Raw genomic sequence first — 72,089 nt, 5'->3', positions numbered from 1 at the left:
AAGCTCAAAGACGACTACACTGGGAGGGTGTGATCACACGGCTTACACCCCTGTGGGACTCCAAAGCCCTGGGGAATCTACGTAACAGTAAGGGCTTTACCCAATGGGATAACATCGGGATCTTCACGGTGGGTGACATGTGGACAAGAGATGGGGTAATTCCGTTCGAGACCCTGAGAGAGCAGTATGAGCTGGGCGTTACTGAAACATACCGGTACATACAGGTGCGACACGCATTAATGGCTGCAATCTCACCGGGAACACAGGTCCCAGAATCAGCTCCTTTAGAAGACCGACTCCTTACAGATTACATGGAGGCTAGCGCCACCTCCCTCACGTACCGTAAGCTGGTAAACAACCTACCTGACCCATTACAGATACTGAGACACAAATGGGAGGGTGAGCTCGGGGAATTGGATGAGGCAAATTGGAATGCTGCACTGGCGTCACCTAGAGAAGCTGGAATCTCGGCGAGATTCCGACTAGTACAATTTAAAATACTGCACCGGGTATATTACACTCGCACCACCCTACATAAAATGCAGAGGGCAGATCACCCTTACTGTTTGAGAGGTTGCGGGGAAGAAGGCACACTGTTTCATACCCTCTGGTCCTGTCCCACCATGGTAGAGTACTGGCGGCGAGTGATGCGCACTGTCGCCCAAACCCTGCAGCTCCCCATTACCCCTGACCCTAGAATTTGTCTGCTGAATGTCTGGGGCCCGAACAACCTGACTCCACAGGGGCGACAATGGTTAATTATTGGAATGATGTTAGCGAAGCGGGACATAGCGCAGAAATGGGGGGCTCCGGAAGCATCGACCTTGGCGCAATGGTGCAGAAATATGGACCTGCTCATGGTGACGGAACGTGCGGTGTATCAACAAAGAGCCAACCCACGTAAATGGAACAAAATATGGTTGCCCTGGAACACATATAGGGGGGAAATTTGTGATCCGCTACCTGAGGAGGAAGCTGTAGATAGCTCAGATGAGGAGGATGAAGTAGAGTAGGTGGGGGAGGGGGGAGGGGGCTGCACAATCAGCAGAAGGGCCCTGCAATTTCAGTGCACACATGATGTGAACGGAACTTATACATCCTGTGAGGTACTAGGCCTTACTCGGTATGCTGCTACAATGGGATATAGTAATTCATGTTTTTAGTACTACTAAGTTACCAATCTATGACCCTAAAGTTGAATGTTATGTAATAAAAGAAATTGTTGCAATAATGGTCGGTTGTGGCTGAATGTTGACGCGACACCGACAATGATATCCTGCTACACATTACTTCATCTTGATGCAACAATAAAAAAAAATAAATAAAAAAAAAAAATAATGTTTGTTAATTTGAAATGTATTTTTATTTTACTTGCATTTAGTAATTATTGTATTAATACTATTTCATGTTAATAATATTACTTTTTATTAATTTAAATTGTTAGTGTTCGGTATTCGGGGTACTAATTAGGGGAGTGTTTTCATTTAAGTATGTTTAGTATTTCTTTTTATGTTTCTTTTTTATTTGTAATATAACATGTGTATATTTTAATGTAATTTTGTTTTATATTTAATGAATACATTAATTATTTTAAATGTGTCTTAAATACATTCTTTGCCTGTATTTGAATGTTTTATTTAAAACATTTAGGGGTGGGAATATCAAATCGGAAACTTTCAAAGTCCTACACCTTCCTTACTTTTGCATATGTTGGAATGGGAATAGAAAATCTGACCCTAAAAAAGTCCAACATTTCCCTACTGTTGCTACGATTGGAGTTGGAATCAAAGGCTAACACTTTTGTATTATTGCTTAGTTAAGTTTGTAAATATTTATTTTCAACTTCTAATTGTTTTAAATAGTTTTTTTATTCTTTAATTTAAATGATTTATATTTTTAATTTCATATGTGTTTATATTTTAATTTTTAAAATATAACCTGCTATATGTTTTTCTTGTATATATGTATATTCATATGTTTCTCTTTATTATGTTAATGTAATTTATGTTTATTAAATTTGTTTTAATTGTCTTAAAGTACTTTTTTTAAATTAATTTTATAATGATCTTTTTAAATATTATTTTTGTCTTGTGCAGTGAAAAACACTTAGGGCCCGATTACGATTGCGGTGAATCCGCATCCTCCGGGCCGGCGGAAGCCACCGCCGGCCCGGAGGATGCGGATTCACCGCTGCGTTCAGAGAAATGACCCCCTGCCGAATTAGGATGTCGGGGGGTCATCTGCGGACGGCAAGACCATCCGCCGCGAGACCGCGGCGGAAAAGCTCTAATATGGTGGCGGTGTCTATCAGACACCGCCACCATATTAGGATTTGCATTTTGATGAATTTGCATTTTGATTTCGTGGCAATGCCGCCACGAAAAGCCATACGGTCTTTTCTTTGGGGGCCCGTTGCGGGCCCCCAGGGTGAAGGGGGGGTGGGGGTGCACATGGGCATTTGTATGCACGAAGCGGCAGGCACCGCGCGGTGCCTGCCGCTTTGTGTATGCAAATGCACTGCTTGCATTTTTAACATTGCGGCGGGTGCTGCTTCAAGCAGCACCCGCCGCAATGTTAAACATACAGGATGTGACCGCCGCTGCCCCTGCTGGCGGTCCCTCCACCTCTGGGGTGGCGGACGGACGCCGTTCCATCCGCCATCCTAATGGGGCCCTTACTGTGGGAAAGTGATGGGCAGACTCAACTAGTAAACTAGCCACACGTTAGTGCTAACACCCACACAGTGCCTGCTCAATATAATCCATACTGCTCCAAAATGGGAAATGAGGAGCAGGTTTATAAATCTAGGATTGATAATGGAAAGGCGCAGGATGTCCACATGATGGCTATGCCGGCAGAGTTTGACAGTAACAGAATGGGAGAGGGAGCTTGTTGAATGGGCCATGACAGAGGAAATCTGCAGGCCAACGAAACACGCCCCAAAAGTGTTAGAGCATTTGAGTCAATGGGCAGAAATGTTGGATGGGATAATGGGCTCGCAAGAGAATGGTCCTTCCTTTCAGTAGTCTTGGTTTCCAAATGCATGCTTTAGAAACGTGTGGGGTAGATAGAACTGTAAACCCTTACGTAGAAGAATGTAGAGTGAATATTAAAACAAGCAAAGTACTGGAAGTGGATGGAAGGTGAAAGGGCCCCGAAGTGGTTGAGGAGTCAGACCTTAATGTTCGTTGTGTATAATTCATGAATGAAAAGTGAAATCAAAATTTTTTGAAACATTTTTTTAATTATAATAATATTTTAAACTTTACTTTCTAAATTATATATCAAATATAATGCTATTTATAGTAAATGTTATGTACTTACCTGTATTTTGACGATATTCTGATGCACAAATTTTTGTTCTTGATGTTTTTGTAGTTTACAAACAATTTATGTAAGCTCAAAATGTGGGTACCCGAGATTTGTTTCATTATATTGTGTGTCTCGCAATATTATTGTTCTATTGTATTATGCCACAAAACCGCGAGGATGAATCCTTGTGGGCCTCTTTGGAGTTGCACATTTATGTGGAAAAGCCTTGATGCTCAGAGCCCAAACGTTTTGAGCTACTCTAAGGTATTTGACTGGCGGTTGGCTATGGATGCAGATGTCATTTGAAGCAAAGACCAAGACTTTTTACCTGCTGGTCATGACAAAGTCTGAGGTAAACACGTGACAAAAGGAGGATCCACAGGGATTCTACACATGCCCTATTTGTTGTAGTTGGGGCTGGGCAAGGAGACCCCGTTGGCAACTGTTAGAACAGCGCTGGGTAACCAGCATTGGATGCAGGATAGGTTTATATATATCAGTGCACTCCTGGCTAGCAGAGGTCATTGAAGTAGTTGGAGAACAAAAATTCTAAATTCCAAATACTCACTTGGGACGCATTCAGCAAATCTATGGCACGGAATGAAGGCAAACTGTCCCTAAAAATTAGAGCGCAGTGAGGAGACCTGAAACAAAAATGTGTTATCAAGAGTTAATGTTTTTTTAATTATTATAAGTTGTATACATTTGAACGGGCAATTTGGCCAGTTATGGTCTGCCAAGGAGGACAACTTGGCAACAAGACACACTTTCACCCGAAGTGCTAGATACTTTGAAGCCTTGTGGGTGAGGTAGACTTAGGTGTCCATTTCTCTAGCTGAGAAGTATTTGGTTTCTTTTCCAACCACAAGGCTGTAGCAGAGGATCATGGGATATGACTTTGCCCCCAGCTTGGTACAGTCAATTATAAATAGGTTTGTTTTGGAAGCAATGGATATTGATGTCTGTGCCTTAATTCACCACTAACCCCTAAACATTTCGGGGCAAATTTATGTTAACTGGCGCATCCCCAGGGATGCGCCAGTTAATGTGCGCCACAGTGCGTCACAGCTCCGCCACCCATGGTGCGCCGCATTTATAATGCGGCGCACCATGGGGCAAAAACGGCACAGATGCGTGACGCATCTGTGCCGTAAAGGTGGCGCATTGCTGGAGTTGCGTCGCAAGCGCGACGCAGCTCCAGCAAGCCTCGGGGGTGCCCCATCTTAACAGTGCTGCGTCAAGACCTACGCCTGCTTCAAGCAGGCGCAGGCTTGTGACGCAGCATTGGCCTGAAAGTGACTGAGTGAAATCTTATAGATTTCACTCAGCCACTTTTGCGAGGCGCACCTGCCCCGGAACGCCCACCCTGCGCCGGAACGCCCACAAGCGGCGCAGGGCTTTACAACGTGACGCATCTGCCTAGATGCGTCACGTTGTAAATCGTTCGTAGGGATGCGCCACGTTTACGCCGCCTTGCGTGACGCAACAGCGGCGTAAACGTGGCGCAAGTGTCTCATAAATCTGCCCCAGTGAACTTTTTTCACTTATAAGAGCAAACAATTTAGTTTTATTGTTCAGTAAATATTTTAATACATAAAGAAGGTGCGCATCAGAACCTTCTGTTTTATAGAACCGAGACAAAAATAGCACAAGTGCCATTGTGTAAATGACACAAACAACTGAATGGCTATGAGAAAAACAGGCGTGTAGCCACGTTCGTTAATTCAATTTTAAATCATTAGACCAGCTCGCCACCTCCCTGAGCCAGCACCCTCCTGCCAGCTCAGCGAACCCCAGCCAGGCTGCCGACAACCTCACGAAGTGGATCAGCATCTGCGCGGACGAGCTCGCCCCGCTAAAGACCCCGCCCAGCAGACCCGGCAGCAAGAAAGCCCCGTGGTTCACCGACGAACTCAAGAGCTCAAAGAAGAACTGCCGAGCCCTCGAGAAAGTCTGGAGAAGGGAACCTACACCGGACAACAGGACCACCTTCAAGCTGGCCACCCGTAAGCACCACCAGCTGATCCGCGCCGCCAAGAAAACTGCATTCAAGGACCGACTGGACAACAACGCACACAACTGCAAGGAACTCTTCAACATCGTGTCGAAAGAACGACATCACCCCATCGCAAGACCTCTGCAACTCCCTCGCTTCATACTTCCACAACAAGATCGCGGACATACACAACAGCTTCAGCAACCAACCAATGCACACCAGGACCGAACAACCACCCCCCACCGCCACCCTCCACGCCTGGACCCCGATCAACACCGAAGACACCATCCAAACGATGAACTCCATCCACTCCGGATCACCGACCGACCCCTGCCCTCACTACGTCTTCAACAAGGCCGACGCTGTCATCGCACCCCACCTGCGAGACATCATCAACACATCCTTCGACACCGCCACCTTCCCTGAGAGCTGGAAGCACGCCGAACTCAGCGCTCTACTCAAGAAACCCACAGCGGACCCCACCGAACTCAAGAATTACCGCCCCATCTCGCTCCTCCCGTTTCCAGCCAAAGTCATCGAGAAGACCGTCAACAAGCAGATGGCCGCCTTCCTCGAGACGAATGGATCCCTCGACCCCTCACAGTCCGGCTTCCGAGCCAATCACAGCACCGAGACCGCCCTCATCGCCGCCACCGATGACATCCGAGCCCTGATGGACAACGGAGAAACAGCGGCCCTCATCCTCCTAGACCTCTCCGCGGCATTCGACACTGTCTGCCACCGCACCCTAGTACAGCGCCTCAGCAACATCGGAATCCAGGACAAGGCGCTGGAATGGATCATCTCCTTCCTCGACGGAAGAACACAGAGAGTCCGCCTCCCACCGTACAAGTCAGAGGCATCCGAAGTCATCTGCGGCGTCCCTCAAGGATCCTCGCTGAGCCCCACCCTCTTCAACGTCTACATGAGCCCCCTCGCGGCCATCGCACGCCAACACAACCTGAACATCATCTCCTACGCCGATGACACCCAGCTGATCCTCTCACTGACCAACGACCCCGCCGCTTCCAGAGCCAACCTTCACGAAGGGATGAAAGATGTAGCCGAATGGATGTCGACCAGCCGCCTGAAACTGAACTCAGACAAGACGGAAGTCCTCATCCTGGGCTCCTCGCCCTCCGCCTGGGACGACTCCTGGTGGCCCCCCGCCCTGGGCACCGCACCCAAACCGACGGGCCACGCACGCAACCTGGGCTTCATCCTGGACTCCTCCCTCTCCATGACCAGGCAAGTCAACAACGTCTCCTCGGCGTGCTTCAACATCCTACGCATGCTACGGAAGATCTTCTGGTGGATCCCCACCAAGACCAGGATGACCGTCACCCAGGCCCTCGTCACTAGCCGACTGGACTACGGCAACGCCCTCTACGCCGGTACCACCGCCAAGCTCCAGAAGAGACTCCAGCGGATCCAGAACGCCTCTGCCAGACTCATCCTCGACATCCCAAGAACCAGCCACATCTCCGGACACCTGAGAGACCTTCACTGGCTCCCCGTCAACAAAAGAATCACCTTCCGCCTCCTCACCCACGCACACAAAGCCCTACACGACCAAGGCCCGAGCTACCTCAACAGCCGAATCAACTTCTACGCTCCCAAACGCCACCTCCGATCAGCCAACCACGCCCTCGCCGCCGTCCCCCGCATCCGAAGAGCGACTACAGGAGGAAGGTCCTTCTCCTACCTGGCCGCCAAAACCTGGAACTCCCTCCCGACCGACCTGCGCCTGACCCAAGACCACCTCTCCTTCAGGAAGAAGCTGAAGACCTGGCTGTTCGAGCAGTAGCGGCACCCCCCCTCCCCCAGCGCCTTGAGACCCTACGGGTATGTAGTGCGCTCTATAAATGCCATTGATTGATTGATTGAGACCGGATTCCGAGTTGGTGGGGGTTTTCCAACTCCTGTCCGAATTCTAAACTGGGTGGTATCTAACCCACCCGGTGAATACCGTCTGAATAAAAATGGCTCACCAGTCATTATCATTTTGGCAGGTCAAACCTAGGGTAAAACTGGACGGACGGTGTTTACTGTACCATGCTGATTTTGGTGCATTATTCATTAAAAAGTACAAGCCCAGAACTCACAATAGGCGCTATTTATCACAGGCAATCATTAATGTATTCAACAGTCATTATTGAAAGTCATTATTTATCATGCGCAGTTAATAGAATCTATTCTTCCGACCAACTGGAATCAGGGCCTTGGAGACTGAGTCCTGGTCAGGAGAGATGACCTGGATACGTGCTGGTCAGCGCCGCCTACCTCACCTAGCTGTAAAATGTGTCATTTCTTGCATTTACAAAATGCAAGCAGCTGTGTATTCGACATGATTTCCTTTAGCCATGCAGAGAACGTTGGTTCCAACTGTGCATCTTTTTAACGTTTACGGAAATAATTATTAAATATTACAACTCACTCGTGCTATACTATTTGGCTATAGGCATGCTATTCAATATATATAATCCCTGCTATTCTAATTATTGGATTGCTCCCAGGCATGCCTCCTGTGGTGCCATTTGCAAGGAAAGCTCAGCTCAGTCCCAGGCCTTGCGAAGCTCACACACTGCTCTTTTTCACTAATAGGAAAACATATCAGTAGCGGATTAGGCTTTGAAGGGGTGCAAGTCACCCAAGAACCTATTATGTTCATGGCCACCAAGCATGGGGAGCTAAAAGAAGAGATGAAATGTCGGCCTGTTTTCCACTTAGACGTCGATTAGTGTGGAGAATACTAAGTGAGAGAGAGAGCTTGAAGCACGTCATTCTGTTTCATGTTGACTAGAGTTGAGACAGCTGGCTCACACAGCTGTGGATATTTCAGGATGGCAGGCCACACAGCAAATATATTTTAATTATTTGGGCATGCTTGCTTCAAATGTTATTGATTTTTATTTAAAGAACGTGGTTCTTAAAGCACTACTTCCGAGCACACTGATCTGCTTAAATTTTGACTACGAATGTATTCCGTAAACAGGTTAATTTTTCTGTCTGGTTAATGAAACAGAATTTCATTTTGGCAATTTGTGAAAGATAATAGCCTTCGTGTGCTACTTGGGTGCCCGATAGTTTCCTGGCTTTTTCTTAACAGCAGTTAGCACCTCATTCAGACAGAAGCCACGCCTCGCATTTCTACCCGTTGCAGAGAGTTCCTAAAGTTAGCACGACAAAACTCCCAGGTGTACATGTACGTTCTGTACTTGCTTCATAACACAAATATCTAAAAGTATCATAATACTTTCCTACCGTTCTCTTAACCCAACGTGCACAAAGTTGCCCCATTGCTTATATATATCCAATCTGGAAATATAAGGTTAGGAAATTGGAGTAATCTAAGAAAAACAAAAGAATCTACCTTTTTTCATTTTTCTGGACATCTATTTTCGCTGAAAAGTCGCTCAGCCCACACTTGGTACACCGAGATGAGAGTGGTTTGGGAAGCAGGCGGCCCTTCCATATTGTGGCATATCTACGAGTGACCTCGCCACCAAAGTCTTTAAGGTAGAGGGTTTTTGTGACGAATTTATCTTTTGTATGGTGTCCCTCCAAAATGTTTGTTTTTTATTTTTTCTTTCAATGTGAACATCTCACACTTGACCTCTGGAGAAGCAGATGGACGCTGACCAATTCACAACTACTTGTTCTGTACCCTGAAAAAATAAGAGGTAATGCTCTGTAACTAAATGAATACTCTCATTGCCCATACATTTTTTATCCATGTTTGACAACATCTTAAACTGAATAATAATGCCTTATGCATGTTGCTTAGCTAAAGGCTCAAAAGAAAAAGGACGGTGCACCAGGATGAAGTCAAGAGATTCCTTGTATGCTCCAAAATAGACTTTATTAGATTTTCAATTAAAAACATGGACATCAGCCAACGCGTTTCGTTCCAGATGGAACATCGTCAGGGCAAATTTGTCTTTGTATCAGTCCGCCAATCAAATAGTTTTACGTTTGGAATATATCCTGTAAAAGCCCGGGTATTAAACAAGGGTTATAAGCACTTCCAGCAAATACCAGTTTTCCAAATTGATAGGTTTGTTTGGACAGGACCCAAAGTTGTGCTTTGAAATAACTTTGACTTTGTATTTCAAATAATATTTATAAACAGAATCCAAGGGCCAAAATCACAGCCAATGTTCCTTATCCGTTTCGAAATATGCGGTCTCGGTCCCTCGTTCGGGCTCCCAACCCTATCTGGAAATATAAGGTTAGGAAATTGGAGTAATTTAAGAAATACTATTGAGGCTGTTGCAATTTGCGACCCCATTGGGAATGGCTAGCACTCCCAGGGATGATGGCCTGCTGGGGTCCCATGTCTGAGACTGCATTTAAATAAAGCAGTTTTTAGGTTTCGCCCTGGGCGTTGCAACTGCGTAGCAGTTGCTCCGCCCATGGCGAAATCTCATGATCCTACATATGGGCTTTGGTTCGGCCTCTGTCTCCCATTGGCTAGCTCCATAAATGGAGGCGAGCCATTGGGAGACAGAGGCTGTCAATCACGCTTTCTCGTGAAAACGCGATTCGGAGGGTTTCTCAGGCTTTTTTTAAGTCCCGCCCCTTTGTCCTGGGCCGCGCTGTCATTGGCTGCCGGCCCGGGACACCCCCGTGACGTCATTCCCCGGGCCGCGCTGTGATTGGCTGGCCGGCTCGGGACCTGACTTCTTTTGTTGTGGCGCTTGTTTTCATTTGGCCACGCCATATATTCAGTATACGGCATTCTTGCTCTGTATCTCTGTCCTTTTCTGTACATGGCTAGCATCAATGGATCCTGCTTCTGGGAAATATTGTTCTTGTTTTTGAAAAGGCCAAAAGCATCCGAATCTCTACTTCGTGTTTCTACTTTGAATAACTCCGATTTTGACCCCAATTGCTGCAATGTTGTTAGCCGGAAAAATACACAATCAACAAGCTATCTCATCTTTTTTTTTTGCAAGGGCTTTGAAATTCCGTTACGAGGGAGCAAGGGTTTAATTTCAAGAGAAATGACTCGAACTTGTATTCGTCATAACAGCTGACGGCCATTCAAGCCGTGTTTGTGAAAATACAATGCGATACCCTGAGCTCACGTTCTTAAGCCCAATAAAGACGTCTTTCAACGCTCGCTGAATTACCATGCTGCGCACGGCTTTAAACCGTGGCGACTTCAGACTTATCGGATCTCCGGCGCCCTCTGCAGAGAATGCCTGCCATTTTATGCGCAGTTGGGGGTTCTTCTGCGCACTTAATATAAGCGTGTCTTTAGCAGCAATGGAGTTATTTTATCTTTAAAAATAGAACGTTTTCGAACAATCTTAGATATGCTGCCCTCTATGATGGCTTAGGTCCTAAAGATAAATAAACACTTTATTCTCTCCATGGATATTAACTTTTTTTCTGTTGAAGGGTATCACAAGCCCTATTCGCTAGCTAAAAGGAATAACTTTGAAAGCATTACTTTCACATTACATACACCATCCTGTGCAAATAGGTGTTGTGCTTTCAGGGATGAATGAAGGTTGGTTCTAAAGTTCTCCCTCTCTTGACCTCCTAATAGTTGCACCTTCCTTCTGTACAAAGGCGAAACCGTTGCATTGTAAATGCTTGTTTTTAAATGCGGCCCGTTTTCCTTTAAGGAAAACGGGCCGCATTTAAAAAAGAAAATTGATACTTTTCAGTTTCATTATTTGAAAAATATTTACCCACCCATTTCCCAAGAGGTAGGTGGTAAACTACGAGTGTTTTGTGGCCACAAATTCGGTCGCAAAACAACAGTACATGACATGAGATGGTGGCTCGCTATTAGGAAGGGGCGCCTCTTCCTAATAGTGGGAGTCGCAAATGCTATTTTGCAAGTCATGATTTTGTACGTGCCTGGAACCCTTTTTGCTATCGCAAACGGGCCTATCTCCTATTTGCGGCCGCAAAAAAGAGTTGTACATCTGGCCCTATATCTTTTCACACCTAAAGTTCCCTGACTGAGGAGGATAACCCCCTGGCTTCAAAGGCACAGCCACACAAAGGTTCTGGAAAGGAGTGAAACTTGCTCCAAAATACATTGGCTTCCTGTGCCTGAGAAGAAAATACACAGCAAGTTTTTCTTTTAGAAAGGGAGTCCTTCCTCAAAAGAGTGGAGCAGTGGAATCTGAAGAATTATTTTTTTGAGGTGGACACACAAGAGTTCTCAGATATAAACTGGTGGGGCCACATACAGTGGGTAATCTCAAAGATCATGCGCACATGCGAGGAATTTGGCTTGAACTCCTAAGATCACAATTGTGATCCTTTATAAACAAACACTCACACCTTGAACTCATGGAGACACCTAGAGGTGGGACTTTTCACATTATACTCTACACTATTCATGAGTAATATGTGCTATAAAAAAAACTACAGAAACACAGCATCCTCAAATAAATCAATTACTCTTAGGGAATGCAAGAGTAAATAAAATGTGAAATGTAAGCAGGACCAGCATTGCAGTTTCCACTTTGTAAGGGCAGTGTCTCTTTTTTCCAACTACAGCTGTTGCCAAGTGTTTGGGTATAAAGGGGGGGCAGGACAGTAGCAGATGGGACACAAGCCTCAACTGGCTTTCAGTCCCAGCTATGCCACTAGAGCAGTGCCACACACAGCAGCTTGGGATAGTGACGAAGAGATAGGACGTGGGGAGTGATTTGTTTAGATCCTTAGTGGGAATGACTGGGCTAGCCTTGGGAGTAGTTTACCGGAACAGAGATTAGGAGAAGGGAGTCAGGCAGTTGCCATTATTTCTCTAGCAAAAGGGGTGCTTGGACAACCTTTGGTAGAACACTAATGAACTGGGTCATTTTTCCTAAAACGTTTTGGCTGAGCAAGTGCAGGAATTTTAGTACAATTCGCCCAAGGCTATTTGAAAAACACAGTCTGGTTTTACCCTTTAACTCGCCTTATTGACCAACTCTCAGGGCTGAGTCCGTCCTTAGATGAAAAGAAGACTATTCTGCTTAGTTAATTAGCACCTCTGAATAGCACAAGCCCAAAAGCAAAGGTTGTTTCATGCACTGAAAGAATTCCTGTCTTCCTAACAGTGTACTGCAGAAAGATAGGCTCCTGTTCTGGCTTGGTTGTCTGGGTCTGGTAAAAGCTTCAGCGATAGAAAAGCAATCCTCCAGCTTTCATTTTGGAACCTTTTTCCCCGAAGATGGAGAGTCCAATGTCTTGGAGATGAAAAGAGGCAATATCACCTGGAAGAAAATGATTGGTGAGCCTCTTGTAACCGCGTTTGTGACCTGCCTGTGAAAGTGAAACATCGCCCCTTAATTTGGGTAGGGCGAGAAGAGGTAGGCACTGTATTCAAAGTGAGTTTGTGCAGCTGTAGAAGAATCCCAGAAACTATGTATGTAAATTAAAATTTTGCTGTGGACCGTAACTTGATTTGTAAGGAGCCCTCCTGTGAATTCAAGACATGGACTGGTATCTGAGAAAGCAATCATGAAATGAGGCCATTTTCTCACAGTGCATGTTTTAAAAAGACCATTGGTGTCTGCTAGTCAATAGAACATTTACTTTTTAAAATAATATTTTCTAAGCATATTATTGTCTCTAATGTGTATGCTTTGTGGCATTGTTTTCTTTCAGTGCTAAAACGTATGCACTGGTATTCATTAAGGCCGGTTTGCGAGACAATCTCATTAAATTTAACCCAGGAGGGCGTGGCTGATGGAGCACAAGATGGCCACGTTCTTGATGTGCTCCACCTGAAACACCCATTTCTCTCCCATTTGTATGACCCTGGGCGGCCGAAGACCCCGACTGAGTGTGTTCCCGCTGATGGACTGCGTCTGGCAGCATACAGACACAGTGGTGTATTGGAGCCGTGCCCTTCCCTCACTCTGACCTCCGGGATCTTTAGCAAGCTAGTAAGGTGTGGCCAGTGACCAGCTCAGTGACTCCCCCGCATGAGATAGATTGGTTTATCCCATGTGGTGCTGGACATTTGATGCAGCAAGGATGTTTGTGGCAGGACACTGCTGATGCCTGGCGTCAATATACACTGAAGATTACAGTTGTGTAAAGCACAATCAGAGTTTGGAACATGTCTAGGGTTAGTGGTGAAGTAAGGTACAGAGATCACCCAGCTGACTCAAACCAGTGCATAGTTGGTTGTAACAAGTATAATTCAAATTCATATATTATGATCCTCTGCTGCAGCCATGGGTTTGGATAAGAAAGAAAATGCATTTTTCAGGCGAAGGAATTGTTGAAGCCTTTTTCATCAGTGGAAGAAAGAATACACTCCAAGATGAAACGAAGGGCTGGCAGGCTTCTTCCCGCACCTGTGCCTCATCCAGAGGAGGTTTCCTCACCAGATGGAAAGCTAGGATTCTTACATGCAGTTAAATCACCTCATATAACAGCAGCATGGCGGAGAACCCCGCAGTTGATCCGTCTCTGGAGGATGACGCTATGGCAATTAGTGAAATGCGGATGGCCAGGGCATTGTGCCAGAGAAATTGGAGATTCCATACTTGATTATTGCCATTAAGTCATCAGGGCCTGGACCATGTCTGAGGTCCAGGCCCGACACCCACCTCTATGGTGGACCCGGGAGGTAAGTAATTAATGAAGAAATAGCTGAAGGACCCTTTCACCTGTGCTTAAGTGAGATTTATTGTGATCTTGGTTGTAATTGCACAAGTGATAGTCTACTGCACACAAAGGTGGACTGGAAGAAGCACAACAAAGAGGAATTTTTCAAGCCCAAGCATCGGCCTCAAAGAAGAGACAAAGAGTTGCTTGAGGAATCTACAAGAATTCTGAATTCGCAAAAGGGGAGCGAATGTTAATGTGTTCTATCTCTCTTATGCATACAGATGTGAACAGGAGTAGTATTAGACTGCTGTGAAAGCAACTGATGAAACAATGGAGAGTTTGGCTCCTGAGTGGCCTGTGTGGAGAAAGCTGTTGTGGCAGTGAACAATAAGATGCAATAACTGTAAAGCCTTTGAGAAAACTGGGGAGGTGTATGTAGAGGAGTAGGTGGGAGGACGACAGGAAACTAAAGAGATGAGGGCAGTAGAGATGCATGTGAGGGTGAAACTAAGAGCTACAGAGTTATACAGTCATACAAATTTATAAAGATAAGAGATTAGACGTAGAGATGTAGGTGCAAAGGAGGTAGGAATGGAGAGAGCTGAGAATGTGAGATTTGGAGAACTGGATGAGATAGAAAACTGTAAAAATATGTAGGAGAAAGTTAGAGGGAGTAGTAGTAGGAACCTTGTTAAATGGATGAGAAGTGAGATTGAACAGAAATAACCATTGGGAAAGATGTAATTGAGAGATAATGAGTGAGAGAATGAGACAGGCAATTATTTAGGTGAGAGGCATTCTTGGAAAGATAAGGGTGACAGGATCATCAACACATTGTTGGAATGTCTTTTAGCTATGATGTTTAGTCGCACATCTGCTGTTCAGCATGGCTGAAGTAACAAGAAAAAGTGGCTACATAAGTGTCTGTGGCCCTTTCTGTAATACCAAAGTGCCTTGGAGGCATACAAAGCGGGGACACATGCCTGTTACCACCCCCCAACCCCGGGGCACTTTCTATAATACTGCCCCAGGTGGGATTTTGTATAAGCTAAAATGCAGGGTGTGTATATGGTATGATCTTCTTTCTCTTACCAAACATATGTAGTTCTCGGATTGTGCATCAGTGATAGCAACCTCGCATTGTTCTATTGCTCTCGCGCTACAATTTTCCAATGGAATTGGTGTCATGATGTAGGCATAATGGTGCTATTTCAGGAATTTCCTGCAAGAAGCACAACAGGAACTACCCAAAATTGTGTGAGATTACACCAGCGTAACGGAAATTTCGCCTAGACCTAGTCCCAAGCTTGCTTGTCTCCATCAGGAATCCTCAGGTTTCTTCGGTGCATTTCCTGACTCCCAGGAATATTGCCGCTCAATGGAAACTAAATAATATTTGCTTAATATCTACTTTTTGCTATGGTCCAATTGGTGCTCCGTGAACTTTTCGTTATTGTTTAAATTCTGCCGTGCAATTATTGTGCTTCCATATAGTTTTTTAATCCATGCTCATATGTAACACTGATGCAGTCTTCCAATCCTCTGTTAGAAATGGGCTAATTATTTTCCCCCTGCAACTGTATTTTGATAGGCTAGTTCCCAGTTCCGATTATTATATAAAACAATTCACTTTGGAATGGTGTAGGCTTAACCTAGTTATGTCTTGAGAATTTATTGAGAAGTCCCTATTCTCTAAAGTAATTCCCAATTAGTAGTAATTCTTTGTGTGCGGAGGTGTCCGCCACTGTGGAAGAGATCTCCACAGAGAAAATATAGGGAAGGCGGAGGTCTCCAGACTTAAAATTGTGAACTTTAATTTGTAAAAAAAAATGTGTTAGATGGTTTGTTTTATCTATTGATTGTTCACTACAGGCAAGGTGGTATGGGGTTCATCTTTAAAAGGCTACTCATTACATCTGTGGTTAGTAAAAGGGTATAGCACAAGTTATGAGTTAGGCAGAACTCCACCCAGATTCCCAGTGGCTGGAATTGTTCCTGGATAGTACTCTGCGTGGGTCCTTTTGATAGGGGAATAACTGTATAGACACCCTACTACAGTATGAAATCCCACAAGGTTTTCCCTACTCCTGCGGTTTTAATGCTCCTGTTCACCACCTGCTCTGTGCAGATGGTAAATAAGGGCAGTAGCTTTCCTGCTGAGCTGGGATAGAGATAGATGGTGTGAGGTAGTGGGGAAGGAAAAGGGAAGAATAGTTTTGGTAGGAGGAGAACACTGAATACTCCACCCTTGCCAAAGAAAAAGCTTGGTAGAGACTGGGGGATACTGCTGTGCCTGAATTGTCATCAGGCATATGGTGATTGATAAGTAGTTGAATGCGATACCAAACAGGCAGGGGGATTTAAGCGTTTTGTAACTCTTTATATTAATATAGATTCAATCTGTAGTGGAGTGGGAAAAATCGCCTTTTCTATATTGGCACTCCTCTTTTTGTACCCTGCTTTTCGTTGGTATGAAGATTCAGTCTACTGTGATAATGCTATTCAAGTGCCACTTTGTGTGTCCTCTGGCCCTAAAATGGTACTGGTGAAAAAGGTTTCAATCAAGTGGTCTATTTAACCTTCCCATAGGTGGCATAACATATTCCCATTCTAAACTAGGAGGTAAACTTGGGAAGCTGTTCCAAAATAACCTCCTAACATAGAATGGGAACATCTCACCCAGTGCTTAATTTGTAAAAAATTAAGTTCAGGTGCTCAAATATTTTTTAGGATGCCACACCCACTTCTCTGGTTCCATCCACTTCTTTTTTGTGCTCCACCCACTTCCTTTATAGGCTCCACTCACATACACAAGTCTAACACATCAGAGACACCACCTCACTTCTTGAGTTCCACAAGAAGCTAAAGACCTGGCTCTTCACATAAGCACCTCAGGGACTTAGTGAAGAAACACAAAGGAAGACAGAAAGGTCAGATCAGGATAGGGTGCAACAAGTAACAGTACTGAGATATGCAAGTATGTACTTTTGTGGATAAACAGGATATCCTTGCTCTCAATGCAGCCCCTTAGAGCAATAATTTTCCTTCAACTACATCTCGTTAGTAGTGACATGGAGCATAGCCATCTACTACCAGTTTTATTAAAACACGAAGTGAGGGGGAGGAGCCTGACTCGCGACCGAGATGGCCGCGTTTTAGCTCGGCTCCGTTCAACCACCTGTTTTCTTCGATTATCCTGTATTTCTCCTGCCCCGGGAAGCCCTCCTTGCGGTGTTTCGGTACTGCGGGCACTTTGCGGACACTTACCCGTTGCTCCGGTGATCCTGGGTGCTGTCGATCCTGTGCGGTGATCCCGCTCGGAGCCTTCGGGGCGGACTGGCCTGGACCTCCTGGCAGCGACGGGACGTGACGGAGAGAGATGGTCGGCCCTTGCTGGCGCTGTGGATCTGGTTGCGGAGGCTGATGTGCGAATAGGCCGGCTGTGCCCGTTGGCGGACCCGACTGGCCTGGGCCTCGGGGTGCGGACGCTGCCTCCTGCGGGAGAGCCACCTAATTTATCCGGCTTGGTCCCCCCCTTTGTTCCCCGGCCCGGCCATTTTGGATTTTCCGCCCGGGCTCGGAGACCGGGGCCGGCGGCACGAGGGGGCCGCCGAACATCCTTCTTCTGGTGGGTCTCCTTCCTGCCTTGGGGCGCCCCGCCGCAGTTCGGCTGACCTCCTTTTGCTTTGGTGTTGCTCCGGCCGGGGCCCCCGACGACCGAGGGCTTGCTGAGCTCCTAAGATGGCGGCCGACCCTGGGAGTCTCTGCCGGGCCTGGGCGAGCACTGGGGGCCCGCCATACGGCCCGGTTGTCGGATCTTGTGAAGGGTTTCCTGCACTTCGAGTTGTCCTGGATGCACTATACTCCTGGCGGACTTCCGTGGCTGCGCCTGTTTCCCCTGTGGAGGCTGACCCACTTTTCGATTTATGCGGGCCCCCATCGTTGGATTTTGCTTCCTTGTTGCAGGGTACGGCGGATGTGCTCCTGGTCTCTGTGCCTCTGGCGGAGACCGCATCCTTGGATTGGAGACTCTCCGACGCCCTTCGTCGTCCTGCTTTGTTGCCTCGGCCGCTGGTCTGCGGCCCGTTTGCATCCTGTCCAGGCCTCGATGATCCTTTCTGTTTCTCATCGCGTCGGCTCCCCGGCCGGGGCGCCTGTACCGACCCAGCTGGGCTTGCCTCGTTGGACTTGTCCATGGAACTGTGCCTGCGGTGCGAAGGTTGTACCGTGACTTTTTTGTATCCTCCGTATTTTCTTTCACGTTTCTCCTCAGGACTGCCGCTGGATTTCCTCCTGAACCCTGTGTCCCTCGTCGTTTGGACTTTGTTTGTTTGGATGATTACAACCTTGGACAAAAGCGGACAGGGCTGAAATGACTTATTATATGCGGTAGTCTTGTTTTTGATTTATGACCGACATGTGCTGTTGTGATGTTGCGTAACTTCGTGGGACTCCTGAAACTTATCCTGATATCGTTTTAACTTCCCGTGGGCTCTGCCTCTCCCCTTTTCACAGGTGGTGGGATGGTTGCAGATAAATACTGTTTTTTGCCCTCTCCCGTGTGTGATGTTCCTTCCTTTCCCTGGCCCTTCTTTTTTGCCTTTGTTTCTACCTTGTTTCTTTCTCCTATATTTCGGGTTCTATTTAGGGCGACAGGCACGCTGCTGGGGGGTTGGCCGTAGCCTTCTGCAGGGGTGTAGGGTGGGCTTGTGGGGTGGGTGGGGGGGTCTGTTGCTGTTTTTGGGGGATCTTTTTCCTCCTTTCTTCTCCCTTTTTGGTTCTATGGCCCTTGTGTATCCCTTCTTTCGGGGCTCTGTCTCGTCGTCTGTCCCCCTGGTGTCTTTCTGGGGTATTTTTCCGGTATCACGATGATTCTGATTTGCTGGGTGTGTTTTCTATATTTTTAATGTCTATTTTGTACCGGGTTACTGTTTTCCTGTTTCGTCGCCCGGGGGCGGGTGTTTGGATGAGAGTCCCTTCCTTTCTTTCTTCCCCCTTCCTTTCCCCCCCCCCCTTATGCGGGGTTCTTTTCCTTTATTGGGGATCCGTTTCCTATTGTTCTTGTATTTGGGTCCTTTTCTGTGCTGTTCGGTGGGACAGGTGGTAGCTGCGGTGGGCGGGCATTGGACGATGTGTGCGGTGGCCTTTCCTCATGTCTGTTGTTTTGACCGGTGCTTATTGGTATGCCTGTTTCGTATTTGTTTCTCCTGTGTTTTTTACGATCATTGTATTGCTGCCCGCCGCGGCCCCACCCCGTTGGTTTGTCTCTCGGCCCGCCATACTCCTGTACTCCCTAACCCGTCCTTTAAAAAATAAGAAAACTACCTTTCTAATTCTTATCTCCTGTGATTGCTCTAAGATGCTTGTTATTTCTCCTGTTTCTTTGCCTTTGTATACTGTGATACTCTGTGCATTGCTCCTGACGTTCGGCTCTGTGGTGGCCAGCCCGGTGGGTTGTAGGCCCGTATTTGTGAGCTCTTTCTGTACAATAAAGGTTTTCAAAAAAAAAAAAAAAAAAACACGAAGTGAAGCGATCCTCTAATCCAGTAGTTCTTAACCTGTAATTCAGGGACCACTGAGGGTCCAGAAAGCAAATGTTAGGGGGTCCACAACTGCTAAGAAAAAACAATATTAATATTTAGAGATGAGTAAAGAGAACATAAATAAAGAACCAAATGATGTAAAATGTATATTCTTAAAATGTTCTGTAAATGTGAAGGAATTTGAAATCTGAGTGTAAAATATAAATTGGTATCCTCATATTCATTAATGGGAGCAGTCTGTACAAGTACATCAAACAGTATATAATATGGATGAAGGGTGGCTTCAGTTGAATTTAGAAATTTCCAAAATTCACATTAAAATTGTATTTATACATTTGTTTGTGAATTAAACAAAATATGTAATTGTGTACTTGTTTGATGGATGCATTTGTCTGTTTTGAGTATTGTTTTGCGGTGCATCACCAAAATTGCTTACGACGGGTGCCTGATTCCAATCATGATTCAGTGGCAGTCCCCAAACCCTGATTTAGTGGGAGTTTACAGAAGTCAACAGGTTAAGAACCACTTCTATAGTTTCTGATCAACAAACAAGCAAATTGAGAGGGTGAGAGAATCAGGGACAAGTCCTTCCAGTTCATTTAATTCTGTACCCATAACGAAAACTGTACTCTTTCTTCTATTTTAGTTTCTTTTAGTACAGGTACCTTAGCTGCTTTCTTCCCAACCATAAGATAGCACACTTGAGCAATTGGTTCAGATTGGCTAAATTACACAATGGGAGACAACGAACCATAGGAGCTCCAATCTCATTCATTTCCATTACATTCAGTGTTGTTTGTTTTTACTCTAAAACTTAACAAGTTTAAAAACTTGGCTTGAACATTAGACCTCACACAGTTGCAACAGGTGAATGCATCACAGTGACCTTAGTTGAGGCAGTTGTAAGCAATTGCTTGGTTTAACTCATAGGCCCCTGGTGTATCCAAAATACATTTCTTTAAACTGAAAAAAGGTGATTAAGGGCCTGTCATAAGTAATATTTCCCAATTCAGAAATTGTATTAAACATCCATTACATACCCATTTACCCTCTGTTTACAGCAGTTTGCATTCTCAATTACATTTAGATCATTTGATTTCAAGAGAAATGTTAAATTACTTCTTACCAACTCATTTAAAGACTAAGGGCTTGTTTAGAGCTTGTCGAATGTCTGCCTGGTCTACGGAGGCAGGTCCTTAGTTTCATTGGAGCATGTCCACCCACCATGTTTATAGATTTCTCTGACAGGCAGTAAGGGATCTCTGTGAAGCTATCATTGTGGTGACATTGCAGAAAGCACTAGTGCTTTACCTAGCAGACCCCATGCTGAATGCAGCAGCTCAAAGTTTTGAATTTCAAAAACATACTGCAAAAGGTCAAGTTAGTTACTGAAAAACTATTCAGTTTGCTGAGCATTTGCATTTTGCTCGCTGACTGATAGAGCACATTGAAACAAATTACACTGAGATGGGTCAGTGACCCTTATTGTATGCGGCGTGCAGTGCAAGTGGGGCCTCTAGAATTCTGCGTTTCTGCAGCTGTAGTAGTTTCCACATAATTATGACTTTACTGCATCTGTCAGATGATCCACCATCTACTACATCATCTACATATCAACAAAAATGTGTTTCTAACTTTGACAACTCAAGTGTTACTTAAACAAAAAAAATCAAACATTAAGCCAAATAGTGCCAGACCCTCAAACCATTTACAAATGTGAACTGGTCAACCTTACAGTTTCCAACTGTTATCCAGGTATTAAACTGGTACTAATAGGAACAGAATCCTTTTCTGAAACAATATTTATGTGCTAAACTGTGAAAATAGCAAAGTAATAGGACTGCAGAATGTGCCTTTTTTGCTCTTTATTACTGCATAATTTAGCCAGCTCTGCCCATAATTTGGGGCTACATTGTTCCATCATTCCAGTAGCCCCGAGTTATGCCTCAGCAATCAACGGTGCTAGATCATGCGCATGAGCGAAACAGTTTTATTACATCTTCCTGATATGTCTGGCGCATCACGCAAATATATGAAAATGAAACCTTTTTAACCTTCCTCTTCACTGGAATAAGAATCTTTTGAAGATCAATGTGATAATGTAGTAGTCAGTAAACGCCTCCTTGAACAATTTTGATATTAAACTAACTGGTTTGTTGTAATTTTATAACTAGAATTGTTCGAGGCTCTATGTGCACTGCACAGTTAAATACAATGTCCGTTGGTTCAATTGAATTTTTTCTGGTTTAGCGTGCAAGCAAGGCGGTACCTCCTGCCAAGGTGCCCTTTGTGAACATAAAGTTGTGCCTTCCTCAGAAGAGGAAAGGCATCCCTTGTGGCACTGCTGTATAATCCTACTGGGGTTTGCCCAGTGTTCCTCACAACATTCACTTACAAGTTTAGAAGTTCATATTCGTAGTTTATTTCAAATCATTATCATTTTCCTTCAGTTAAAGCATTCTGTGGTACATATCAATTACATTTGGTCAATGCATTTCGGTCGTTAAGACCTTCATCCAGGACCCAGTAAGCTGAAAACAAGGCATGACAAATTTTGTGTCAATACATAACGTAAATGAAATATCTAATGCAAACAAGCATCACTTTCAATGTTAATGCGGCAACTAAACAAAAATATACATGCTCAAAACGATTAAAACGATTTCTACCCCCTCGGATAAACACAACATATTAAGTGCCAAAATACATTAGAAACGCCGATCTGGCTGCGCATTCATCGTTGTCCTCGTATCATGCATTTCAAGCCACACTATCACTGATCAAGAAAGCAAAGAGACGCAAAGAAACTTCCCTCAATGTTAAACACACGCTTAGGCGTGAAAGTGTTTAAAGCTCCACTTTCTGTTGTTAAATGCCCAGTTACTCACTTTGTACTTGTTACTCGTGTCTTCCTCAGACTGCTCACTCTCCTGCCATAGGTAATATCGGCATAAGCGCGAAGGCTGTCCTCTTACTTCTTATTTAACATACTTCTTAATGAGCGTTTATGCGTCCTCCGTTCTCATTGGTTGTGCTCCCGATCACGTGGTCGGGTCCACAGCCAATGGGTGCGGCCGAATCCTCGCCATTGCTATGTGTTCGTGTTATTGGCAATACAAATAAAAAAAGTGTAAAGGCTGACTTTTTTTTTAAAAAAATGTGTGAAAGCGATGAAAAAACATATAAGACTTCACAAAGCAGTACCCATGTTGTTGAATATGTAACATACGATACAGTGTGGATTAAAAAGACATACAAAAAATAACATTCAAAAGAAATGTAAATAAGCAGTGACCCTGCTTTTTCTTTATGTGAGAAATTATAGATGACTCATGCATCCCACCCTGCAGGGAATGCAAAAATGCGTATATCCGTGTTATTGCTCCCAATTCACAAATAACAAGTGAATTCCACACGATCATTCAGTCCAAAAGGCTTATGTGAATTTAACAGGTACATCCAGCTGTTCTCGCGTTGCAGAAGAAATCTATTGTTATTAGATTTCTTCTGCAACGCGAGAACAGCTGGATGTACCTGTTAAATTCACATAAGCCTTTTGGACTGAATGATCGTGTGGAATTCACATGTTATTTGTGAATTGGGAGCAATAACACGGATATACGCATTTTTGCATTCCCTGCAGGGTGGGATGCATGAGTCATCTATAATTTCTCACATGAAGAAAAAGCGGGGTCACTGCTTATTTACATTTCTTTTGAATGTTATTTTTTGTATGTCTTTTTAATCCACACTGTATCGTATGTTACATATTCAACAACATGGGTACTGCTTTGTGAAGTCTTATATGTTTTTTCATCGCTTTCACACATTTTTTTTAAAAAAAAGTCAGCCTTTACACTTTTTTTATTTGTATTGCCAATAACACGAACACATAGCAATGGCGAGGATTCGGCCGCACCCATTGGCTGTGGACCCGACCACGTGATCGGGAGCACAACCAGTGAGAACGGAGGACGCATAAACGCTCATTAAGAAGTATGTTAAATAAGTAGTAAGAGGACAGCCTTCGCGCTTATGCCGATATTACCTATGGCAGGAGAGTGAGCAGTCTGAGGAAGACACGAGTAACAAGTACAAAGTGAGTAACTGGGCATTTAACAACAGAAAGTGGAGCTTTAAACACTTTCACGCCTAAGCGTGTGTTTAACATTGAGGGAAGTTTCTTTGCGTCTCTTTGCTTTCTTGATCAGTGATAGTGTGGCTTGAAATGCATGATACGAGGACAACGATGAATGCGCAGCCAGATCGGCGTTTCTAATGTATTTTGGCACTTAATATGTTGTGTTTATCCGAGGGGGTAGAAATCGTTTTAATCGTTTTGAGCATGTATATTTTTGTTTAGTTGCCGCATTAACATTGAAAGTGATGCTTGTTTGCATTAGATATTTCATTTACGTTATGTATTGACACAAAACCTTGTCATGCCTTGTTTTCAGCTTACTGGGTCCTGGATGAAGGTCTTAACGACCGAAATGCATTGACCAAATGTAATTGATATGTACCACAGAATGCTTTAACTGAAGGAAAATGATAATGATTTGAAATAAACTACGAATATGAACTTCTAAACTTGTAAGTGAATGTTGTGAGGAACACTGGGCAAACCCCAGTAGGATTATACAGCAGTGCCACAAGGGATGCCTTTCCTCTTCTGAGGAAGGCACAACTTTATGTTGTTGTAATTTTATGTCATAACCCTACACTAAGTGACTATAGAATATTGTTAATGTGAAGAAGTTTGGTTTTTAGACCAGAGAAAAACAACACGCCTAAGCCTGCCTTTGGTCTGCAGAGATTTGTGCCAACAAGAAATACTTTGTTTTAGTTAAGTGCATATGGCACCAGCCTGCCCTTTGAATAGTTCAATGTGTTTTGCTTTTGCTCCACTCCCAACACAAAATAAATAACTCTTAGCACCCCATGTCACCCCTGTCCAATGCTCTCAAAATCAGTGTATAAACTCGCAGGCTGCACAAACGTCTAGGAATGTTTTGGAAACATTTTCAGTAAAAGCGACCTGACTGCTTTCTAGTTTTCAAGAAAGGTTACAAACTACTGGCATGAGAGGCTTTATAAATAACTACTGTACAAGAAGCAAAAGTGCTACAAATAATCTGATCTACGGTAACTATAAAATGACATATACAAGGGCTTACTGGCCTATTTAAATACAGCATGCAGTGCCCTTTTAATTATGCTCACACTTTGATGCTCACCAACCTGAAAAAGGACACTTCTTCCACTGAATAGCACGTAGTGCTTGGATCGCTCGTGAAGAAAAAAACAAGGCTACAGGCCAGTGTTTGCAGTGATATTCACCGAATGATGAATAGCGTCTCCCGTCCCGAGCCCACCACTTCCGCTTCAAGGTCAAAGTGGCTCCTTTGTGCATGTACGTGTGCCTCATGATAGGTCAGAAGGACGGGACGTCCAAATTTAAATATTTTACGGACAAAGCCAGTCGGCAATGAACTCAAGCAGGCATGGATTTCATTTACCGCGTCTTTACCGTGTCATTTACCAGCTCTTCACTGGGGAGACTTAGTGAGTCGATATTGCGTGTAGACTCGGCCCTAGGAAATAAGTGCTGGTGCTAAGCACAGGAAAGAACCGGCACAAATTAAGCACTCGGTGTTTGACACCAAACACGACATGTTTCCTTGCATTCATTACAGAGTTAGCATTTACTGCGAGGTTATAATGCACTTAAGAGTATATGGTCTGGCTGTATCACAGAACAACCCCGGGAATAGATTCCGAAGGCTGCAGAGGGGCCCTGCTCATGCATGGGCACCCTCACACACAAAACCCAGCACCCTGTCTTCAGGATTGATAAGGCTGCCATAGGGGTGACTGATAGGTTTATATGTGTAGTGATATAAGGTAGATATAGTGAACCTATATCCAAGTAAGGGGTGCATACACCACCTTACACAGGCTACTGTAGCAGACCTGTTGTGTCATTTTGGAAGGCTGCCCAGGGGTGGCATAATACATGCTTCAGCCCCTGGTAGGCCTCTGGGGTACCTATGCCCTTAGTACCTAGTGTACCATATACTAGGGACTCATAAGGGTACCCTAATAACCAAACTGGAGTGTAGCTAAAGTACATGGAATCCTTTTAGAGAGGAAGCAGCTAGGCTGGGGTCCTGGATAGCAGGGCCCCAGCCAGACTGAAGTCGAAAAACAATGAAACATCAGCAAAAAGTGGGGGTAACTATAAGAAGCAGATCCTACTCCCTTACACAGCGGGCCTCATCTTGCTTGACCTCTCTCTTGTAAAAACCTGTGGCGGGTCGGGGACAATCGGTATTTGCCCGGCGGTATTGCCTCTGTGACCCTCTAGTTATTTAATCAAATGAAGAGGCAGGCGCTGGAGACTGGAAAGCAGGAAACAAGGTTTTTTATTCTCTCCGGAGGAGAACACAACGAAACGGACAGAAGGTATCGTTCTGAGGTGCTCTAACTGCATCCCTGAGGCCTGGCCTCTTATACACAAGTTTATGACTTTATTGTACATTACACATTCATGTTAAAGCTTTGATGTATGAAAAAGACATTCCCGGAAATCCCCTTTGGGCCCGTTCCCACACACATTTACAGTTGAAGTCCCCACCCTAGTTACAACAGGTGATGAGTATCACGCAGCTGGATATTCCGCCGATTCACGGAATGTAGGGGGTTCGATCGGATCTCATGGAGTGGGGGCTTTGATCAACCCGGGGATCCTTTGATGGGGGAAGCTTTCTATTGTACGGGGAGGGGCAAGGGATGGTATCGGCAGAGCTGGGTGTCGGCCTGGGAACGGGGAAGACAAAACGGGCACACGGGGAAAAAGGGGTTTGCATCTAAGGGCCGGAGATCATGAAAGGGAGGCAGGGTGGTGTCGCGCTGGGAACAGGATGAGGGCCTGGGGCGGAGCAGCGCCGAAGAGGGGTTTATGACTCAAGGCAGGTGCAAGCAGGGGGTGGTCAGCGTGCAGGCTTAGTGAAGGCGAAGGGCTATGTCAGGGGCCAGCAGCATGCAAAAGGGTTCGCTCTGGTCGGGGCATCTTAAAAAAATGGCGGGCGCGCACGACAAAAGTGTGGCATCAGGGGAAGAGGCAAGATGGCGCAGATAATGTTCACCAAAACGTACTAATTTTCAACAGTCCTCCCTTTAACATATTCAAGACATCTTGTTGGTTCATTTTCTACTCGGTTCTATTGTGGTGGGCATGAGAAAGGAAACGGTAGGAACCCTAGAGGAAAAGAGTTGTAAACAATACATTTTAACATTTCTAGTTTTTAGGAGGTGGGCCTATTTGATAAACTTTGATCAATTTGTTTAGCAGGAAAGTCATAGGAATGTAATACAAAAACGATTCTGTAGCGAAAGCAGCAAGCATATTTCATACTGGCAGGTTATTACATATATATCAGGTTCGGATTGGAGCATGATCAATACAATGGCGGCTGGGAGAGAAATGAGGTCTAGCAGAAACGGCGATTGGGGATGTCAAATGTTCGAAGTTTAACGAGTTCTCATCATTCTTTGTTGCCTTTCGTTGGCGCTGTTGAGCACCGGCGGTGGAGCTACGAGTCCAGCTCGGTTCTAAGTTCTGCGTTGCAGGGCACGACCCTTTCCTCGCGTTCCTGGTCGGAAAGGTCCCTTTCGCCCTGTGTCCTTTGAGGTGATTGTCAGAAAGTTCAGATGGAAGAAGAGCGTTCAAAACAGTCCATAGGGTAGGTCAGAGGAAAAGGGGGATGGAGCAAGGCCAAATTAGGAACAAACTAGGGGAACGAGAGACTTCCAATAGGCGAGCGTGTGACCGAATTCAGAGAGCGGGGACTTGTCGACAGACACTGGACATTGAGCAGGGGCATCAGGTCGACCCTTTCTTCTCATGTTGTCGAAAACAGTGTCTCGTCCTGCAGCTCTTTTCTGTCGTGGTCTCGCCTTGGCTAATGTCGCAGGTGTTCCTTAGTCTGCAGTCAGGCCTCGTGCTCCCACATCCGGTCCTTCTCTCCTCCAACAGCAGTACCCTTAAACAAGTTTGAAAAGACAGTCTTTAGAGAATTTGCAGATGAAGATAATCAAAAAAGTCTATTTCTCTCCCAGCTCCAGGCAAAGAATGAAAAATGCCCGTTATTTAGTGTTCACAACTGGCATATGAATGACCGGTGACGGGCCTGTTGGATTTACTATGACTTTCCTTTAAAATTATTTATCATAGTCACGACAGTTCATCTGATGGTGACCCACCTTCGTGAGACGTTAACATGGTACTACACAGGTATTTTGCTGAGAGACGAACATGGCTAAACATTTCCTTTCTATCGATGCATCCTGCCTTTTAACTACTACGGGGTTCATTTCGATGATTTCTTTACCTAGGACTAGTCTGTTAACCTTGTAAAACATCACTCTGGATCCTACGTAACCTTTTACAGCCCGATTACTTAATTAGGAAGGACAGGGGTTTTATGGGGAACAACCAGGGACATAGGAAACTTGTGGTAAGGGCATAAATCGACCCATCTCTCACAACCGGAAATGAGGGGTAGTTTCATAATTCCAGGTTTTGGGCGGCTGATACAGGGGAGGTAACAGGGGTGATCATTTTTCTGGTTTGGGTATTGCGACAATTCGGGGAGGGGAGGGTCGCGTATTCTGAGGTCCTTGTTTTATACCATAGGAGCCGTCGACATGTAGTTCCCTTATTTCGGGCCAGATTAGGGAACCTCTGTCGTCTTACCTGTCCTTTCCCTTACGGCCCAACCTCGGTTCATTGACTTCTAGCGGAAAAGGAGAGGTAATGACGCGGTCTCAGGGTGATTGTATTAAAGACAAGTTTTTGTGCAAATACTGACGGTATTTGAAGCCAATTAGGTGGTGTGCTAGGGGTGGCAGTCTGCCAATTTCGGGGCTAATCACTCGGAAGAGTGGGAGTAAAAAAATAGAGGGAGAGAGAGAGAGAGAGAGAGAGAGAGAGAGAGAGAGAGAGAGAGAGCGTAACGGCAGGCTAAATAGTACACGTGCAACAGAGAGGGTGGCAGTGTATTCAAGAAAGGCTATTTAGTGCATTACGCAGTAAAGGGCATTCACGGGTCTGCGTTAGGATCTTGTAATCATGCAGTTTGAGCATTAGACAGGGTAGAGGGGACGTGCTTTGAGAAAAAGGAAAGAAGAAAGGAGGTACCATGTTGTCGCACTTCTCGCATTCTCGGTCCTTCGACCAGTTGGGTCGACGCCTCAGTCACACACACACATTCCCTCATAGTTTCGCATCATACGTGACATGGGTTCATTCGTCCAGTCTGGTTTAAGGGTGATCACTTTTTATCAGATTGTGCTAATTTTTCGGGTTTGTTCGATACGTGAGTAGTTTGCAGGCGTGCTTAGACACCACCTCGCGGCGCTAGTCCGCTTCGTGTATTAGACATGGCAATGCTTCGGATCTTCGCCACACCTCGGCTGTAATTTCTGATGTAACCTGCAGAGGGAGGAAAAAAGGGGGTGGGGGAGACAGCGTTCGCGCACATTCAAATACATGGATTCATAAGTCCTTTACTTACCTCTTACTCGTCTTTCCTCCTCGGGGCAGGGTCCCCGGGGACGTGGTTTCTGGAGTCGAGGGGGGGTAGTGTGTCCATATAGGTCGTGTGCGGGGAAACGTAAAAAGGAAATTAGAGGTGCCTAGTGCGAGGTATCTAGTCAAAGGATGTATCTCACTATCGGGATCCTCAAACCTCTTTCAACGCTGTGGCGTTCTAAGGTTCTTCGGTCCTTGGGGTCAGCTCCGTTCCCTGGTACTTTGGAACGTTGTACTTTATAACATTTACATTATTTCATTTCACCCTCCCTTTACATTCCTTCATTTACACCGTTCGTTTTACCCATCCTTGGAAGTCAAGGTCTTCCTCTACGCGAGAGTTCATGAGTCAGTCGCGTACTTTGAAGGCGGAGTGTCGTGTTGTCGATCCGATCCGTCCTCCAGGGCTGGGCAACCATCTTCTTTTAACCTTAAAGAGAGAGCAGAGTAGGGTGCACAGAAAAGAACTTTCCCACCGATCCCACATTTTTAAAATAAAGCATGCAATACCCGTTCATAGTTTCAAAAACTTTATTTTGCAAAATCATTTCAGCATTTGGATTATGAGGGTGCGGTCGTATTTGGCCGGTCGTGGCAATGGCTAAAGTGCGTACAGTGGGGGGTGTCGTTTGCGGCAATAAAAACATCGGAAAGTTTGACTCATTCATTTGTAAGAAACTAAAACGTCTATTAATTGGCTGGGGGTTCGGGGGCATTTATTTTCATAATTTAGAAGCATAATCGTAATGGTTGTAATCAGATTTCCTATATGCATACCGTACGTGTACGTCGTAAATGAGGTTTACATCAGTTATAAAAAAATATAATACATTTGTACATTTGTAATCAACATTTGTAACGGGGATCCTTTCATACTGTTCGTCGAGTGAGTTCTCCTTGTCTTTTCTAGCCAAGTGTACAAAGGATCATATAAAATCTCAGAACATCAAGTTTATATTAGTGCGAAGGAACACCACGAGGTGTTCGTAAGTTCCGATTGATACCAGCGCCATTTTGGGCGGGGCCGGCTCAGTCCGGAAGCAGCATCAGGGGGAAATGTTTCCCATTACTGGCAGTTTGGACCAGAGTCCTTTTCGGCAGTTCTAGAATTCATGCTAACAGAAGGAGTGGCAATGTCATGTTTGTTTCGTTGGCGATCAAGGCAGCCGTCCCTTACCGGAAGCCTGCAAAGGCCGAAGGTTCCGCCGGGGACCTTTGTAGGATCTTCAAGGCTGTGGAGATGCTGTCGGAGATGGGGGCTCGTGCTCCAGGGGGCAAATGTTCGAGTTATGTTGCTGGTCAAAGTTACTCTAGTGGCCGGGGCCCGCCTTCCAGCGGATCCAGACGCCATTTTGAGGCCCTACAGGGGCCACTCTCGTCGAGTTTGCAAGAGTGGGAGAGATCCTTCGGAGTGAAAGGAAGAGGTCTCTGTTTTGTGAGAGCGGGACGTTCGGCTGGGGTGCAGCTGTGATGCCCCCACCTGGGGGGCGAGGGAGACTGGTTCGCATCGTCTCCTTCTCCCGGTGCACTCCAGGCCGCTCCTTTTCATCGCCCCGCATGAAGGTTTCTCCACATCCGGTGTTCCCCAAGACCTGTGCTCGGTGCTGTGGGAGTATGGCCACCATTGCACGTTCGGTGCTGCGCAAGTACTGGGGTGCCACCATGGTGTGTTCGGTGCTGTGGAAGTATTGGCACCATCGCCTGACTGGGGGTGTTCGGCGTCGGGCCGGGGGCTGGGAAACCTCCTATCGGTGGAGGTGGGAGAGGCTCGTCCGCGTCGCCTCTCCCTCCCAGCCCAACTTGGACAAATTGTTGTGGAGGTACGTGCAGGACATCCCGCCGTCCAGAGCTGCTGCGGCTGTTACGGAAGAGAAAAGGAAAAAAAGGGTGCCTCGTTCTCCTCTGGACATGTGGCGGGACTACTTAAGTCTATCCAGGCCCGTTGCGGCTGGCTGAAGAGACATGTGGCGGGACTACCTACAACTGCCCGGGCCGCTGGCTCCTGCCTCTCCTCCGGCTCCCCCATACGTTAAGATTTCCTGACCAAGAGTTGGCGGTCGGGCCCGCCTTATATGGGTTGCCGTTGGTTGGGCGTAGCCGTAACCCTGCCCTACTTTGGAAGGTTCCAGTATGGGGGGGGGGCGAATGTTCTGTTTGACTTTCATTTTCTACAGTTTACCGTTATTATTCCTTGTTTGTTGTGTTAAATTAAAAGTTCAAGTTCATTAATGGTCTACGGATTTTGTTTTACCATTTCTTTCTTTTCAGGTTGCTTTTATGCTAAGTTTCTGCTAACAGAGGTTGAGTAACACGGAAACACGTGTAGAGGGATGACGCAGATTCGTACATTACATACACACAAACTCAGACGGGGGGACAGTACAAATACGACATACAAAGACCCAAGACGAATATAAAACAGTTATTGGTCATAATTATCTCTTTCCGTCTGTGAATTTGAAACGAGGCTGGGTTCCCGTCTTGACGTTGCCCGACCTAGGAGAATTTGAGCATGCCGCTGAAATTGTCCTGGCGAAATCTGTGCCATCGGGCATAATCAAACGTGGTGGTTCTGTCTGGTCTGTCTATGTAAGTCGGGTTCTTCTTTGTCTCGCGCTTTTTCTTGTACTGCCGGTCTGTCGTTCCTGTCGGCCCTTTGCCTTTACTCACGCTCAGTAGAGTCGGGCATTGGGCTTTCCAGTGTCCGACATACCTACAAAAAGCGCATTGGTTTTGCCCTAAGTCTGGTCGTCTTTTGCATAGTGTCGGGGGATAAGTTGTGGGTAGCGGTGTCCTGGGGTTGTCCTGTCGGTATATTTCCCTACTTGGTTTGTCCTCGTCTTTTCTCTGTCGTTGCATAGCCTCTCTGCGCCACATACCGAGACTGTCGAGCATAATTGGCGTTGTCTTATTATTTCGAAGGGCTATTTCTAACGTTTCTATTTTATCAAGGTCAAAGGATCCTGTCAGTGGCCACTGTTTGTCTTGACTATCTTCGGTATACCTGTGCCACAATTTATTATAGGCTATGGTGACTAATCCATAGTTTATGGACATGTCCTTATTAGGGGTGCCTTCTAGTGGAGCTATATGGTCCACCTCTAATACACGGTCCGGGCTAAACAGGCTATTCATCAGTGGGGAGAAGACAGACATGACGGCTCGTAACGAGGGACTAAAAAGTCAGCACTGCCTATCTTATCACTAGGTGCAAAGACCGGACAGAATATTTCTATTCTACGTTGTTTGCAGGCAGTGAATACCTCATGGATCAAAATAACAAAAGACCAATAAATAACAATGGGGAGAATGAGTAGGTCCGCAAAGATCTGCGTTACCTACCCTTTTCACTATCTGCAAAAAGGGTGGTCTCTTCCCTGTTTGCAGACAGGGAATCTCCAGGAAACAATAGTTTGCGAACAACAGTTCAGTTTCAAGTGATTATTGAGTGGGGGAGAAAAAATAAGCACGGCTGTTGCCCTACCTATCCTCCACTGCTTGCAAAGAGAGAGCCCGTTGTTTCTCCGTTTGTAGACAGTGAATCTCCAAATAAATAAAGAGAGCAATACTAGTATTTTTGAACAATCAAACAAACAAGCAATTATTTCGCAACTTGTCGTGGTTACACGACCTTACCCGGACCATATGGACAGTTTCCTGTCTTCCGAATCCAGCGCCCGATCGTCCTCTTTTTCTCGTATTTCTCACGGCACTCCTGATGGTCCCCAGTCAGGACCGTAGATCACTCGAGAGAGGTCTGTTCGGAACTAGTGAAGTTCGGATGATCGGCTGCCAGACGAGGGTCTATTGGGCAAGAGCTCTCCCGATCGTTGCAGTCGTTCACTCTGTCGTCGGGACCTCTCCCACTGGATCCACGAGTCGCTGATGGGCCCCACGCTTGGGACGCCAATTGTAAAAACCTGTGGCGGGTCGGGGACAATCGGTATTTGCCCGGCGGTATTGCCTCTGTGACCCTCTAGTTATTTAATCAAATGAAGAGGCAGGCGCTGGAGACTGGAAAGCAGGAAACAAGGTTTTTTATTCTCTCCGGAGGAGAACACAACGAAACGGACAGAAGGTATCGTTCTGAGGTGCTCTAACTGCATCCCTGAGGCCTGGCCTCTTATACACAAGTTTATGACTTTATTGTACATTACACATTCATGTTAAAGCTTTGATGTATGAAAAAGACATTCCCGGAAATCCCCTTTGGGCCCGTTCCCACACACATTTACAGTTGAAGTCCCCACCCTAGTTACAACAGGTGATGAGTATCACGCAGCTGGATATTCCGCCGATTCACGGAATGTAGGGGGTTCGATCGGATCTCATGGAGTGGGGGCTTTGATCAACCCGGGGATCCTTTGATGGGGGAAGCTTTCTATTGTACGGGGAGGGGCAAGGGATGGTATCGGCAGAGCTGGGTGTCGGCCTGGGAACGGGGAAGACAAAACGGGCACACGGGGAAAAAGGGGTTTGCATCTAAGGGCCGGAGATCATGAAAGGGAGGCAGGGTGGTGTCGCGCTGGGAACAGGATGAGGGCCTGGGGCGGAGCAGCGCCGAAGAGGGGTTTATGACTCAAGGCAGGTGCAAGCAGGGGGTGGTCAGCGTGCAGGCTTAGTGAAGGCGAAGGGCTATGTCAGGGGCCAGCAGCATGCAAAAGGGTTCGCTCTGGTCGGGGCATCTTAAAAAAATGGCGGGCGCGCACGACAAAAGTGTGGCATCAGGGGAAGAGGCAAGATGGCGCAGATAATGTTCACCAAAACGTACTAATTTTCAACAGTCTGGCCTTAAACACTGTCTCCCACAACACCCTCATCAGAAGACTCCACAAGATTGGCATACAAGGATGCACTCTTAAATAGATCTGTTCTTTCCTCACTGGGAGAACCCAAAAGGTCAGGCAGCCACCCTTCTCATCAGAGACCAAGAAACTGGTATGCAGAGTCCCACCAGAATCATCCCACAGCCTCACCCTTTTCAAAATATACATGACATCGCTCGCCATCATCATCCAATCACAAGACATCACTATCTTCTCCTAAACCGATGACACCCAACTCATCCTCTCCCTGATGGACAAGACAACCAACCCCAGAACCAACTTCACCAACTGCATGACCATGGTAGCAAACTGGATGCGAACCAATTCCGACAAGATCGAACAACTGGTCTTTGTCAATTAGACTTCCCCATGGGATTCCACCTGGTGGCTGTCGTAGCTAGGATTAACATCCACAGGCCATGCAAGAAATCTAGGAATCATACTAGATGACAAACTCAACATGACAGCTCAAGTCAACGCAGTGTGCAACTCCTGCTTCCACATCCTACACATGCTGCAAAAGCTCTTCAAATGGTTGCATCAGAACACTAGAAGGAGCATCATGCAAGCACTCATCACCAGTAGGCTAGACTACGGCAACATACTCTGTGCCAGAATCTCCAAACCACTCCTAAACAGACTCCTAACCATCCCGAACACTGCCGCTAGACTCATACTTGATCTCTCATTCGCACCCACCTCACACCGCATCTCAGGAAGCTTCACTGACTCGCCATTCACAAGCACAGCCAATTCAAACTTCTCACGTCCACATACAAAGCCTTCCACATCACAGGACCAAAATACCTGAACAGCTGCAAACACTTTCACCAACCTACTAGACACCTATGCTTTGCCTCACTCTCACACACTCCCCACATCCACCAAAGTAAAACTGAAGGTTGCCGATTGTCCTACATTGCACCCACGACATCAAACAACCTCCCTCAACACATCAGGGACTTTGCATCTCTTCTTGAGTTCTGCAAGAAGCTGAAGACATGGCTCTTCACATAAGCATCTTGGGGACCAAACACATACACACCTGCCCAAGCGCAACGATACCTTCTTGGGCGATTATTGCGCCATACAAAACAACATAACAGAAGGGGAGAAATTTGTGATGTCATGGGGAAAAAGGTCGCTATTTCACCCCTTACTACCACCCTGCCTCCAAAATTTTGATAATTGGAACCCATGAAAACACTTTCAGCAAATACTGGGAAAAAATCAAACCGTTTATGCTTCCTGTAATATATGATGTTGATCTGTTACAGTGGTATGCAGTTCCTGGAATTCATTCAGATCGAAGCGGGTTGTGGAACAGTTTCTACTCTGCCCGCGGTAAGAATAGAAACGGAAATACACATAAATACGTATTGTACCATACATTGGAGCCTTTTGGCCTAAACCGCTATGCTAGAAGTGTGCAATTATTATAATTATCTTTAATGCATCGCATCCAGCCAGAAAAAAGAGGGGAAATTATAGTACTGCACTTTAGGGAAAGAAAGAAAATGCAGCCTACGTCTATTTTCAGAGGCCAATATAAAAGAGTGGAAGGTTGAGATGTATAAATCTCTTTTCAATTAGAAAGGTGCAAAGGGGGTGCAGCACAGCTGTACAGGAGGGGATGGGCAGCGGTAAGCCATTTGTGCTTACGTGACAAGTGTACCTTCATTATTCCCTCCTAATTCATTTTCATGCAGCGTGACCCCCAAAAATCATTAGAAATGCTGTCATTTAATGAACTGTTCGGGAAGGATGCACGAATGCTATGTCAGTGAAGATGATGGAAAACAATAATTGATAGCACTGATTTATTTTCCCTCTCAATTTCCTGTGCGTTGAATCACCTGAACAATCTTTACAAAAGAGGGAGAACTAATAACTCCAGCCCGTGCGCCTCGGCTCGATGTGATGCCTGCGCTAGTCACGTCACGTGTACGTTTGTAAAGATAAACGTGGTCCTGCCATCGCCAGGTTTGCGAGGCTAACAACCCATCCAGGTGCAGACTGTGCTAATGTAGTGCAACCAGGGAGGTGCAAATGCCAGCCTTTTTACAGACATCGGGAGCCTGCTAACAGGCGTCCTTACCACACCGTTTTCTGTCGTGTTTAGGCTGTGGGCTTCCCTTCCCATACAAGTGTGTGCGCTGACGAAGCTGAACCACTGTGTGGGCGCAGGGTATCCCTAAAATCTTACACCCCATAAAACACCTCAAAAGAACACCCAAGGATGGGTGACTTAGAGACGAGGCAAACCTCAATTTCATGGGGCAATGCGTGCAAACTGAATATCAAAAATATAGTCAAATAAGATATGACAGGCTTAATAAGTGACTTTCAGGGTGGAATATGTAATTTAGAAGGATTTATTATTTTTAAAAAAAATCAAAGCATACATACAGGATAATCAAACAAATGAAGCAGCAAAATCAGTAAGAAATCAAAAAGCATCCGTAGTAGCATTGGCAGATCAACAAAGTTCTGAATCACCTCACAAATGAGGGCTTAAATAGGAAATCGTCTAAAAGACTAACACTGAAAGTGCAGATTCATCATGTCACGGACAAAAGAGTTAGAATTCCAGCAAATCACAGCAGTGAAATAAAGTGTGCCAAACAGCCTAACCACCGTCCCACTACACGAATATAGATTCAGTCCCCTCTATGCTAATGTTACCCGGATGTATCAGGAAAAACTAGTTACAAACCAACAGTGAACTACTTTGAATGAATGCAATACTGGGGGCAGGCAGAAGAACCTTGAGAAAGTAACATTACTGAGCCCATGCTGGAAAGTCTTTTTCGAGAACAAAGTAATTTGGAAACAAAACAAACATGACTTGCTTGAAAATGTGCAGCAGAAATAATAAACAGTAAATGTGACACGATGAGATATCCATTTTGAAAAAGATGGCATTGAGGCCTAGCTCAGGCCTAGTTAGCATAAGCCAAGAAAATGCACTTTAACAGGTCACATCAAAATCATTTCAAAAGCAATAACACATTTTAAGCGCAAACATGTAAATCCAAATGTAGGCCACTCTTCTGTACATTGTTAATAATGCAAAAATATGTTAAACACACAAAAACTCCCATAAATTCATCAGGTGCACTGTTGAACAGAGCACACAGCAAGATATATGTTTGATGGCGTATCGCCTCCAGGAAGGAGATATGATGCAGGAAGTGGTAGTGTAGCAGATGTGGGATGAGCGTTATGAGCTGCTGCTGTCTGACAGGCTGTTGTGTGCACTGAAATGAGTGTGTGGAACTTTTTAGTAGTTATGGGACTTGAGAGCTGACATACAAAGAGAGATGACCTTGTTCATTGGTGCTGCCCACAGGACAACCATGCGGATCTACTGCCCTGCCAATCCCAACATGGATGGCATGCTCCTTTCACCATCCTTGTGGAAGGCATCCTTTTAGGTCATTGCTTCACTTGAGAGGAAGCAGTGAAACATAGGAGAGCCAAGAGGGAGTGGATCAGGCAATAGACCTCAAATAGCCACCAGTGGGTAGATTTCCAGTTCCCATTATGTTATTCAGACTACCCTTATTGAAAACAGATACAGGTGTATATTAGAGTTTCAAAACTGCAAAAATGGGGATTAACTTACAGGGGGTCCCTTTTAAGGACTGTTTCTCTCACCCACTAATGGTGGCATGCTTCATCATTGGGGATCCTCGTCGCACTTTAAAGCTTAGTCATGGTGCGGACTACAACCCCCCTTGCTGCGAGGGAGGAGCTCAAGGATGTTTTAATGGAAGGGTTATTACTAAAACCCAACGTGAGCTAACAAGGTGTCGTGAGGGGTGCAGTGCAAGTGAGAAGCTGCGTTAAAACTAATTACAAGGTTCACTCTCTAACCTTTATTCTGGCTACCTTGTGCTAGGACTAAAAACAAAGAGGTACACATGAAATCATTAGATTCAGTCGTACTGGAAAGTGATAAACATGTTTCAATCAATAACCTGGCTAGTTTCGTGGCTTTCTTCAGGATCTCTAATTAGCTACTGACGTGAAAAGTGTAGTAAAACAAGAGAAACAAAATAATGCATCTGTTGTATTTGATTTAAATACAAAACCAGTGATCCTGGGAATTCAAGAAGGCGGATTCACTGGTAAGACCTGCAATAGTCAGGCAACGTGACCCATCTGTCCTTTTCAATTTGCCTAAGGTGCAAATGCAGCTCCAACCTCTCTTGTGCGTGGAACTTCTGGCGCGTAAGCCCTGGGGCGGGGAAGTCAGCTGACTTCCCCGTCCCAGGGCTTACGCGCCAGAAGTTCCACGCACAAAAGCGGTTGAAGCAGCGTTCCTGAGCATCCCTGAGCTTCTCCCTCGCAGCGAGGGGGTTGTAGCCACAGCATGACTAGGCTTCATGGTGTGAGGAGGATTCCCAATGATGAAGCATGCCACCGTGAGGGAAACCGTCCTTAAAAGGGACACCCCCTGTAAGTTATCCCCCATTTTTGCAGTATCACACGTCACTATGCCCAAGGGTCCTGTGTGTATTGAGTTACTTGATCTGGGGAGTTTGCCCTCAATTGTCTTCTAAATCGCCTCAGGTCCCTTCTGTGTATATATAATGTGTATTAGAGTTGAACACAGTGTTTAATGGGTGCTGATGTTGACCACCAGCAGTTATTTTGCAGGACCTAACTTCACACCAGTGGTGCTAAATAGGTAACATATTAGTACCTTGACATGTAACATACTGAGAGACATGAGGCACCACACTTATTGGCCTGCCCATACTCAGGAGCTGCCACTTCACCTTAGCTGGTGTATTTGGCTAAGTGGACTAGGCTCATAGATGCAATGTGATAACACCTACCGACACATGTCTACTCACTTGTGCCCATGTTTTCTTTTTTGCCCATCTCTCCCTTCTACCCCTAATGCCTGTTTATTATTAAGTTGCATGCTGGTCCATCCGTGCCACTTCCAAGTTGCAAAGGGTGCCATGGTGTACAGAATGCACATCAGATGGTGCTGCTCTTGTTGCTGCAGAGCAAATGCATCATAAGAAGTATCAGCACTGACACAAACTCAACACTACAAACACTTCTACACTCTTAGGCCCACAGAAAAAATGTGCTATCTTGCATGCTAAGTGTATGACAACCACAAATCTTCATCTTATCCAGGAGAAAAGATATAGGATAGAGTCCCTCTATGTGGTCTGATGGTTGGTGGCCTTGTTCCAGTCACAGATATCTCAGCTTCTTTCCTCATGCTTCTTTTGCTTTTATGCAAGGACATCTTAAAGATTTGGGGGGGCATGGGGTAAACGTATTTTGGTGGCCCCTGTTCGGATTAGGTTTGACTTTATGATCCAGTCTTAGCTCTTTCATGCCCTCTTTGGCCATATCACTGACAGTGCACAGGCACACTGGTCCAAATTCTAAATGTGTATATATCTAATATTCAGGGATAGTGATGTATGTTTTTAATATTGTAACACAACAGTAGTTCACTAACATTAATGCAAATATTCACTGTGACATCCCCCCTTCCTCATTTGTGAAATCCTGTTTAGATCTAAAAGAAACTTTTTTTTATGGGATGTTGCATGAAACATAAACACCACACTTGTCTGCAAAATGTCTGTAATAGACTCACTCTCACACATCACCTACATTAAAAATAAATGAAAGGAAAACGCTATTTCCAACAATCTGTTTAAGAATTATTCAAGGTCAATCGGGCAACACTCTCTGCAGAACATAGCTGGCTCCATCATCACCCCGAAAGGCTGGGGCCCTGCGCAAGAGCCCACTTTGCCCATGCCTTAAACATTTCTGCTTTTGTGCTCTGGAAAAGATCATCCTCCTTCTCCTACACATTGCTAGGTAATCTATTAACCAAGCCATAAGCTATTCCCTGGTTGATTATGAGAAATCTATATATGCTGAGCACCTCAAATATGTGCTTTTGCTAAGTTTATCATAGAATGGGTGCCAGAGCCCTAAGCTCTGCTCAGAAACCCGTGGGCAGTGCGTTTAAATGTTGGCACCATCCACTATCAGACACGCCCTGCCCCTTGATCTAACTTGTGTGGGTTCCTGTTTTCTTCCTTGCAACAGTTTTTTTCCATCTTTCTCTTCTTACTTTTCCCCCTATGTGTGTTTTCCCTCTCTTGATCTCAGTCAATGTCTGATGAGGACAAATGAGCAGCAGTCCCCAGAAATGTGTTACGGTGGGCGCCACCGGCAACCGCCGTCTCAAATTAGGCATTTCCTGAGAGGCTTTGCGTTTCGCAGATGGGGGCGGGGAGAGAGCCCTTAGTTAACCTTCATTGGCTCCAGATGAATACACAAATGCTAACAGCCTCTGTCTCAGCCATTCTGCCACACGCAGTGAAGAACAATAGCTCTTTGTTATCGTTTCTCCTACCATGCCCCCTCTCAAATTATTAGATTCTCTCAGGCTTTTTTGGCAAGCACGGGTAGAACCAGTGTTCCCTCTAATTATTTTTCTCTGTGGGTAGCAACAATATAATTGAGCGCACAATTTTTTGAACTGCACCCACCATCAAGGGTAGTGATGAGTCAAGTATGGGAGTGATGGTGGTGAGCAGGCTATAATATCTGGTTGTAGTCACAGCACTAGGAGATCACCCGAAAAGCAGCAGAAGACTATAAAACTAGTAATAACAATTACGGCAAAAGCTGTTCCACACGTACATATGACGTTCAGTAAGGTAGAAGATGGCTCCGTGCCTTAAACTGTGGCTGCTGTTGATATGCGGGGTCACAAGTTCAGGTCACACGTTCAAATCCCGGCAAGGCTGACCTATCCCTCTGTTTTTCAGAGGAAAGTAAATTTAGTGGCAAAAACTCCACCAACTGCCGGCAGAGCACGCTCACCAGGATCTAATAAGCAGACATGGGAAGGCTTCATTTCCCAGACTGGTGTAGGCGGTGTCACAGACGAGATCGAGGCTGGTAATCCCAGAATCCCTGGAAGGAGGGCAGATGCTGTTGGAGGTAATCTCTACCTGAAAGCAGGCACCCCACTCATCGAGAGAGGCACCTGTGCACCCTGCTCAGTCTCCATATCCTCCTTTGCTGCCGTCTCCCGGGGTCAACTTGCTGTGGGCATGTCGAGCTCGGGCAGCGGTGCTGAGGTTACCTCTGCCTTTGGGAGGTCCCCTATGCCCTAGAAGTGCAGGGAGTACCTATTCAAGGTGCTGGTGATTGGGGAGCTGGGCGTGGGTAAGACCAGCATCATCAGGCGCAATGTGCACCAGCTCTTCTCGCAGCACTGCTGCGCCACCATTGGTGTCGACTTCGCCCTGAAGGTGATCAGCCAGCTGGGACAGCAGGACCATGGGGAACCTGTAGGCAAGGGACATCACAGGTGAGGCCCCAGCTCCATAAGTGTGGAAAACGTGCAGTTATCCTAACCTTTCAGGAAGCAGGATGTTGAAATGTGGGCTTTGTAGTTTCCCGTTACCCTTGGAAAGTTGGTCAAGAAATCACTAGCAAGGAGATGACTTTCGTTTTCACTTCAGAGAGGGGTGAGGGTCCCTTTGCATGTGATGGGTGGCCAGCAAGAGGCCTCTTGCTCTCGCCTTTGAAGGAATCATTGGGCTTCTCTAAACTTCATAGAAGCTCGATGAAGGCTTTGGAGCTCAAGTAAGCCAGGACAGCGGATCTCTTTCTGCCGAAGTTCAGTACTTGAAAGATTGGGCTTTCAAATCTAGGAGATCCCAATCGAGCATGGGGGCTTTTGGGGGGGCCATTCCACCATAGATCAATGCTTTGCTTTATGGGCCATCATCATTCAGAAGACTCTAGAGTGAATCAAAGGCAGTGCTGTTGTTTTGTAGACTTTAGGACAGCCTTTGATTTGGTGGACTGGGAAACCCTATGGAGAAAACTTGTCTCCACTGGAGCTCCCTCTGAACCTCCTTATTGTATTCAGTTTCAGACGTCTTTATTTCGAATATTCTTCATAAAAGACAACAGATAAAATATATACAAAATACAACATTAAAAATACAATTCATTCAAGATACAATTCATTCATTTACAAGCTAAAATTCAATTAAATGATATCGAAAAGACGTTCCAAAAGTCAATAAAAATGTACAATACATTCGTAATGACAAGATTATATGGTAAATTCCTACATCAACCTCATTTTTCACCAGGTATGTAAGTGCCTAGGTGCCTAGCTCTGATGGTCCAAGCCCATCCTAGGAATTTGGCCATGCCTATGGACACCCACTCCGTAGTATTAGATCTTAACACACTGAGAGCTTTCTCACACACCCGTAAGTTTATCCTCCTGCAAATGGGCTTAAGCCACTTGCGACGGGGTGCGGAGTAAGCTGTACATGCAAAGAGGAGGTGGCAGATGGATTCCTTTTGCTCACTACACCAGGGACAGTACATGGTTGATTGGTTATGCCATTTATTTGTAAACTCCCTTACTGGTAACGTGCCAACTCTAAATTGGTGATACAGTTTCCTATCAAGACTTTTAGTGATATTGTCCCAATAGGTCTCAGTATGGGGGTTCACCTTGTGGAGCAAGAAAAGACCAGTCAAATTCGGGGTCTTTGAGAGCAAGACAAGATCTTCTTTTACAGTAGCCCAATATAATAGTTTAAATTCTTTTTTCGACGGGAATACCTGGTTTCCCGGATCTGACCACTGTAGATTAAGGCCCATTTTTTGAAGTATAAACTTCACTTCCTTGAACCATGGTAGGTTTCCTGACCCTATTATCGATCTCACATCCAGAATCTCATTTGCAAACATAGATAAGTCTGGAGTGGACCAGATGCGTCTCCACTGGGCTACCATCCTATATCGAGCCTGATCTCTAATGGAATGACAGCCCATATCTAACATGAGGGGAAGTATCGGTGTTGATTGCAGGAGTCCTACCAAGCTACGGAGGAACTTATTTTGGATTTTAACTAGTGGAGCAAGATCTACATTACCCCATAAATCCGAGCCATAAAGGATGGCTGAACTTATTTTTGAGTTGTAGATCTTTATTGCTGGCAGAACTCTTTTAGTTTGGGAGCATCGCTGCTCTTTAACCAGGCAACCCGATAAACTGGCGAATTTTAGACAAAGGGCCTCGATCTGCTCCTTCCAACGTAGCCTGTAGTCTATAACCACCCCTAAATAGGTCATCACTCCTACTTGCTCTAAGGTGGTACCATTCATTGTAACTTGACCCCGCAATGGTTTGTTCTTAGTTAGGACCATGAATTTGGTTTTGGATACATTGGTTTCAAGGTCGTTAATTTTACAGAACTCCACAAATTTATTTATTGCGGTCTGAAGTCCCACCTGAGTTTTTGACAAGATCAACGTGTCATCGGCAAAAATTAAGAGGGGAAACCTTGTCCCGCCCAATACTGGTGCATCGGTCGGGGTATCTGTTAGGAACTGCACTACTTGGTTTATAAAGAGTAAAAACAGAGTTGGTGCCAAGACGCACCCTTGTCTTACACCACGAGTCACTGGGAAAGGCTCCGTCACCTGCCCCTGACTACCCCATCTTACTCTGGCGAAGTTATTGTCATGCAGCCTAATAGTTAGCTCGAGAAGTTCAGGTGGCATTCCCATTCTTCTTAAGGCCGCCCACATCTTCTCTCTAGGGACCAAGTCGAACGCGGATTTGATGTCCACGAACGCTGCATAGATAGTGCCCTCACCTAGGTGCACTGTCTTCCAGTATATCAGAATAAATCTGAGCACTTGGTCAACAGTGCTTGTACTTGGCCTGAAGCCAGCTTGCAACGGGGACAAGATATTTTCCTCGTTCATCCAAGTCTGGATTCTACCCAAAAGCATCCTAGCTATAACTTTCTGCAGGGCATCTATAAGACTTATGGGACGATAGTTCCCTGGGAGGGACTTGTCGCCTTTTTTATAGACAGGAAGGATTTCGGCCCCTTTCCAGGAGTCAGGTACCCTGGCGCCTCTGGCGATGGCATTAGCCAAAGTAGTAATATAAGGAGCCCAGTTATCCAAATCATGCTTAGAGATCCGCTGGGACGCAGTCCATACCAGGCGCTTTGCCTGCTTGGACCAATCTTAATGCATTAACCGCCTCGATGTTATTAAAGACTAGTGGCCCACTAATAGCTTTCAGTAGAGGTGACAAATCACTCTCCCCTGCATCGGTACTTCCCGTCGCCGTGCCGCAGAACTGGGATGAAAAATACTCAACCCAGTCCTCAGCAGAGACATGGTTTGCTGGGGTTTGCAGGTCCCTTGGCCCACCCCACTTCACTACCTGCCAAAATTTGAGCTGATTTGAGGACAAGCTGGCCTCATAAAGTTCCAGCCAGCGATGATCATCCCATGATTTCTTCGCATACTTAAGAACTTTCTTATATCTCGCCCTTTCCGCTTGGATAGCTAATGTCACCCTAGTTTTGATGGCAGCGATCAGGGAACTATGGGCCTGACGGCAAGTTTTATCATACCATTTGGTACCCGAAAAATTCCCACCAGTTTTCACTGAAGTCCCAGATTTTGTAAAAAAAGTTTTTAATTTATCAAAAAGTGACTCGTGAATTGTGCTAAGTTGTTCAAATGACCCCAGTTCATCGGATGCTGATCTGGCTTTTATGACCGCCGCTGACACTTCTTGTGAGATTTTATCGACGGTGACTGGGTCATCTAGGACCCTACACCAACGGACCCTACGACAGTCATTAGTGAGGATGGTCTCTGCTGTGATACAGTTTGTTGCATTTCGTCTAACCAGACCACCATCAACTTTCAAGTTAATAGCCAAGGGATTATGGTCGCTTTCTGGTCTTTCAAGTATTTCCATATCCCCTAGTAATGTCCAGAACTCCATTTTAATTAAAAAATAGTCAATGCGACTAGTACTGGAGCCATTGTCAAAAGTGGCCTTTCCAACCAAATCTGATGTCGTCCTTCCATTTACTGCCCTTAGACCCCACTCCAAACACAAGCCAAGCCACTGCATTACGGCCTCTGTAACCTTTTTAACCGGTGCTATAACAAGACTGGGGATATTCCATAACTGATCAATCTCTCCATAACAACCGTCATCCAAACTCGGCAATGGTTCGAACGTACAGTTAAGATCCCCTGCCACTGATACACACTTGTCTCTGCCAATTGTATTCAATAAGATATCTAGGTCCTCTATAATTGCAGGACTCTTTCCTCCTGGTAGTCCCCTTGCATATATGTTAATTATATACAGATCCTGATAGTTTGCTCTGCTAAGTTTTAACCCCAATATATCAGCACTTTGGGTAAACAATACAAGTGGCCTAAAGCATAGGGATTGTCTGATCCAAATAACAAGCCCACCTGACGGTCGTCCCTTTATCCCCTTAATGGCAGGTTTAAAAAAGTTTAAGTAACCAAAACGAAAAACTGCATCAGTTGTCCAACTTTCTTGAAATATTAGGATGTCGTAATGATCTATGAAATCCACCCATTCTGCCCCATCCAATTTCCCTTTCAACCCAGCAATGTTCCAAGAGGCTATCTTGAGAGTATGCACCTGTTCTGTTGGTTCATTAAGAATTGGAGCAGTGTGCCCCCTACTTCTATCTTCTATTAGTGACCTACTTTCAGATCCCTCTGCCAAATGGCTGCCAGTTGGTCCATCTTCTAACAGTTCCCCCGGTAATACTTCTGCAACGGTACTTGGGCTTTGAATGCTACTACCCACCTCCAACTCGTGTGGGGAATAATGGGACTCTTGTCTACATATTGATCTGGGCACACTAATAATAGTATCGACTAACCCCCAATCGAGTCAGTCAACTCCATCCAGCCCGCTTAGCGGTGCAAACCGATTTGAAAGGTGAGGCAAGAACATGGGTAGGTGGCTACGTCGGGGGGATATCTTCCTCTGGGTCTAATATTATGATAGGATGGCTTTTGGCAGGGATAATCTCTAGATTTATCAAGTTTAGGATAGAAGTAGTAAAGGGAAAGTGTTTGAACATCACCCACCCTTCCAAATCTTGGTTCTCTACAGATAAAATCCACTACCCAGGGCTCCCTAAAGCTAACAACTATACAATCCCCCTCTAGATCTTTTTCGCTGTACCCCACCCAATCCACTCTCCTAACATTAAGGATCTCTACTTTGGACATTGGTGGAAGTGTTCGGTTCTTATTAAGCCAAAAATTTACTTTGTTGTACAAATCTCGATATGATTCCACCTTGCCCTCCTCTAAGGGGACCACTCCCGTTAAAATTATAGTATATGGCAGTGACTCCGGTGGGAGATTGACACATTGTTTTCTGGAAGGAACTTTCTTCCTAACCAGATTTTCATGGTCCATGGGACGGATAGATTTAGGGGACCCTCTAGAGGCAGGCTGGGATTTATTAGCTGGGCCTGCCTTATAAGATACATTCTTTACCAATGTACTCTCTGTCCTGTCAGTAATCTGCTTCTGCTGTGGAACTCTAGAGAGTGATGATACAGGTTTGGCCTGTTGCCCTGAGCTCCCATTATTAGTTTGTATTTGCCGGTCACTCGGTGATGGTGCAGGCCCTGTACTATCAAAAGTATGTGATATCGTTTTCAGGGTAACCGCGTTTTCTCTTACTAATGCCTCCATCTGATCCATTTTATCGTTTAACAACCTTGTTCGTTCAAATAGGGGCAGGAGAAGAGATTTAATCAACGGCTCTATTTTGTCCATGATAATACCTTCAACATCATTTGTGAGGGAATGATTTTTAATATTCAATGGATGGTTTAGCGAGGGGGCTACAGTGTTTTTTTTGGATGTGACAACATTATTTGTTCTCAAGGCCTTCTTGGTGCCCCCCTTCTGCGTTATCTCTTCCCGTTTCCTTTTACTAGATGTGAGTTTGGACAATTTGTTTATGGGAGGGTTTTTTGGCTCTGGGCTTAATATAGTGCTAGAGCTAGCCGAGATATCAGTCTCGATATTTACTAGATTATGATATAAAGAACTACCTTGTGATGAATCTAGAGCAATAGCTCCCCCCTCCATCTCCTGGTCCGCTAACACAGTATCTGGGATCATAACATTACTGTCAGTACAGACCAGTTGGGTTAAGGGAACGGGGGAGACAGCCTGACCAATTTTCCTTAGTGATGAGCGCTTTCCAGTGACCATGTCAATAGATAAGCGTTTTTCGACAAGGGCTATTTCTTTTTCCAGAATGCTGGTAGTATGTTAAAAAAATTGATCAATGGTACCTGTAAACACCCCATTCGTTTTCGATACCTGAACCTGCCTTTCCTTACCGTATCGTAGGGTCATTTTTATAGATTGCACTTATCAACCCTTATGACAGACTACCACAACAGGAGTTATAAGGGAGATCAAACAAGTTCTAGATACACAAATGTAAGCTAACTCCAGAAGCCAAGATCGCAATGTCAGGGAGGTGGCCCAACCCAACCTCTTTCGGCCTTGGACGGCCGCAGACGGCCACGCCCTTGTCCCAGGCTTCTCCCAGGGCGCTCCCGCGCAGCGGGCTGCCACGTTAGTTATAAGGAGGTAAGGATGGGCAGGGGGCGTGGCAGCAGGGAGAGCGGGCCAGGTGCTGATGGTTATAACCTGCAGGGACTCCTGGGATTTCGAGTCCCTGCGGCACCGCTCGCAGCCCTGCAGCTTTCACAAAACTCCAAGTCTCTGCCCCAGGACCGTTGCACGGAAGACACCCCTCCAAGCAGCGAAGCGGGACCCGCGTAGCGGGTCGGGCAAGCTGTAGCTGCGATGACAGGCAAGTGCAGACAAAAGTTCCTCGTGGCTCAAAACAGCAATTCCTCTTGGCGTCCCACGGAGTTCAGGAATACAGAGTTCCTAAATACATCTCGGGCAGGGGGCGTGGCAGCAGGGAGAGCGGGCCAGGTGCTGATGGTTATAACCTGCAGGGACTCCTGGGATTTCGAGTCCCTGCGGCACCGCTCGCATCCCTGCAGCTTTCACAAAACTCCAAGTCTCTGCCCCAGGACCGTTGCACGGAAGTCACCCCTCCAAGCAGCGAAGCGGGACCTGCGTAGCGGGTCCGGCAAGCTGTAGCTGCGATGACAGGCAAGTGCAGACAAAAGTTCCTCGTGGCTCAAAACAGCAATTCCTCTTGGCGTCCCCTTATTGTATTATAATGCCTACACTCCACCAGTTGGGCCCAGGTGGAGCTAGATAAATTGGTCCGGCTATCCCAGTGAATCCCCATCGAGAATGGCCTTCGGCAGGGGCGTGTTTTAGCACTCCTGCTTTTTAGTTTAGTTTTAGCCGACCTCCTACTTTCATTTCCGAAAGTCCTTCTCCCCTAAAGTTGGAAAACAGCACATTGTCTGTCTGCTGGTACAGTTGGATTGTGCACCAATTGGTCTGCAGAGGAAATTATACGCCCTTGAAATATATAGTACGCAGAACTAGCTTAAAATCAATTTAGAGAAGCCTACGGTGTTGGTTTTTGGCAAAAGAGTAAAAAAAAGTTAGCTGGCATTTTAACGCCCAGGAGGTTGGGTCAGTTGATTCCTAAAAATATTTAGGTTTGACTTTTAGGAGGAGCTTAAAATGGGATGTACATTGGGATTGTATTAGGCAGAAGTCGTTGCTGCAGGCCAGCTGTTTGTCCAGATTTAATTGGAAACAATGAGGGTTGACTCATATTCCTTTATTGAGGGCCTATGAAGGTAAAATACCCCCTTGGGCTTGTATGGCACCAAGGACGTTTCCCCTGATCCCTCCTATGAGTGGGACCGATTAGAAGTGGCAGTTCCCAGAAAACTCCTGTCGCTTCCACCCGGCACCATGGTCCAGGGCACAAGGAGCGAGCTGAATCTACCTCCTGGAATTTGTTGGCATTCACTCGGGCTTTAAGATTTTTTTAATAGGTTCTCGGAGGATGGTGAAGTGATAACGGTCTCTAAACTCTGCTGCGACGGTATTCAAGAAAGTGAAAGAAGGTGGGCAAGGGAAGCAAGAAATAGAGTAAGTGGTTTTAAGAACCTCTATTCTGAATGGGGTACAATTAAATCCTGGTCCCCTTTTCCAGGTAAACAAGTTTTAAAAGACCCCGGACTCTCAACCTGGCCTACCTGAGTCAGAAACATTCCATCAGTTTTTCAATACCCTCTCTAGGTTTGGATGGGTGACCTTTCACATCCCTCAGACTTACAAAAAGTTGTAGGCCTGGAAAGCAATTACCATTTGTGTAGAAATAGTGGCCACTAACGGCACCTTGGGCCCCTGTGAAAGCAAGCATATAACAGACTGCCAGAATGGGGGTACAGTGGGACGCCTTACACCCCTGGGCACAACACTGCACCTACCACACTGTTGATAGCTTTGCTAATAATTAAAATCATATTCAAATGTGTTCCATTGTGGAATAGGGTAGCATGGCCCTGTTTTGGGCTCCAAAAGGCTCGGAGCCCCTTTAGGAAAATCAAAAGATTTCCCGGAATCTCAGTACATCTGACCTTCTTGTGGGATAGGGTCAGCCAGATGTCAGTCAGGTGCCAAGCCCTTCCATACAGCTGTGGTCACGCTGCCAGGGTCTGTGTTTATTTCTGTGTAAAGGGTTCATGATACCTGTTGCCTGCCCATTGCTGTTTCTGCTGTCCATTCCCAATCCACATGGGAGGAATTTGGCTGAGGTTTTTGGTAACTCTGCAGAATTCCATTGAGTGAAACTGTGCGAGCTCTGCCCAGTCCTAGTTTTGTGCAATGTGTCAGACTCAATAGTATATGTCCTCCTATTCTTAGGAGGTACATCTCCTGCCCATTCAAACGGAAACGCAGAGTGGATATATGCGTCATGCTGTGGTGAAAGCTACAGGCTTATTATTTGGGTCTTTTACATATTACCTTGAACCCAGAGACTTCCCCAAATGAGGAAGGTTCCATCACAAGTACGGGAGGGATGACATTGGGTCAGAGAGGGCAATGATAATGTCATCAGAATAAAGGTTAATGATATGAGGATTGCCTCCAAAGGGGAGCCCAGTGATAGCCGCGTCCGCTCTCTCCCGTTGGGCTATGGGTTCCATGTATAAAGCAAAAAGCTGAGAGGAAAGCGGACACCCCTGTTGAGTTCTCTTCTGGATTGGGAAAGGTTGAGACAAAACTCCGGTGGCTCTCACTGATGCCCATAGAGAGCTATGGATCCTCTGGATCCAGCATTGGAATCTGTTTCCAAAACCGAATTGTAGCAAGGTCGCAAAGGGATAGGGCCAATGTGGCCTATCGAACACCTTTGCGGCGTCGATTGAAAGTAAAGCCTTCCTCTGGGACTGGTGGATCTTGTCTATTAGGTGAAGAATATGCTTGGTATTGTCCCCGCATTCATGTTTGGAGATGAAACCGGGTTGGTCGAGGTCGACCAGGCCAGGAATGAGGGGGTTAAGGAGGTAGGCGAAGAGGCTGGTGAAGAGCTTGGCATCGACTTTAAGTTAAGAAGGGAGATAGGTTGATAGAACCCGCATGCCTTGCTCTCTTTCCCAGGTTTAGGGATGACTGCGATGGATGCCTCACGCAAGGTGTCGGTGATGTTCCGCTCATTGGCAAAGGCATTAAAAAGTCATGTAACAAAGGGGACCAGAGCATGACAAAACGTTTTGTAAAACTGAGGGGAGTAGCAGTCGGGGCTCAAGAGCTTTTAGACGTTTTACTTCTTTAATCTGAATAGGTTTCTCCAAATTTTCTGTGTCATGAATTGTGAGGGGGTAATGAATGTCGCCTCTAGGTAAGAGGAGATTTATCTACAGGGAAGTCATCAGCAGTGTATATGGTTCTGTAGAAGTCTCGAAAGAAGTCTGTGATCTGTGCATCTCCTCTAACCTGAGTTCCCGGAGTATTTTGTATAATTTTGACATAGTCTCTATGTGTTTTAGGCCAAAGTAGAGGGCCAGCATCTGGCCGCATCGGTCACTCACGAGGTAAAATGTATGTTTCAAATGGGAAAGACACATTCTGCCCTTTTGAGGTCCAGAATTTTAAGTTGTAGTTGAGCCCTTTCTAACTGGCTCAACCCATCAGGTCCCCTGTGCATTTGTAAAATATACACAAATTCTAGCTGAGGGCCTTTTGCTCCAGACCCTGGTGTTTCTCCTTCCTGCGGCAAGTATCTGCTGCTGAGATACCAATCAGTTCCCCTCTGACTACCAGCTTCAAGGCCTCCCAAAGTGAGGCCACCGACATCGCCTCTGTGTCATTGTCCCAGAGGTAGTCAGCGATTACCTCTCGGAGCGTGGCAACCGTGGTCTTGGACTGCAGGAGGCTATCCAGCAGACTCCAATGAGAAGTCTCAGTGGGGCTCCGGTTCGCTCGAATAACCATCGTGAGGGTGGCATGATCGGACAACAACATGGGGTTATTGTGTACACCCAGTACAAGGGTCTGTATCACAGGGGAGGCTAGATAGTAGTCAATGCGGGCATATGTTTTATGGCCACAGAGTAGTATATGTAATCTAGAGTAGTAGAGTGGGAGAGTCGCCATAAGTCCCCTAAGCCACAGTCGCCCAACCATTGGAGTCTCTGAGTCGAAATGGTGCCAGATTGGCCGAAGCGCTGACCAGAGCGGTCCAGGTCTGACTCCATAATAAGGTTCAGGTCGTCCCCCACTAAGGCGGCAGCATCAGGGGATTGCAGTGCCGATGAGAGGGCTCCCAGAATTAATTCCTCCTGGTGGTCATTGGGTGCATACAGGAAAGCAAGTGTGATGTGGAGGTGGCCCACTTGAAGCTGGTAAGTAAGCAGCTGCCCTTGCATCTCTGTTACTTTAGTCAAGACCTCGCCCCTGAAGGCCTTAGAGAGAAGGATTGCCACCCCACCCTTTTTCGCAGGCCCATAGAACGAGAACTGGCACAGGAACCAGCAGAATTTCAACCTGTACTCATCCTTAGGGAGAAGGTGGGTCTCCTGAAGGAGGCAGATGTCACTGCCCGATTATTCTAGGACAGGCACTACAGCAGCCCACTTGGTTGGGTTATTAGGGCCTTGGACATTGAGGCTGGTAAATTTAATCTCCAGGGGTTAATAACAGACCCCCCAACCACATTAACAACAAAACCATAAGATTAGCAATTCCATTATAAATGGAAAACTGGAAGTTGGGCATGGTCACACTTAAAAAGCAGAGCTCGGTCTTCATTGAGTGCAGGTGTGTAGCCCACCTCAGACCAGGCAGGAAGGTATAGTCCCTGGGAAAATGCATGTGCTGAAGTCCCAGGAACAAGAGATGTCTTGCCAGTTTCAGATGCCAGACTGTCCAGCACTGCTTGACATTCCTGAGCCCATTCTTTTGGGCCTGGGTGAGAGTGTTTCCTCTGTTGGCTGGCTTTCTGCAACAGTAGTGCACATGGGGGCACCCTGAGTGGACCCAGATGTTAATCGGGTAGGCAAGACATCAGGTAGGTCTAGGATGTGAAGGGCTCCCCGAGCATCTTGAATTGAAACAGTTGGCCCTCCAAGCGGAAAACAAGTCTGAAGGGGTGGCCCCAATTGTAGATGTAAATGTCATGGTACTTATAGAGCGCACTGTCACCAGACGGTCACCTTGCGGTGTCGACTATGCGGTTTCCTTGCGCTGATACTCATACCGCTGTGGAACCCATCCTGGCTTTCCCTGTGAAGTGTCCACTCCTGGGCACCCCCAGGGTGAAGCCAGGCATCCTTAGCGCTGTTGGGGCCGGTGTGGATGCTAAGCAAGCTATTGCCCAGAGTTGCAGCGTGGAGCCCGTGATTAGAATAGGCACCGAGGCGAGAATTAACAGGTCCGAGGAAATTGAGCCCGAGACCCCGCCGAGGCGGGAATCGAACCCTGGTCCATGGCCAGAACTCTGCATCAGGGTCTGCCGCTCTAACCATTGAGCCACACTCCTAAAAAAACATAAAAACAAGACTTTGAAAAACAGTCATTTTTTTGCTTTGCAGCTTCAGACTATATATATATATTTTTTTTTTTTACTTCAACACATTCAATAAGTTTAAAGACTTTACATAGGCGTGTATTTAGCAAAGAAAATGAATATGTGAGGGTTCACTCTTCTCTGCAGTTTGATCGACGCCACTTGACCAATGTTGCTGATTTGACTCAGGCCATTTCATCTTCAAGTTGGTTGCGGCATACACTGGGGTTACACACACAGTTTTGTAGGCAGTGTGTTCCATGCTTTCTGCAACCACACAGATTATTGGCACAAGTTCTTTTGCATCTACACCCTATTATGTACTTCCTCCTACGGATTGGTCCGCTCCCATTTGCCAGCTTGGAGTTGTCCGTATCAGGCTTGTTCATGCACTTGCTGCTGTCACATAAGCAAGTATTACATGTGTGCCTTTTTTTTCTACATCCACACATTTTTGTCCGGCAACCTCCTTTGCATTTACACAAATTTCGCAGTGGGCCGAGTTTACGGCGACGGCGCATTTTATCAACAATCTCTTTGTAGCACCCACGGGATATACAAGGACATTTTTCCGTGCAGCCTTGGCCATGAAGTTTGCAAAAGCATTTCCTTGTTCCACACCATCCAGTACACTCACACTTATCATCCCACTCCTGCATGTTGGCAGTCTGCCCAGCAGCGTCACTCAGCTCAAGGCATAACTCGGCATTATCCTCCTCCAAGGACTTGTTCTTCTCAATCCCGGCCTGGTTTTCAGAGGGGGCCATGTTGAGGCTCTCTTGTGAGCTGGAAGATGAGCGATCCGACTGGGGGAGGGACATAATGCTGGCTGCACTCTTGATATGTGACTGGGGGGCTTTCTGATAAGAAGACTCCAGTGTGTTGAATATCTGATCCGCTTCTTTGTTAAAGTGACTGTGGAAGCTCCAGTAACATGCTCTTGCTACTTTGCAAGCTTCTGAGTCAGCATCGTGGATTCCCTTGTAGATCTACAATTGTAGTACACTTCTTTGGAGAATAGGAACTCAGGGGCAGATTTATAAGGAACTGAAGCATCTTCATAGATGTGTCAGTTTCCTTGGGCCAGAGCCAAATGTCCTTACGCCACCATGGATGCACTGTGTTCACAAAATGTAAATTTCACTGCGTCAGTTCTACAAGGCTTATTGTGTGGGAATGCCTAGCCTGCATATATTATACCTGGCGCAGGTATAATGTGACGCAATGCTTTACAACGTGACGCATCTCCCTAGATGCGTAACGTTGTAAATTGGCCGCATTGTTTGCACCGCCATTGTCAAACAAAGTGACGCAATGGTGGAGCAAGGGGCTTGCAAATCTGCCCCTCAGTTATCAGCTTGAAGTCTCTGTGTTGCTGGAGGGTGAGCACTGAGACATCCCGGAAGACCCCTTTTTGGTGCCCGTGGTAACAGATAGGTTGTGCAGCCCTTGCTTTTTTCATGAGATCTTCTTTGGCCTGGAAATCATGCACATAGGCAAGGATGTCTGTTGGTTTGGTATTCCGGCTGCCAGGGCGACCAACTCGGTGCACCCTGTCAAGCCGCAAGGCAGTGTTTTTGTTCCAACCCAGCATAGTACGGAACAGGGCTTGGACATAGATCTGTATTTCGGAGCCCTCAGAGGCCACTGGTATACACCGGAGACAGATGTTGTTGCGACGGTATCGATTCTCCAAGTCTTCCACCTGGGCCTGGAGCTCATGTTGCACATGCAGGTGGATAACTTCTTGCTGCAGCATCTAAACCTCTCCACCCTTGGCCAGTTTGTTGTCTTCCAGGGATGAAACCTGCTTATCCAAGGCATTCAAGTCCTGTTTCAGATCGTGCAGTGCTTAAGAGAGGTCCAGTTTGAAGTCTTGAATAGCTGCCTTAAGGGAGTCGAACAAGGATGCCAAGAAGGCCTGAGTTACTGGCGCCTGGTCCAGGTTGGGGTCTCCCTCAGAGTCCACCTAGGGAAGTCGTTGCAAGTCCAGTAGAGGATCCTTGGAGGCCGATGGGGTACAGTGACTGAACATGTCAAGTACTGGGTGTTCACGCTTGCCTTTTGTTGCCGCCATGTCAGATTTGAGGCATATGTAGGATGTTGGGTTCCGGTGTCACAGCAGCGGAGCCCTGCTCGGATCACCCCTTCACAGATTCACACATAGACAATGCAAGGGGGAGAGGTGCCGATGGTGGTATATCCTGGCCATAGATACGTAGACCATCTGGGGCTTGCTCGGTCAGAGTCAGATGCCCTAGAAGTGCTGCACCGCCCACCTGATCCTCGTACTCACTGCATTCTGAGGGCAAGCTGGAACTTTCCAGAGAGGAATATAGCAGACCCCACGGCAAGTCCAGTAATCGCTGACGTTACTCTTTGGCTGGGGGAGTGTCCTGCCGAGGGTCCCACCCCTGTAGCAGAGCGGGAGGCCGCCCAGGCAACGCAGGGGACTTATAGTGCATGGCTGCTTCAGGCATCGGATGCCCGCTCGAGTGCTCCACCCTGAGCCAAGGAATCGTGAACATTCAGCAGGCATGCCAGAGCCCCCTGGGCCCAGGTGCAGAGGGCAGGCCCTCTCTGAGGTTCTGGTCGAGGTGCTGTCGCGGGCCCACTGCTCACGTTGCTAGACTGCTTGGAGCCACAAGGTTCCTCTGCATTGCTCCTCTTCCTTAATTCTGTCCTCCACTGGATAAACCAGGCTCTGCTACTGTAGGGGATGTTGTTGCTATATCAGCCAGCCGCAGATACAAATGTCGCCATTTTGACCCTCCTGGGCTGCAAAAAAAAAACAAAAACGTTAGTGCGCTGTGGCGGGAAACCCCACCCGTGGTAATGCAGGCCACTGTCAGCGTTCAGTGGGCCCAGTTGTGCCTGTCTGTCAGCGGGCGTCCGCCAATGCAGGGAGACTCGAGAGAGTGCAGGCAGCAGTCCTCACAATCCAGCAGCCGCCATATTACTGGAATTGTGGTTGACTGTCCAGGCCTCCACTCCGTGAACGAAGCAGCTCCGGAGCCGGCGCAAGCCACCTGTCAGAAACCCAGCTATGGCAGCCCCTTCTGGGGTATGTTGAGATGCATCAGCATTCTCCCGGACTTCATTTTCAGCACCGAATAGTAGTCTGGACGGCGGGGGAGCAATTTGGAAAATGTGTTTAAAATTGTATTGAAAAGTTTAACTGTTGCCATGCAGGATATCTCTTGCTCATGCTTGATACTATGAAAGCGAGTTGCATGTTTGAGCCGCCAGCACTTGTTGAGCTGGAGTACCCTCAAGGAGCTGCAGCACATAGGTATTATGACAGGCAGTTCTTTGACAACAGTTTATCTTTGGTGATAGACGTAAAGAGAAAGATTAGGCAGCCAATAAGGTTTACATGTATATGTGAATCAGCCTAGGTCCTCCTAGCTGCTCAGCCAGAGTGAGAGATGGTGACGGAATGTTAGTGTGCCTGTGATGAATGGAATGCCTGGGTGCCTGTGTGGATGAGTGGTGACAGTTGGAGATGGGATGAGCAGCTAGGCAGGCTGCTCCTGGTGGGGCTGGCGTAGGAGATATTGGAGCTGGGTTAAGAGCTGTTACAAGGATGATCCTTATTTGATACCAATTGACATGGATTAATAAAGAAGACTTTAAGAACTTACAACCTGGCTACCAGTGTCTTCATGTACAGAGTACAACATTTTTTTGGCGACGAGCGGACCTGGACCCAAGTGTGCTTAAGGACAGAACAGAAACCCAGAGACCTCAAAGAAACTATTGTAACCATCGCAACTACAAAGAAAAAAGAAAGAAAATACATGAAGCAGAATGGAGTAAAAGGCAAGCCAGCCCCACCAGTGTCCTGTCATCGGACAGCCCCAACCTGTGTCCTGCCTGATCTTACTCCTTGGACTTGACCACAGGTATGGTCTGTTTGTTTGGGTATGAATGTACTGACTTTCACCCTACCACTTCCCTTTGAATCTGCTGTATGGATGTATTCACTGCGTGAGGGAACTGTGGCTGATCAAGATATGAGTTATGTTCTAACTCAGTGAAGTGGTTTCACAGGTGCCACACAGGAGCGGCGTGGTGTTAAGATTTGTGCCTTTAGAGCACAGTTAAGGTCATCTTACAAAGAGGATACTGGTGTGACCCTGAACAATTTTTCACAATCTGGAGTCTAGTGTACGTGGAATGGATGACTGGAAGCTTGCTAAGTCTAGTTCTTTGTCTCAAGGAGTACACTACTAAGGACATTTAACAAAGTGGATTTTGATTTGATCCTCTACATTCCAAAAAATTGGATTGGAGTTGGCAGTATACATATATTATAGACAGCGTGGGACTTTCCTCTCATTTTGTTTTGATCAGCGTGGTTTCTGAGGACTTTCTGTAAAAAGCCAAAGTAAACATAGGAAACACGACATTGTCAGCTAACAGCCTCTAATATGACACCTGATTCACACCCTACTCCTAGCGAAGAAATAACTCCTCGGATCGTGACACCCACAACAACTCCAGGGAACCCCGACAAGAGGGTGCTTTTCTGGAACGTAGCGGGATTAGCGACTAAACAAACAGAAATAAGTTTCCTTGAACTGATAGAATCAAACGATGTTATCTGTTTACAGGAGACATGGCTAAATAACCCAATCCACCTATTGGGATACAAAACGTTCTTCTCCCAAGCAATAAGATCAAACTCTGGGAGAAGCAAAGGAGGATTAATAGTGTATATCTCTAACCTCTGGCCATGTCATGAAACAACTCCGACAATACTACATCAAAATTATCAGATTATCAATCTTCAGGGACTGAATCGTGAGGTCTATACCATCATTAACTTCTACAACAACATGAATACGATGGAATGGTCAAAAAGGTTAAATGAAATTTTACACCAGACCAATGATCTCAAAACAAAGTACGCCAAGGTTCCCCACACGATAATCTGGGGAGGAGATTTTAATCTTCATATATGCAAGGAAAACAACACCTTCATCTGTGGGACTCCCGATGAACATGGAAATTGTTTCACCCACTTCTCCCACACCATCGAAGGTAATAACATGCAAGCTATCATGGCTGAATTAGATATGGGGTTTGCTAATCTATTAAAACATCCCATGACTCAATTTACTCCCACCTTTCATGGAAGAGGTCTTGAAACTCTGATCGACTACATCTTAATATCTAGCAATAAAGCTACACGTATAAAGACCTTTGAAGTGCTCAATAACGTACTCAGCGATCATTTTCCATTAAGACTAACATACCAAGAACTGATCCATCGAAAGAATAAAGATAAGGTGAAACTCGGAATGCTCAATCAGGAAGCACTGACACTGGACAGACTCAACGGGTTCACCCTCAAATGGAGTACAATAGACCAAGAGGTTATCAGCAAAAGAATAATCACTGCATGTAAAAACCAAATAGAAAGGTGTTTAAATCCCTCCACATCACCAAAAGAGATCATGAGCAACTACAAAGTAATCTTGTTGAAGATAAGAAATGAATTAACCATCCCCCGCAAAGCCAATAAAGCCGCTAGAACAGGATGGTTTGATACAGAATGCACTAAAGCATATACTGAACTAAAGAAGGCCTTAACGAAAAAAGATAGAAATAGACAAGAGGTAACTAACTTACGAAAAACTTATAAACTGGCTATCAGGAAAAGAAAAACGGACCTGTAAACAAATCTTTGGACACAACTGTTAAAAAGCAGTTCTCAAAAAGATAGCGCAGCGTTCTGGAAAGTAGTAAAAAACCCCTTCCTAAACGATAATAATAATGAGCCCTCCCTGGATGTAGCAATTAATGCACAGGATTGGGTGGAACATTTTTCTGGAGTATTCGGACAGGACGAATCCGAAGACTTAACTGCTCAGGGTTCACTTCCGCCAGTAAACTATCCAATTCCCATTCACTTTACACTGAGTGAAACAATAAATGCCTTAAAATCGGCCAAAACAGGCAAAGCACCAGGACCTGACTCAGTCCCAATGGATTTTTATAAACTTTTACCTGATCTTTGGTCTCCTCTCCTCAACAAGGTACTAAATGCGGCAAAGAACACTAATCTCCCTGACTCATGGTCCACCTCGATACTGGTCCCTATTTTTAAGAAAGATAATAGGGACAGTCCTTCTTGCTACCGCCCAATCTCCCTCCTGGATTCGATCGGAAAGATGGCGGGCCGCATACTTCTCGATCGTCTCCAGGAGTGGTCAAAAGAACATGGTGCGCTCTCAGATCTGCAATATGGTTTCAGGGCCGGACTGAGTACCGTGGATCAAGTGCTAAATTTAACATTATTGGCCGGAAAATATGTCAAAGCAAAGAGTTCTTGCTTACACATGGTTTATGTCGACCTCACAGCAGCTTTTGACTGTGTCCAACATTCCAAACTCTGGAGAATAATGCTGCAAATGGGGATTGATCCATCAATTGTCGACTTTCTCCCCGAACTATATACTGGCGCCACCGGCAAGGTCAGATTTTGGACAGGAGGACAACTGACAGATAGTTTTCCTATACAGAAGGGGGTCAGACAAGGGTGTGTACTGGCCCCCTTCTTATTCACGCTTTAAACCAATGGCCTCGAGAATGCAATGCTGAAGGAAGTAAAAGATCTCCCTGAAGTAGGTCGTCGGCAGATTCCTGCATTATTATATGCCGACGACGCGGTAATTCTCGCTCAAACCCCTGTTCAACTTCAACGGGCTCTAAACAATTATAGCTCTTTTATGTCCAGTTTAAATCTGAAAATTAACATCAAAAAAACGTACGTGATGCACGCAGGTACCAAAGGGAAAAAAATAAAGACTATACACGTGGACAACATACCCCTTGCAAGAACTAAAACGTACCCTTACCTAGGCATCATCATGGACGAGGCCTTTAACTGGAAAGATGCAGTAAATTCTCGAACCTTGTCCCTCATAAGAACTACAGGGGCATTAAAAGCTTTCTCCCTCCGTCTCGGAAAAAGGCCCCCGACTGAAATGATCAAGATCTATAATGCCAAATGCATAAGCACTGCCACCTTTGGAGCAGGGGTTTGGGGAACAACAAACGTCGAGCAACTGCAAAAAATCGAAAATTCCTTTTTCAGATTTTTACTGGCTGTCCCAAGAAGTACAACAACGTATGGATGTCATCTCGAACTTGGGGCGGAATTTATCAGTGACATCATTAAAATTCAACCAATTATGCTATGGCGCAGAATATGGGTTACGGAGGAGTGTCACCTCACAAGGTCAATAATCCAGGACTGTCTGAAATTAGACAATAGGAGAAAGATAAAAATGGCTGGCCTACGTGGAATCCTTTTTTGCAGACATTGGTTTCCGGAGGTTTTTTGACGATCCATCCTCAGTTGCAGACATATCAAAAAAAGAACTGAAAACAATCTGTATGTCGCATTTATCCCAACTTCGGCTAATGACAGAAATAGGGAAGCCATCAGTCCAGCACTGTCTAATGATTCAGCTGACCCCTACCATCCAACCCTACCTACAGTTTGACTTTACCCAATATGAAAAGTTTCTTCTTACCCGTTTTAGGTTTAATCTGTATCACTATTTGGTCTTGTTTCCCAAACAAAACGACTGGACACATAACATTTCAGTATGCCCCTGTGACTCTATGGCACTACAGTCCACTATTCATGTCTTATTCTTTTGCAAATTCTACATACCATTACGTAACCGATGGATTATACCAGTACTTAAAGCTTTAAAAATTCGTAGATGCCGCCCTGCCTATATGGCACTACAATTCCTGGAGAACCATCTAATGTCCAAATCGGTTGTACATTATCTTAAACTCTGTATCAGACACAGACTGAATCTATGATCAAAGATGAAATACTTGATTTCTTTTTACATGTATCGTTTGGTTCAAAATGAATGCATTTTAAAATTATGTACTGTGTTTTTTATACACTTTTATGGTTTTCAAAGAAAAAGGAAACCGAATAAAGATGATTTTGATTTGATTTTTGATTTGACTGTGATGCCATCTACTGGTGTATCTCTGCATTCTTGAAACACAGTGGTTTTTTTTTCCTACTAAAATGACTTTGGTGCCGGTGATTCGAGCCGCCGGTGAGGCGAGCCATGCGTGTTATGGAGGCTTGTGATAACACACTGTTTGTGAGCTTCAACCGCTGGTGGCAGTAGGCAGCAGTAGTGGGCAGAAGGGGAATTTTGTTGTGCGCTCTGTGAAAATGATGGTGAGTTTTTTTTTTACTTCCATTAACAAACTGCCCCCCGCCTTTAGTCTCAAACAACCGCTTTCTCCAATTCAAATATTTAAAATATGCGCGTGCAACTCACAGTATTCTTGGAGTTCCACGTGTTCCTTCTTCGATCTTCTCTGACATGGATTACAGTGCGGAGCTCTGTCATTAGACGTATACAAGCTCCAGCGTGCCGTGAGCCACCCGGCATTATGCTAAAAAACGTGCCGCCATCTTGGCGCTGGCACACTTTGCCTTTTGCTCATCTCGACATTGCTTGACTTTGTCAACCATTCTGTCTTGTTTCCTCAATAAAGTTTTATGAATGAGTTCCTGACGATGCACAAGGCTGTTTTTTTTTTCTTCACTCGTTCTGCTGGTCAAACTACTGACGTCAACCGAAGATATACTGTGGGTGAGAATTTTTTCTTTGTGACTTGCTGCCACGGAGTCGTCAATTCAGGTGCTGCTTTCGTTTGAGGGTTTGTCCTGGCAGAGACTTTCATCCCGTTTTATAAGTTATGTTTCTACAAACACAAAAAAGGTGGTGCTACTGGTCTAAATAGGCTAGAGAGTGTCTGCTTTCTTATGAAGAGTGTATGTACAGACTGGAGAGTAAGAGGTAAGAAAACCCATCAGCCCACCCATTGGCGGAACTTCATCATCTGGGATTTGAAAGTGTGAACTGGTATCCACTAAGGCACTCACTCTCAATATCGTGAGAAAACCCTAGAGTCTGATCCACCAGTGATGAGAAGCCAAAGAGCAGTTGTAGTAAGAGCTGTGAAAAAAGTTGCAGTGCTCAAAAAAGTATATGTGCTGATAAAGTGAGTAGTGTATTAAGATTGACTAGCATGGTGCCTAAGAACGAACTTTATTATGGCGGTCACCATGATAACAAGGTTAAAAACAGAGTGTAGATAGTGTCTCAACAAATTCAACTATCTTGATGGTAAAGTTAACTGGTCGACATGTTTCAGCCTAAAAAGGCTTTCTTCAGGACCTATAGTAACAACACTACTGCAACTGTGACCAAAGTGTAATAAGAACTACATACCATGAATGAATGCCCTACCATCTGGCAATATGTTGATTGGTAGGCTCACGAGTCATGATTGGGAAAACTCCTCTCCTAAAAGGAAACAGTATGTACAGAGACATAATATAACAAATGAAAGCAACATGTTATGGTGCAGACATATGACTGCCAAAGAGACATTACTCATACTTTATTTGTTGATTAATCACTCACCCAGAATTTACTTGGGAGTGGCCTCACCTCGCCTGGCGCTCGCTCAGGTAATGAGGCCCCGCTCTGAAGAAATGGAAACAAAGAATAATACCATTTGAATCACTGTCCTGGTATAAATCCATTTCGTAAAGATATCCCCTGGTGTCGAAAGAATAGAAAAGGACCGCAGTTCTCAGCTAGCCAGGCCAGCTGGTGATTGACAATTTTTAAATGTAGAGAATCTATTTTCTAAAAATCTATTTGTTGAAAAACTGTTATTGAGAAACTATCTTTGTAGAAAAAAACAGTAAAGGAAACCCAGAACACATATCAGATCGTTGCATGGTCTGGTTGGTTAATGTAAATATATGAACTAGACTCAGGATAACACTTTTATAGACGTTTTTCACTCAGTGTCCCATCAGGGTTCATCATCTGGTAAACAGACATAATGTCGACTACAAAATATGGAATGGACATAATATCGAGTCCAAAATATAGGCTGGACAAAATATTGAATGGACAGAATATAGACATCAAAAATATCGTTTTGAAGGTAAGTAATGTAATATCGAATGTTAAAAATATAGAAAGTTAAAATATCGAAGTATATAATATAGTTTATTAAAATTGTCGAATTTTTAATAATATCGAATTTTTTATAGTGTTTGTTATGTTATTATATGTGTGAAACGTGTGTATTTATGTTATAATTAATTTTAATTAATGAATTTTGTTTTTTAAATTTTTGCGTAATTTAATTCTGTAGCGGGTTGTGGGTTTATAGGGGAATAGGGTGGGAAGTAATTTAATTATATTTAATTAAATATGTAAATTTATATATTGGTATTCATTTTTAATTAATTGTTAATTAATTTATATTTGGTAATTAATTACATTTTAATTGGCAATTAATGTTGATTAATTGATTAATTGCTAATTATGTTAATTTTACTAATTTATTTTCTGTAGTGGGTTGTGGGTTTATAGGGGAATTGCGTGAGAAGTAATTTATTTATATTTAATTAAATACGTAAAAATATTTATTGGTATTTTTTTAGAATTAATTGGTAATTAATTTTTTATAAGTAATTAATTAACTTTTAATTGCCAATTAATTTTATTTAATTGATTAATTGCTAATTATGTTCATTTTACTAATTTATTTTCTGTAGCGGGTTGTGAGTTTATAGGGGAATAGGGTGGGAAGTAATTCATTCATAATTAATTAAATAATTCAAGTTATTTAATTGTATTTAATTTGAATTAATTGTTAATACATTTTTAATTGTTAATTAATTAATTGTTAATTTGTAATTAATTTTAATAGGTAACTAATAGTAACAATTAATTGTAATTTGTAATTTTAATTGATTAATTATGATATTATATTAAATTGGTAATTACTTTTAATTAATTTTTGATAGATATTAATTTATATTTTTTTACATAATATAAGAAGTATTTACTTTCCCTACTGTTGCACTCTCTGGAGTGGGAATAGTAATTTTTACCCCTACGCTATCCAACGCTTTCTCTACTGTTGCACTCACTGGAGTGGGAATAGTAATTTTTACCCATACGCTATCCAACGCTTTCCCTACTGTTGCACTCACTGGAGTGGGAATAGTAATTTTTACCCCTACGTTATCCAACGCTTTCCCTACTGTTTGTCAAGCTATCCACGTCGTCCCTTACCTTGCCTTGATAGAAGCCCTCTAGGATGACGCAGATGATTTCGCAGAGACGCAAGGGACCAACTTCCCAAACCACTAACTAAAACTTACTGGTTCTTAAAGTTACAGTAAGGATTTAACTAGAAATTAGGGAGGAGGGCCGGTACTGGACGTCGAAGAGTAGAGTTTAGGGTCTTGCTGTCGACCTGCGAAGTAACAAGCACAAAGACTTTACTAATCTGACCTAGAAGACATCTCCTAACTATTCAGAAACTCTTTAGCTATTCTAATCTAAGAACCAAAATTCTGTCTGGATTTTTTGATGTTCCCCTACCTGCGATCAGTAAGAAGTGGGCCTTCGTCCAGTATTTCTTTCTAGGTTATGATGATGAAGTCGTCAGACGTCCTCTAGGATTCGGTCAGCTTGTAGATGGTCAACTTGTATGCACTAGTTGTACTATGCTGAAAAATAAAAGGTTGTATTACTTTATATTCTTTAAACCCCTTTTCGCAAACACTCTCCTCACTATTCTATCACTTACTTGCAATCAACTTCTTGCTTCCTAGATCTGGGGTTCTTGTATTTCCTTCTTGATTCATAAAAGAAAAGCATCGACCAAAAGGGCATACGAAATCCTATAAGTCTTTCTTCTATCACCTTACAATAGTTACAAAACAAAATCCGCAATCTAAATAATATTGCAAAGAGCCTCCTTACTTGAGGTTCACAACTGAATTCACAATCTAAAAATAATTGCATAAAACATTACACACATGTAATGCTGTAAACAAATGGTCTTCACTCGAAATCAGAATAAGAAATGTCCAAAGTCTCTTTCTAGCATTTTCTTCTGCTAATGTAGAGTTCCAAAAATTACTGTTGACCTTTCTTGCGAAGGACGCCTTTAAAAAATATAAAAGTACTTAGCTTTCTCTTTCTTTATCTTCCAGAGTCATCATTCTGGTTGGCAAAGAAGAACCGCCTAGAAAAGAAGCTGAGTAGGAGTTCTGCCGGTATCAAGAAGCCTCTGGGTAAGTTCCTGCTCCTGACGCGACCTTCTCCGAAGAAAGTCTGAAGGCAAAGCGCCTTCTAGAAGGCTGGGTGCGGTTTAAGTACAGGACCGCACCCAGCCCCTCCCAGTTACGCACTAGAACGTGCGTGAGGACGAGGCCTTCAAAATCCCTCCAGGCGCGCACCAAAAAGGCGCGTGTGAGGGATGCAGGGAGAGAACACACAAACCTTCCTGGAACGAAGGCTCAGTGTTCCTTCAGCGCTAAACCTCTTTCCTGAAATACAATAATCTTAGACCATGGAAACAGCGCGAGGCACCAAATTAGACCTTGGAAAACTAGCGCAAGGCACAGCACAGTAGCACAGTGAAAACATGTTAGATGAAAATAAGTACAATAAAGATACAAGGCATGTAATACAAAGTTTCACCAAGCACACTGACTTTGACGCGTGCGGGGCGCACGGGACAGGGGCGGGTTTCAAAAAGGGAAACGCTCATGTACCTAAAGGGCTTGTGCACAACATGACAGGGACGTGGAATCATGACAGTACTCCCTCCTCAAGATCCCCCAAAGAACGGTGGAAATGGGTTTTGGCTTATCAGGGTGTCTTAAATGAAAGAGTCGGACCAACCGTGGGGCATTTTTAAGATGATCCAAGGGTTCCCATGACCTTTCCTCAGGACCATAGCCTTTCCAGTCTATGAGATAAAACAGCCGACCCCTAACTCTTTTGGAATCCAAAATTGATTTTACTTCAAACTCTGGATTACCTTCAACAATGATGGAAGGCGGAGATTTAGAGATTCGAGTTTGGGGATGGAAAGGTTTAATTAGAGAGACATGGAAAACAGGATGTATCAAATACTTGCGAGGGAGAGTCAATTTCACACAAACCGGATTTATAACCTTTTCGATAGAAAAGGGGCCAATATATTTTGGATTAAATTTCCGGTTCCCCTTTAATTTCAAGTTTTTTGTGCTTAACCAAGCTTTATCCCCTGCTCTATACTGAGGTTGTTCAGAGCGATGTTTATCTTTGGCTTCTTTTTGGGATTCTTTTGCTCTGGCCAAGTGGAATTTAGCTTCTTCTTGAATGGTGAACACTTGGGATACATAGTCAGAAACTGCAGGTACGGAATCATCGTTGTTATTGTTAAAATCTTCTGGAATGCTTTTTGGATGAAAGCCAAAATTACAAAAGAATGGGGACATTTTAATGGAAGAATGTTCGGAGTTGTTGTAGGCGAATTCTAAAGGACTTAAAAGTTCGGACCATTCTTCAGATACATTAGGCAATATACAACGAAGATATTGTTCAATGGTTTGGTTTGTTCTTTCAGGTAAACCATCAGTTTGGGGATGGTAACTAGAGGATAAATGAACGTCCATATGTAATAACGAACTCAGCTTTTGCCACACCTTAGAAACAAATTGGGAACCCCTGTCTGAAATAACTACCAAAGGAATTCCGTGTAACCTTATCACATGGGTCATGATTAAGTGAGCTAGTTCCAACGCAGTAGGAAGCTTTTTTAAAGGAATAAAATGGGCCATACGGGTGAACTGGTCTACAACTGTCAAAATAGTATTGAATCCCTTCTTGGTTTCAGGTAGTTCGACTATAAAATCCAATGATATGGTATGCCAGGGTTGAGGTGGAATAGGTAAGGGCATTAACAACCCACTAGGAGCTTGATGAGAAGATTTGTGTTGAATACAAATAATACTCGGATGAGCTGACAAAACTGTATCATGATGAAGATGAATAACCGATTTTTGAATCTTTTCATTTGGAACGAAAATCAGATCATGGACCATCATCAGACTGTCTTTCTCATAAAGAAAAGGATGATCTTTTTTCCAATGCTCTAAGCCCTTTTCCTTAACAGCTTCTTTGATGTCATTTATGATGTCGCAAACAGATAAACTTCCCTGAAAACAAGAAGTTGGGATTACAGGATAAATGATTTCAGGTTGATCTGGGCCCTTATCTCCAAGTCTAGATAAAGCATCCGCTTTTAAATTTTCTTTCCCTGGACGATAAGTAATCACAAAATTGTAGTCATTGAAGAACATTGACCAACGTAATTGTCTAGCAGTTTGAGCCTTTACAGATCTTAAAGCTTGAAGATTTCGGTGATCAGTATAAATAGTCACTGGATGACGAGCTCCTAACAGGTAGTGACGCCATTCTTCAAACACCGCTTTTATTGCTAATAACTCTTTATCAGCGATTGCATAATTTTGTTCAGCTTCGGATATTTTCCTTGAAAAGTAAGCTATAGGGTGCATTTGGCGGGTGTCTGAATTTCGTTGAGAAAGAATCCCCCCCAATGCAAATTGAGAGGCATCTGCTTCCACTATAAAGGGTTGACTGGGGTCTGGGTGACATAGAATTGGAGCCATAGTAAATCTCTTCTTTAGGCTCTGGAAGGCTTCATCAGCGGCTGGGGTCCATAAAAACTTGGCTCCTTTTCTCAATAACTTGGTAATGGGTGTTATAATTTGGGAGAAGTTTTGAATAAATCTACGGTAAAAATTTGCAAACCCAAGAAAACTTTGGATTTGTTTCACAGAAGTGGGACTCGGCCAAGTTGTTACTGCTTCTACCTTTTTAGGGTCCATTTCAATACCCTCTGGGCTAATAATATATCCCAGAAAGTCCACTCTGGAAACATGAAACAGACTCTTTTCCAATTTTACAAAGAGTGAGTTTGAAAGCAGTTTTTGAAGAATGGCGCGAACCTGTTGTACATGTTCTTCCTCAGAATCAGAATAAATAAGGATATCGTCTATGTAGACTACACAACAGATGTCAATGAACTCGTGTAAAACCTCGTTTATAAAAAACTGGAAGGCGGCAGGAGCGTTACAAAGACCAAACGGCATAACTTGGTATTCGAAAAGACCGAATTTTGTACGGAATGCCGTCTTCCATTCGTCTCCTTTCCTTACCCTAACTAAATGGTAAGCTCCACGTAAATCCAGTTTCGTATAAATCTTAGCCTTCTTAATTTGGTCCAAAAGCGTGGGGATCAAAGGTAGGGGGTACCTATTCTTTATGGTCACATTGTTTAAAGCTCTATAATCAATGCAGGTACGCAATTCCCCTCCCTTCTTTGGAATGAAAAAAAGAGCTGATGAGACTGGAGACTTAGAGTGTCTAATGAAGCCGTTAGCTAGGTACTCATCTAAGTATTCTCTCAGATGAACATTTTCTGCCTCCGTAAGAGCATAAATTCGACTGCAAGGCAAGGTCGCTCCTGGCACTAAATCAATCCTACAGTCGAAATCTCTATGTGGTGGAAGGGTGTTGGCTTTCTTTTTGTCAAAAACGTCAGCACGATCTTTATATACTGATGGAACCCCATCCAAAATTAGTATATTGGGCGAAACCATTCCAAAGTCAAAGCCTTGAATCACATCTTTAGATCTCTTAAGAAGGAAGCAATGATCTTTGCAAGTAGAAGATTGAAAAGTAATTGACTTGGTTATCCAATCTATGAACGGGTTATGTTTTACCAACCAAGGTATTCCTAAAATCAACTTAAATTGAGGGGCGTCTATAATGTCAAATTGTATTCTTTCTCTATGTATGGGAGAACAGTCCATTTCCAGTATTTCAGTCTGTCTATTTACTGGACCCGAAGTTAATTCTTTGCCATCAACAGCTCTGACAATTTCAGGATGGTCCGTTAACAAAGACTTAAAACCTAACTGGAGGAAGAAATGAGAGTCTATAAAATTCCCAGTAGCTCCAGAATCTATAATGGCTTCAACCTGGCTAGAGTTAGATTCTGGAAGTAGTCCTCTAAGTTCTACTAGAATAGAAAAGTGTCTACAACCTATGGGAGGAAGAGTTGAGGCCAAACTAGAGAACCAACCCGATAAACTGACCTCTCCCTTTACCGAGCTTTCTAGTTTTCCGACTTTTCTCGTGTGATAGCTAAGTCAGAAGTCTTGGTTTTAAATTTATTTGGTCTTGTGGGACATTCCTTCACAAAATGTCCTGTCTTTCCACAATACAAGCATTGATTTAATCGTCGTCTCTTTTCTTTCTCCTCCTTTGATAAGGGACCTCGAATAGTACCTATTTGCATAGGTTCTACAGTATCAGATTTAGAACTAGTTTCTCGATGAGGTGTAGACCTTTCTTTTAAGAAAACTAACTTATGTTCTGGCTTCCCTCTCTCACCCTTTCTTTCGGAAATACGGTGATTCAATTTAACCACTAAGTCGATGAAAGCACTTATATCTTCGGGAGGATCTAAAATCTGGGTGATCATATCCTTTAACTCGTCCCTCAAGCCTCTGTAGAAGAGTGAGACTCTTTTGTCATATGGCCAATCAGCTTCTAACACCAAACGGTTAAAGGTAGATATGTAATGTAATAAATCAGATGATCCTTGTTTTAAACCTAAAAGCTCGTTATCTGCTGACTGAACAAATACATGTTTAGCAAACATCTTCTTTAAAGCCTTCTCAAAGTCTTTAAAGTTATACAAAATCCGATCATTGTTTTCCACTAAGGGGACAGACCAAAGGGCTGCGTCACCTCCCATGTAAGATAACATGAACGCTACTCTGGAGGAATCATCTGGAAAGGCTGTAGTCTTTGCTATGAAATGCAAATGACATTGTTGTAAGAACACTGAGAATTTATTACAATCTCCATAAAATCTCTCTGGAGGGGCTAAAGGGGTTGGTACCGGAGTCACAACTTGAATTTGCGTCTGAGAACCTAAATTGGAGGAACCCTGGGACCCCTGGAAGGTTGCTGGTTTCAAGACTGTCTTCTGTTGCACTGAGTCTTGGAGAGAGGACAAATCTCTTCGAAGGGCCGCGTTATCCTGTCTAATTGCGTCTAACACTGTGGCCAAATCCTGCAGAGTAATATGATCCATTGCGTCTGGGCGAAATTATCAACGTGGGCTTTGCCTTCTGTCAAGCTATCCACGTCGTCCCTTACCTTGCCTTGATAGAAGCCCTCTAGGATGACGCAGATGATTTCGCAGAGACGCAAGGGACCAACTTCCCAAACCACTAACTAAAACTTACTGGTTCTTAAAGTTACAGTAAGGATTTAACTAGAAATTAGGGAGGAGGGCCGGTACTGGACGTCGAAGAGTAGAGTTTAGGGTCTTGCTGTCGACCTGCGAAGCAACAAGCACGAAGACTTTACTAATCTGACCTAGAAGACATCTCCTAACTATTCAGAAACTCTTTAGCTATTCTAATCTAAGAACCAAAATTCTGTCTGGATTTTTTGATGTTCCCCTACCTGCGATCAGTAAGAAGTGGGCCTTCGTCCAGTATTTCTTTCTAGGTTATGATGATGAAGCCGTCAGACGTCCTCTAGGATTCGGTCAGCTTGTAGATGGTCAACTTGTATGCACTAGTTGTACTATGCTGAAAAATAAAAGGTTGGATTACTTTATATTCTTTAAACCCCTTTTCGCAAACACTCTCCTCACTATTCTATCACTTACTTGCAATCAACTTCTTGCTTCCTAGATCTGGGGAAGCGACCTTCTCCGAAGAAAGTCTGAAGGCAAAGCGCCTTCTAGAAGGCTGGGTGCGGTTTAAGTACAGGACCGCACCCAGCCCCTCCCGGTTACGCACTAGAACGTGCGTGAGGACGAGGCCTTCAAAATCCCTCCAGGCGCGCACCAAAAAGGCGCGTGTGAGGGATGCAGGGAGAGAACACACAAACCTTCCTGGAACGAAGGCTCAGTGTTCCTTCAGCGCTAAACCTCTTTCCTGAAATACAATAATCTTAGACCATGGAAACAGCGCGAGGCACCAAATTAGACCTTAGAAAACTAGCGCAAGGCACAGCACAGTAGCACAGTGAAAACATGTTAGATGAAAATAAGTACAATAAAGATACAAGGCATGTAATACAAAGTTTCACCAAGCACACTGACTTTGACGCGTGCGGGGCGCACGGGACAGGGGCGGGTTTCAAAAAGGGAAACGCTCATGTACCTAAAGGGCATGTGCACAACATGACAGGGACATGGAATCATGACACTGTTGCACCCACTGGATTGGGAATAGTAATTTTTACCTCTACGCTATCCCTACGGTTGCACTCTTTGGAGTGGGAATAGTAATTTTTACCTCTACGCTATCCAGCGCTTTCCCTACTGTTGCACTCACTGGAGTGGGAATAGTAATTTTTACCCATACGCTATCCAACGCTTTCCCTACTGTTGCACTCACTGGAGTGGGAAAGGTAATTTTAACCCCTACGCTATCCAACGCTTTTTGTACTGTTGCACCCACTAGAGTGGGAATAGTAATTTTTACCTCTACGCTATCCAACGCTTTCTCTAATGTTGCACTCTTTGGAGTGGGAATAGTAATTTTTACCCCTACGCTATCCAACGCTTTCCCTACTGTTGCACCCACTGGAGTGGGAATAGTAATTTTTACCCCTATGCTATCCAACGCTTTCCCTACTGTTGCACTCACTGGAGTGGGAATAGTAATTTTTACCCCTATGCTATCCAACGTTTTCCCTACTGTTGCACTCTTTGGAGTGGGAATAGTAATTTTTACCTCTACGCTATCCAACGCTTTCCCTACTGTTGCACTCTTTGGAGTGGGAATAGTAATTTTAACCCCTACGCTATCCAACGCTTTCCCTACTGTTGCACTCTTTGGAGTGGGAATAGTAATTTTTACCCCTAAGCTATCCAACGCTTTCCCTACTGTTGCACTCTTTGGAGTTGCAATAGTAATTTTTACCCCTACGCAATCCAACGCTTTCCCTACTGTTGCACCCACTGGAGTGGGAATAGTAATTTTTACCCCTACGCTATCCAACGCTTTCCCTACTGTTGCACTCTTTGGAGTGGGAATAGTAATTTTAACCCCTACGCTATCCAACGCTTTCCCTACTGTTGCACCCACTGGAGTGGGAATAGTAATTTTTACCCCTACGCTATCCAACGCTTTCCCTACTGTTGCACTTACTGGAGTGGGAATAGTAATTTTTACCCCTACACTATCCAACGCTTTCTCTACTGTTGCACTCTCTGGAGTGGGAATAGTAATTTTTACACTTCCGCTATCCTACGGTAATAATATTGGATATTATTTAATTATATTATGTTACTATATATATATGTTTTAACAAATATGATTGTAATTTTTTTTTATAACTTTAAATAATTATTTAAATATTATAAGGTA

This window comes from Lissotriton helveticus, chromosome 2_1, assembly GCF_964261635.1.
Source record: "Lissotriton helveticus chromosome 2_1, aLisHel1.1, whole genome shotgun sequence".
Lineage (NCBI taxonomy): Eukaryota > Metazoa > Chordata > Amphibia > Caudata > Salamandridae > Lissotriton > Lissotriton helveticus.
This window is presented reverse-complemented; position numbering follows the sequence as displayed.